Raw genomic sequence first — 72,089 nt, forward strand, 5'->3', positions numbered from 1 at the left:
GTGGAGATCCAGCTGATAAGCAGCACTCAATTCTGCAACAACTACAATAATGATAACATAGAGGCTATAATAACAGTCTGTGGAGTGGGTGTGGTCTCTGGCCAGCTGCAGAGGAGGGGTGAGGCAGTGAGCTCCCAGGGCAGCGCAGGGGCGGGGTCAACAGGTGTGCTTGTCACGGTCCTGGGTCTCCTGACCCAGCGTTTTTAGTTCTTTGTGATGTTTGTAATATTGTACTTGTGAGTTATTCGATGGTTTCTAGTTTCGATCCCTTGCCCTTCATGTCTCTCTGTGTCCCCTCTGTTCTGTGTAAGTTATTTATATATATGTGTGTGTGTGTGTGTGTGTGTGTGTGTGTGTGTGTGTCAATATATATATATATATATATATATATATATATATATATATATATATATATATATATATATATATATATATATATATTCACACACACACACACATATATATATATATATATATATATGTGTGTGTGTGTGTGTGTGTGAATATATATATATATATATATATATATATATATATATATATATATATATATATATATATATATATATATATATATATATAATATTCTGTAACTCTGTAACTTCTGTCGGTGCTGTGCTTTTTTGGAAATCGAATTTCCCAGAGGAACCCACCCGAGGGATTAATAAAGTTCTATCTAATCTAATCTAATCTAATCTAATCTAATCTAATCTAAGTCTGTGTCTGCATGTTTGAGTTCCCCTCTGTGTCTTTCGGTTCTTAGAGTCCTCTGCCTTATGGTTTATGTCTCTGTGTTTCTTAGTTGCTGTCTCCACTGTGTCAAGTTCGCATCTCTGTGTGATCCTTCCTGTTTTACTTTGAAGGTCCGTGTCTTATGTGAATGCGTCCTGCTTTGCTTGTCTCATCAGTCCTGATTTCTCCCAGCTGTGCCCTCCTTCTGTGTCTCATTCCCCTTGTTACTTCCCAGTGTATTTAAACCCTGTGTTTCTCTGAGTCAGTGTCGCGTCGTCCCTCATGCAGTGTGGATCTCCCTGTGTCTCTCTGTGAGTTCTTAGTTTGTTGTTTCCCAGTTTAGTTTAGTTTGTATGTTTGTCCTACCAGCAAATAAAGCTGTGATTTTTGAGTTCATCCCCTGAGTCTGTGAGTCTTGCATTTTGGGTCCAACTCCTGCCTGCCGCACAGCGATTCATGACAGTGCTGGGATGAGAAGGTGACTGTGACTCTTTGTATGTTCACAGTGACATTCGGAGGGGAGGGGAGCGAACGTGACAGCGGTGCGGGAGTGTCTGTGTCCCAGTAAAACAAAACCACAGTGAAACCAAATCTGTAAATAAAGAAGTGTTGTCATTACGTCTGTGTTCTGTCCATGTGTAACGGGTCCAACATCACACAGTCATTTGATTTAATTATTATATAATCATTTTTTGGCCTTATTCAATTTTATTTATATAGCACCAAATCACATCACATCAACAACAAGTAAGCCTGCAGTGCGAGAGCGACGTGGTCCTACTGGTAAGAGCAGAAGTTATACTTACACAATGAAAACGTAAAACCGACATCATAAAAAATATCAACATTAAATCACCATTTAATCAAATTGTGCATGTTTTTGCAAAATTCCAAAGCATTTTAATTTTAAACAAAGTACTGTTGCATTTTGCTTGTAGTTTAATTACTTCATCTGCAGTCAGTCTGTTTTGGACTTGAACAAGTGCATGAAGGTAATGTTTGTATTTCCACCTTAATGTCTGAGGTTCAAAGGGAAATAACAGTCACATCAACAGCAAATTCAAGATGTGCTTACCATTCTGCATCTGAGAGCTCTGGGATGTCCCTTTGTCCCACAAACCTCTCAGATTTTTGCTCTCAGATTCCTGCTGCCACTTTGCTCAGGCTGAGCTGAGCCTGACATTTGTCCTCAATAATCTCAAAGTCTTTCATTATCCCGTGTACGGAGATGAGTCACTGAGCTGTGCGCAGACACACTGTCACGGTCCTGAGTCTGTGGACTCAGTGTTTTTCTGTTTGTATTAGTTATCTTTGTTTTCATGATGTGTTTTGATTCTCTTGGGTTTGATTTCTGTCACTGTATCCCCTAGTTTAGTCCACGTCTGTTCAGTTTCCTGTTTTACTTTGAAAGTCTGTGTACTATGTCAATGTGTTGAGTTTTGCCTCCCCTTGTCTTGTCATGTCTGATGAGTCCCAGCTGTGCTCTCCTCCTGTTTCACATTCCCTAATCACCTCAGTATGTATTTAAGCCCTGTGTTTTTCCCTGCCAGTTGTTGCGTCCTCCACGTTTGTTGTGTGTGTATCCATGGTCGTCTTCCTTCAGCATCTCCTGTCTAGTTAGTTTAAGTTGTTGTTTATGTATCGTCCAAAGGTGACTCTCCAGCAAATAAAGCCGTCGTTTAAGTTAATGTTTTGTCTCCGAGTCCTGCACGTGGGTCCAGCCACTGACAGCCACACAACTCATCGTGACACACACGCTGTAAAAAAGTAAAAAAATATCCAGTTTGTTTTCAACTGAAGCTCCAGGTTTCCCTCATCGTCCCAACCTCAGATACTCAGATGGAAATGGAAACATGACATTAATGTTCATTCAATATATTCAGACTTTTATTGCACTATTGATGACAAATTCCTAAACAGCATTCGATAATTTGTGATGTTAGAAAAGTATTGTTGCATCTATAATACTCCTTCTTTTTCTCTTTTCCTTGTCACATGTGGTCAACGTGAGTCATGAGTACATGAGGTACCCTCACACAGGCACACACTGTAAATAGTGATGTGATGCAAGTCTTTGTAAGAACTGTTGCATCAGATGTGGGGTGGGATCCACTTACTGAGGACACAAAAACTAAACTAAAAATGTATTTTGCAACTCACTAAATAAGACTTTTTTGCTGACAGCAATCACTTTTTCCAGTTTCATGCTCTGTTCAGCCACCATTTATCCAGAGATGCTGAATATGAGTTCCTACACTTATATACAATTATCAAGAATATGTTCAACATGTACAAATCACAGTTTGGCCATAACGAACACCTTGTTCAAACATAAGAGTGTCCACCAGGATGCTCTAGGTTGCAGGTCAGGTGATACGATTTTGTAATCGTATCAGCAGACCTGCGACCATATGTTCTGGACACTCGGGTAAAGAGAGGGGCTGAGCTGTCAACTGATCACCACCTGGTGGTGAGTTGGATCAGGTGGCGGGGGGAGGACGCTGGACAGACCCGGTGCACCTAAACGTGTAGTGAGGGTGTGCTGGGAACGTCTAGCAGAGGCCCCAGTCCGCGAGATCTTCAACACACACCTCCGGCAGAGCTTCAACAGCATTCTGAGGGAGACTGGGGACATTGAGTCCGAATGGACCATGTTCAGCGTCTCCATTGCTGAAGCTGCTGCATTGAGCTGCGGCCGCAAGGTGGTTGGTGCCTGCCGTGGTGATAATCCCCGAACCATATGGTGGACACCAGAGGTGAGGGCAGCCACCAGCCTGAAGAAGGAGTCCTATTGGGCTTGGTTAGCCTGTGGGACTTCGGAGGCAGCTGACAAGTACCGACAGGCCAAGTGGAATGCGGCTCGGGCAGTGGCTAAAGCAAAAACTCAGGTGTGGGAGGAGTTCGGGGAGGCCATGGAAAAAGACTTTCGGACTGCCTCGAAGAGATTCTGGCAAACCGTCAGACGTCTCAGGAGGGGAAAGCGGTGCTCTACCTGCACTGTGTATAGTGCTGGCGGAGCGCTACTGACTTCGACTGAGAAAATTGTCAGGCGGTGGAAGGAATACTTCGAGGACCTCCTTAATCCCACTGGCACGTCTTCCGAGGAGGAAGCAGAGTCTGCGGATGACCCGCTTATTTCCGGAGGCGAGGTCACTGAGGCAGTTAAACAACTCCTTGGTGGCAGAGCCCCTGGTGTTGATGAGGTCCGCCCCAAGTTCCTGAAGGCTCTGGACGTTGTAGGGCTGTCCTGGTTGACACGCCTCTACAATGTTGCGTGGAGATCAGGGGCAGTACCTGTGGACTGGCAGAACGGGGTGGTGGTCCCCATCTTTAAGAAAGGGGACCGGAGGGTGTGTTCCAACTACAGGGGGATCACACTCCTCAGCCTCCCTGGGAAAGTCTATGCCAGGGTGCTGGAAAGGAGAGTTCGTCCGCTAGTCGAACCTCGGATACAGGAGGAACAATGTGGTTTCGTCCTGGTCGCGGAACACTGGACCAGCTCTTTATCCTCTTGAGGATACTTGAGGGTGCATGGGAGTGAGTTGCTTGTGTCGGGCGATAAATTCATCAACATTAGTCAACAGGTTTCCTAAATCTTTACATGCCTCTGCACATTCAGATTCAGTCCATGGCCTGTAAACACAAATAACACGGCTTCGGTCATCTTCAACACCAAAATGGGGATTCGCAACCTCCACCATGGGAAAGGTATCATGGAAAGGGGAGGCAGGCATAGCAAATGCACTCGCCTTATCCCCTGTAGCTTTGGATCTAGTGTTATAAGGGCTTAAATATTCTGCTGCGGCATCCCCAAACTCCAGCCGTACTCTGTCCTCCTCCTCTCTCTCTCTCTTCTCCTGCTCCCGCTTTTCTTCCTCCTCTCTGACCTCTCTCTCTCTCTCTAATGCTGCTCTACGCTGTTGGTCCTTTAACGTCAGCACCACTGAAGTAGTGGTTTCACAGCTAATGCCTGCAAAGCTGCTCTCTTCGCATTCACTGCCTCCTGTCTTTTCTGCGCCTGCTCTAACCACAATTTAGCGGACGCCAGTTGTAACTCTTTCTCCTGTTTCAATTTCCCTTTTGCACAAGCTGCCTTTACTGTCAACTGGTCTACTAACACTTGACATTGTCCTACAACCAATTTACCTTCAAAATCATATTTCTTGCGCCAACGTCCTAAATACTTTGCGCTACCGGGAGCGAATTTCATCATAAACTTCTCATCACCCTCTGACACACTCTTGGTTGCTTGGGAACCCATAATAACAACACACCACGCGTTCTGCTCTGCACACACTCACACAACAACAACAACAACAACGATGACAACAATGACAACGACAACAATGACAACAACACAAAATAGGCCTATCGTCCAGCACAGTCTGGACTCCACGGAACTTCTCAACGCCTCACAAAGTGGCGGAGAACTCACCTCTCGCTCCACAAAGCAGCGAGGAACCTCTCGCTCCACAAAGCAGCGAGGAACCCAGTTATCCACAAAGTAGCGAACTTCTCAACGCCTCACAAAGTGGCGGAGACTGCACAACCACACGGTTATAGAGTCGGGCTCTTTAAACTTACTTGGTGTTGCTCATTGCGTGTAGCATCAGTCCCGAATCCCGTCAATCGTCATCCATCGAGGAGAAAAAACAGACGGCTAATCCACCGGCCCGATGACGAATTCTCACGCCTCGGGACTTTGCTGCAGGACCTCTATAAGTCCTGGCTGACGTCAGTCTGTCGGCGTGTCTCTTTTCCCCTCGGTGAATGTCGACTCCAGGGATCCGGCTCGAAGGACCAATTAATGATAGGTTTGTAGCATAAACCTATTCGCTGGAACGTTAAGGACAATCTGCTACGCAGCAAAAAGCAAGACACAAGGCACCAAAGTTCTCTGGTTTACTCATGCATGAGGGAGACCTGGCTGGAGCCAAGCGTCGTTCCACCACTTGACCTCTGTCAGACTCAGCCAGGTTCCCCACAGCACTCCTTTTATTGTGGTTACATGAATATGCATAGGGTCATTAACATATAGCATCTTACATAGGTATACATGTAAACAAAGAATACTGTGTGTGTGTGTGTGTGTGTGTGTGTGTGTGTGTGTGTGTGTGTGTGTGTGTGTGTGTGGGGTCAGAGTGTGACCCCATAAAAACGACTTCCTTAACCTGCTGGTCTGGAAAATCCAACAGTTCATCTAAACAAAAAGCACTTAGACTAGAACAGACGTAGCTACGTTAATCCTACCATAAAACAATGAAGACATTCTAGTGTGGAATACACACCAAGCCTTTGCAGCCTGTTAAAGATCACACAACCTATCACTACACAATTGATTATACACCTCTAAGAATATATGGTTAAATATTTCCTAATACAAATGACAATAATAAAATCTAAACCCAACAAGAGGTGTTGCGGGAGTATGGGGTGTCTGGCCCATTGCTACGGGCCATTCGATCCCTGTACAACCGTTGCAAGAGCTTGGTTCGCATTTCCGGCAATAAGTCGGACTCGTTCATCATGCATCCCACGGACTCGTGATGGGCTCCGCCAGGGCTGCCCTTTGTCACCGATTCTGTTCATAATTTTTATGGACAGGATTTCTAGGTGCAGCCAAGTGGTGGAGGGCTTTCGCTTTGGTGGGCTCAGAATCTCATCTCTGATTTTTGCAGATGATGTGGTTCTGTTGGCTTCATCGGGTGAGGGCCTCCAGCTCGCACTGGAACGGTTCGCAGCCGAGTGTGAAGCAGCGGGAATGAGGATCAGCACCTCCAAATCTGAGGCCATGGTTCTCAGCCGGAAAAGGGTGGAGTGCCCACTCCGGGTCGGGGACGAGTTCCCGCCCCAAGTGGAGGAGTTCAAGTATCTCGGTGTCATGTTCAGTGATGGAAGAAGGGAGCCGGAGATCGACAGACGGATTGGGGCTGCGGCTGCAGTGATGCAGATGCTGCACCGGTCCGTCGTGGTGAAGAGGGAGCTGAGTGTAAAAGCGAAGCTCTCAATTTACCGGTCGATCTACGTCCCTACCCTCACCTATGGCCACGAGCTGTGGGTAGTGACCGAAAGAACGAGATCGCGGATACAAGCGGCAGAAATGAGCTTCCTCCGAAGGGTGGCTGGCCTCTCCCTTAGAGATAGGGTGAGAAGTTCGGCCATCCGGGAGGGGCTCAGAGTAGAGCAGCTGCTGCTCCACATCGAAAGGAGCCAGCTGAGGTGGTTCGGGCATCTGACAAGGATGCCCCCTGGGCGCCTCCTGGGTGAGGTGTTCCAGGCATGTCCCACCGGGAGGAGGCCCCGGGGCAGACCCAGGACACGCTGGAGAGATTATATCTCTCGGCTGGCCTGGGAACGCCTTGGTATTCCCCCGGACAAGCTGGAGGAGGTGGTTGGGGAGAGGGAGGTCTGGGCCTCTTTGCTTAGGCTGCTGCCCCCGCGACCCGGCCTCGGATAAAGTGGATGAAGATGGATGGATGGATGGATGTTCAACATGTATCAGCTGCTGCTGAGGAGGAGGATTTTTAAAACTGTAAAAACCTTTTAGCTTTACCTTCATCAAGTCTATCAGAATGAAGCTGGCGACATAATTCAGTCTTTTTAACCAACCTAGAAAGGAAAAGTTGCTTCTGACTGTTTCAAAACAAGAATTCATGCTGGTTTAAAATCACAATGATTTGCGGAGTAAATGTTACCGCTGTGCAACACAGCAACACAAAGATGGATCGCCTCGTAGGTTTATTGTAATTATCAGAAATGATAGACTGTGTCCCCACCAAAATAAGCAAAGAGCTCCCAGTTATTTCTATTAAAAAGAGCATAAATGTTTATACAACTCCTACATAATCTTTTCTAAGAAAGAGCACAGAGGCTGGGGCCCGATGCAGCCTGTGAGAAGCAGAGTGTGGGCAGAGGGCTAACCGGAGGTGTCAGGACATCATCTGCAGTGCTCAGTCTGCAACGTTAAAAACAACACAGTTAAAGATGGAAAGAGAGAGAAAAGATAAATGGATCGATAAAAAAGAGGAATACTGGGGTGCAGTGCAGGTCCTAATACTACCATGACTACATCATATGTGATGAGCACAAAACTGAGGTGAGATGAGGGAAGCGTTAGTCTTCATCAATCAAAACGGAGAGCGAATCAGGAGAAGGTCAGCCCCTAGTTTAAAAACCTGCTGAAGTAACCGTAGACATCAGCGACGTTTTTCAGTCGCTAGCTTGGATCTCTGACCTCACTGAAAGGTCAGTGAAAGGATATAAGTCACAACAGCAACAACAATCACAAATAAACAAATAAAAAGAATAATTTCTCCCAGGGATCAATAAAGTATTCTGATTCTGATTAAATATGAAATGCAAAATGTGACTAATCTCATTTTCCTTCTTTAGATGCTTCAAACAGGAAATGGGTGCAAAAATCTGAAATGATCTGAAATTTTCTCCAAGGTCAAAAATATATATTCAAGCTCAAATGTTTACACCCCCAAAATATCTCTTTGTTACTACTGTAGTAATCAGGGGAGACTCAGTGGAAGTCTTACTAAACGTTTGTACTTGAACCTGGAAAAAATCATTACACAAAAAGGCTCCTGATCGTCGGAGGCCCTGTGATATGGTTTAACTGAGGTAAAATTAAAGACACAATCAGCATAAAGCTAATCCACTGCAATATATCTAATGAATGTGCCTGTGTGTGTTTTATAATGTTCCTACAAAAATAAATGCTCTTAAAAATAATCTTCGTAGCTCATGTGATAACTAATGTAAGGATTATCATTGTACTTTGGGGGTTTTACACAGTGTTTGTACATTTTAATTCCACATTTACATGATTAAAATGACATCACTGAGATCTGCTCTCGGCTGCAGGGAAAGTGTCACAAAGATGCAAAACAGGAAAATGTATCTTTTTTTTTTAATACTTCCGACACTTTATTCACTTTTAGTCACTTACAGTTATTTATTCACTTATTCTGTCACTTAAAACTGTGTATATACTGTATATTTTAAGTATTTCTATCTCATTCTTATTGCCTGTTTATGCCCTGTCCTTATTTCTAACGTCATGCTGCTCTGTTGTATCTTAATTGCCCTTTGGGGATAAATAAAGTCTCTCTGATTCTGATTCACTTGGGAAAGATATATTTTAAAATACGTGTAAAGACAGATCAACCATCAGTTACCTAACTGAGGTTCCTTGAAGTTGTTTGTTGTGGCTGCATGAAACTGGCTGCAAAGAAGGTACTGCACAAAAGCCTTCTAGTGGTCGTTTTCATCTTTGTCTGCAAGTTCAACTTTAAAAGTGTGATGGAACCAGGAAATAGAGAAGCTTCACCCTCAAAAGAAAGGTTGTGCTTCTGTGCCTTAGCCAACATGTCTCAAAATGTGCAGCCTTTACTTTGAAGGCAGTTCTGGTTTGTGGCAGTTCGCTGCAGCTCCAAGAGTGGCTGGCCACTTCTAGACAAATTTGTCACTTACGTTCAAGCATCTTTCTGCTAGCTGCTTGGGTTACTGACTGTGTGACTGGGTCACCTAATCCTACACCATTATGTAGTTAGTGGTCACATGCATTAATGTAATGACATTGCATTTTTCAGTTACACAATAATGTCGCACGTGCTAAATGCTGTAATTGCATCACAGTTACAGTTATAGCACTGCTAATGCTAAGCCTCTTCAGTTATCTGCACTCAGTGGATAGAAAGAAAAAAAAATCCAAATGACGCTTTCTTCGTCCTGCAGCTTGTGTTACAATCTGCTGCATCCTGTATGTGTGCTGGGAAGAGGAAATGTTACAGCGATCTGAAGCTTTTGAGGAATGGAGACATAGGCATTCCTTTTATTTTGATTGCAAAAAAGGAAAACGATGCAACTCAGACATGCAAACTGCATCCAGGACAGAAACAACTGCATTATACTGCTAACACAGCTTTGGCTCTCGTTCTGCATCTGAACAGCCAGCACGGCAATACAAAGCTAGCCAACACATAAACACATAAACGTCTGTGAAAAAGACGGAGCAGCACGGCAGTGCAGCGTGTGATCTGGACACAAGCGATGGAGGCACAGCTTTGGAAAGCTCATCCGAGCCTTTTCGATGTGGCCTCACAAAATTATCACGACCACAACAACAAAATAGTTGGATCTACACTGCTGCTCAATCACAGCTGCCTGATCAATGTTTTTCATTAGCAATTTAGCAAAAGTTGATGGTGGTGGCGTGTCTGTGTGAGTGAAAGACAGAGAGAGAGATTTTCTGTTATAACCTTCATTTTATGGACGCACAGTGTGAGCACTCAGGTCGCATCAGAGCATCGGGCCGTATAGTGTGAGACCTGCATCGTGACCTATGAACTTCTAACCCCTGTGAGTCAATCGTGCAGTTTGAGCAGGAGCTGAATAACGTGACTGAAAAAATCGCACAGTGTCTGCCCAGCATAACCAGACCTTGATCTTGAACTGGTAACAAAAGCAGTGATGAGCAGTCAGGTTCGTGTTGAAGCCTCAATTTCTGCTGGTACAGGTTTCTACAGTAGAATCACAGAGTTGACTGTTATAGTTATGTTGTAGTTTTTGCTTTGTGTTTACACATAACAACTAAAAAACAGAGCATATGTGTGTTCTCATTAGGATAAGGATGTGTTAGTGTGTGCAACTGTAGCTTCAGATTTATATGCTACTGTTTCACGTCATTATATTGAATAACATAAAAATAATGTAACAAGTATTGTAACCAATTCCTTTCTCAGGCAAGTAACTTCTGGCAGTTCATTACTATAAGAAACACGCTGCATTCATTTGAAGTACTTTTAAGAAAAGGTTTGGGCATTTTGGAATCTGTTCCTTTAACCTCTGATGACAGGTTTTGTTGTCTCCTCCCTCCAGGGCAGAGCCGGTCCCTGCTCTGGTCCAGAAAGACCTGCACGTCATCAAGCTGCAATCAAGCACAGTTACATAATGAGCAGCCAGATTGTCTGCCATTCACAAATCATAATGTGGCCTCCAAATGTTGGAGCCATCACCTACCTGCCTGCCCTCCTGGACGCCTTTCTCCTCTGGATTTGGAAAACAGGATTGGTTGGATTTTCTCAAAGTTTACTCCGTCTCGGCTCATGACCGAACAATCATGCTTTCCAAGCGTTCATATTACAAACAGTATTAATGGACCTATGTCTGTGAAGGTTCTCAGTCATCCAGGTCATCGTAGTCAGAGGAGCTTGCAAAGAAAAGCGTCTGGGCTTCTTTAAGTTACTTGAAAACGTTTCACCTCTCATCCGAGAAGCTTCCCAGTTTCACACCTTGGCTCAGGCGATTAGAGGATCATCAGGGGTCCTTTTGTCCCTCTGTGGGGGGAAACTCCCACTAGGTTTATATCTGGGACTCTCCACCATTTGACCTTAGAACTGAAGAAGCTTCTCGGATGAGAGGTGAAACGTCAATACAAGAGCTGTTGCTTGTCTGGTAAGAACATCGTGGCAGGAGTCATCCTTCAGAAAAGAGAAATAAATATAGGAGTGTAATAAACTGGTAAAATGTTTTATCAAAAGAAGTTGTTATTGTTCAGTAGTGATAGACTCACCATAGATTGGGATGATGCTACTCCATCTGCGAACCCGCTTGGACAAGCTGCTGAAATGTTATAGCTGTCAGTGAGACGCACTGAAAACTCTTATGATAGGTTTGTAGCTTGAACCCATCCGCTGGAACGTTGAAGACAATATAATTACACAGCAAAGCAAGACACAAGTAGGCAAAGTTCTCCATGTTACTCATGCATGAGTAACCTCAGCCAGGTTCCCCACAGCACTCCTTTTATTGTGGTTACATGAATATGCATAGGGTCATTAACATATAGCATCTTACATAGGTATACATGTAAACAAAGAATACTGTGTGTGTGTGTGTGTGTGTGTGTGTGTGTGTGTGTGTGTGGGGTCAGAGTGTGGCCCCATAAACGACTTCCTTAACCTGCTGGTCTGGAAAATCCAACAGTTCATCTAAACAAAAAGCACTTAGACTAGAACAGACGTAGCTACGTTAATCCTACCATAAAACAATAAAACAAGGTACGACCTCTCCATGCTCCTAGGATGTAGGTGTGCATTCCAGTGTGGAATACACACCAAGCCTCTGTAGCCTGCTAAAGATCACAGTCCTATCACTACACAATTGATTATACACCTCTAAGCATATATGGTTAAATATTTCATATTATATTTTAAGCATAAGTGACAATCAACAATACAAAACCTAACATCTTGTAAAAAGGAAAACTGACTGTTTGCGCCTTGGCTACTAAAACATTAAGTGTAAAACTAGAATGACTGTATATCTCGTGATATTTTCGAAGTTAATACGAACCATCACTGGTTCAGTGTCCTCATCTTGTTTGACATCAATAACTCCATTTCACCAAAAGCCTGTATGCATCCTCAAAGCGCAGCTATAAGAAGACATTTTACATGAAAAATGCAGCAGAGCTTCAACCCTGATGCCCCAGTCATCGTCATCATCATCACTGCCGCCGCTACCGCTAACCCTCCCTTGTGTTTTTTTTACTCTCACGAACATTCATAGCTTTCATCTTTCGGCTGTGCTCCCTGAAGTCCATCTGCATAGCTATCGGGCATAAAATGAAAAAGGGGAAAGCAGAACAAATGATGGTGGAGGTGCCACAGAGGCCACTTCCCTAAAACAAGTGAAAACTGAACAACAGAAACAGCTGCCAGAACCCTTCAAGAGCCACTTTCAGCTGCTGGTATTTTAGAAGAAGCGCCATAAACAGATACGATTTCATACCTATTAGATATACACTTCATCGCCATCTATTTCTCAGTGTTTTTGCTCCTGCTTGTGATGTGTGACATCTTAAACAGTACAAAACTGGCCCAACAGGCACATTTTTCGCTACTCCTTGCTGCGTATATCCTTTCATACGCCACATTTGCTTTTACACATTGCTAAAGATGCAGAGCTTTCTGATGAAGAGACTTTCAGTAGCTCTTTGCTTTCCGTTCAGTCATCCTGGCACTTTTAGATGATTAAATATGCAGGGCTGTTTGTCCTCTTTTCCCTTTTTTCTACCAGTGCAAAGCCTCGTCCCTGCTCTGTGTTGTGAGTCTGTGGCGCCTGCAGTTGAAGTGCTTCAGCTCTGCTGCTGCTGGTTATAAATAAAAGACATCGAGTTCTGTTGTAGTTTGGCCGTGCATCTGCCTGCAGCTGCTTCTTAAGTGATCTCTGTGGAGCCCTGGCCGGCATTCAGGGAAGAAATAAAGGAGTATGTTTGTCATGACAATAGGGAGCACTACCTTATATGAGGATTACACCAGGTTTATAAAGATGCGTCTGTCACGTCTAGCGAATCTATGGCCTGGTAAATTGTGCATTTGTGTGCATGTGTTTCTGGTGCAATCTGTGGTTTTGCAAGGAGGGGTAACCTCTCGAGCGATGCTCCACAGAGCACGATGAAAGGAGAGGTACGCAGGGACAACACAAGCCATTCCAAATAGCACTCAGTCTGAATAATGCAGCAGTATGGAGCAGGGAGCGAGGGGGAGGGAAGAATTACCGGGCAGGGTGTGAGCGATTGTGTAGTGAGTGCCGACAGAGAGAGTTACAGGCCGAGCGAGCACAGGCAGAGGTGGTGGAGATAAGAGGCGAAATAATGTGCACAATCCGAAGGGAGAAACAAACAAAACATAATCGTGCTGATTCATAAAGATACAGAAGAGCGGCGTGGAGGACGAGGATGGCAGGAGAGGAGGAAGAGTAACAAAGGTTATTAGCATTACCATTAAATAAATAACTACACAAAAGCCCCCCAACTCACAGACACACAGACGTGCGCACACACGCGCACATGTACGCACACATTTGCACACACACAGACGCACACACTTTCTGAACACTACAAAGCTTTTCCTAAAGGGCTAAAAATAACTGCACAGGCCTGCGTTTCAGCTGCTGAGATAAAGAATCCCAGCAGCATCTCATTATAGGCACCGTGGCTCACCGAACAGCCCCCTGTATATTTTGCATTGTGCAAGACGATTACATGAATGAAACGTAAACACTGAAATTGTGAATGTGTGTTAAGGCAGAGAAACGTACAAAAGTTTCTTTTTGTGTAGCCAGTTCGGCTTGAGCCCTTGCACGCATGTACACTGTGTACATTTTAAAAGTGATTACTGTTGTTTGCAGTGTTTTAAATCTGCCATAAAACTCAAAATCAAATCAAATCAAATCACTTTTATTGTCACATCACATGTGCAGGCACACTGGCACAGCACATGCGAGTGAAATTCTTGTGTGCGAGCCCCACAAGCAACAGAGATGTGCAAACACAACAACACAAACGAGCAAAATACAAGAATGGCCAACCTGAAACTAATAAATATATGTACAATATATAATAGTGTATGCATTTCTGGATGTGTATACTAAATATTTTCCTACGTGTGTGTGTGTGTGTGTGTGTGTGTGTGTGTGTGTGTGTGTGTGTGTGTGTACACACATTTTTACAAATTAAATAGTAAAAAAAAAAAATAATAAAAAAAAAAAAAAATAATAATAATAAAATATATAAAATATACAGAGTTGAATATGTGCAAAACAGTGGCATTTATATACAGTATGGAGTGCATAATGTTGAAAGCTCCATTTGAAACAGGATCAGTTTCTGGCAACTGCCTACAGGCTAAATTATAATACACGTGAGGCGTTTGATATGAAGGGAGGAAGAAATGATTTGGGGTCATCTGACTTTAAATAAAAATAAATAAAGCAGGTTCTTCAATTTGAATTCTTGACATACTTGATCCCTAAAAAAAACCCAAGTGGCAGGCCTTTGGAGAAACTGAACGACTGCCACATGTCTTCCCTCACGCTGACAGCATGCTCTCCACCGCGCCTGTTTGGTCAGATGACACCTTCGCTCTCCTTTTATTGCTGCCTGCACATCCTCCATTCCTTTCCTTGTGTCTTAGTCCCGCCCACCACAAATGCAAGGAGAAGAAGGAAGGACCAATGAAGAGGGAGCAGTCAGAGCAACAGGCATGTAACAAAGTAGACTTCTATTATTTTATTGCAAAATCAATGAAATATGAGTTTTGGCAGTCACTACAGTGTGTGCAGCTTCTGGTGCTGGAGATGATCTCTATCGGTCGACTGTAGCTGTGTTCATATTCATATGAGATATGACCAATCAAACCCAAATTCTGGAGTTGTAGCAGACCTTAGACAGAAATACACTCTATGCCTTTCAAATCACTGAATGCAGGTGTTCCAATCACGTCCACGACCACAGGTCTATAAAATCAAGCACCTAGGCCTGCAGACTGCTTTTAAAAACCCTTGTGAAAGAATGACCTGTGAGCCGTCAGGAGCTCAGTGACGTGGGAGCAACTGGGAACACTTTGAGCTAAAGAACTGCGTGTAGAGACGTTCATGGCTTCCATGGCTGAGCAGCTGCAGTCAAGCCTCACATCACCAAGTGCAATGCAAAGATGCAGTGCTGTGAAAACTCTAGAGGAGTGGAGACGAGCTCTCCGGAGCGGCCAATCAGCCTTCTCTGTTATTGCAATCGATAGGCGAGTCTGGGTTTGGTGGTTACCAGGTGCTTGATTATGGTGTGGGGTTTTTTGGGTTTTTTCACCCAGTTTTACCAAGACATCTTGGACAATTTCACCCTCCCAACTTTGAGGGAACAGTTTGGGGATGCCCCCCTTCCACCAGCGCACAAAGCAAGGTCCATAAAGACATGGGTTAGGGTCAGGGACATACAGAGTGTAGTCACTGACAATTTTGGTTTACAACAAACCAAAGAACAACTGTGTAAGTCAGAACAGCATTGAGAGCATTTAATGTTGTTATCCTCACCAGCAAGAACAAAAACATGAGACAATTAAAAACGAGTAATGCCAACCAAACCCAGTCTAAAGATTTGTTCATGTAAAAAGAGGAAAACTGGGATCTCTATTATAAATCGTGTGCACTGATGAAAGAACGCAGCGTTTCCCTGACATCACATCCAAATATTAGACGGTGACTTTACCGCTCACACTCTCAGGTTGATGGCTGGTTAAAAGGGGAGAAATCTAATTTGGAGGATTCACAAATGGAAGATGTGCTACATCAGAGGCGTAACTGGAGACGAGTGCAGCTCAACCATGAGATGAAGAGAAGCTGTCAAACGCACAAGTTGAGAGGAGAGAGGAAATATTTATGTATTTCTAGCTTCTGTACGTCCTGTCAGTGTGTGTTCCTGGTAATGGCGGCGAGCTCGGCTCATATCGCCCCGTCTGTTTTTAAAATGCTCCAGACTCTTTCTGTGGCTGCAGCAGGAGGAGCGTAGTTACACAGCAAATCCAGCATGTCCATATTAACACTGTCGGATTTGATTTCAACACTATTAAAGTGTCTATATGGGTCCACACCAGAGAGTGTTAATTTAACTCTTTTTGGAGAGTTGGTACGTTAACTCTGATTTAGTGTTAAACACCAAATCTGTCTGGAGTTGATAATTTAACACTTGGTGTTAAGAGTTTATATATTAACTCTCAAAGAGTATTTTAGTTTAACTACGTAAGAGTTATCTTCTAATTCATTCTAAAAAGCGGGAATTTTACTGTTCTGAACTTCTAGAAATTTCTTTTGGAAATAAACATTTACTAAAAAGATGCAATGGTTTTTGAAAAACATTTATTCTGAACTGTGCACCACAATTTCAAAACATTTTCTGAAAGATGTAACAGTATACATGTTCTCACTTCATTAGAATTTTGTTTATCAAAAGGTCTGACATGGTAAATGCAAATAACAGCATTCTCATCACTTATTTCTTCAATACAATATGCATGTCCTTCATTCATCCCTTTGTGGAACTTCAACGCACTTCTGCTCTCCCCCATATTCCATCTTCACAAGCATATCCTGTGCGGAGATTGAATAAAAATTAGTTGACACTAATTAACGGCACAAATAATCCAGTAAACAATTGCAGCCCAGTAAAAAAAAGGAATCCTCTTTGAGCCATTACTTGTGTAAAGTATTTTCCCAAAAGACAAAGACACAGGCAACAGGTAATACTGAACTAAATGTAAAACCTCAACCTTTTTCATTTTTACCTAAACCGTGTGCACAAAACTCTGGAGGGATCTATGCTAACGTAGAATCCAGTCAGGACGCCTGCTACTGCTATTTGCTCGTTTTTTTTTTATGGGCGATCGTTTTCAGGCTTCAAGCAGCACCATTATACCAACATTTCACATTCTACACATTGTTTTAGGTGTATTTGACCAAAAGTTTGACTGAAAATTCACATGCAAGCTTTTTTTCAAGGCTGTGGTATTTGCCCGCAAACAATACCTTTCAGCTAGCTAAAACAGAATATTATGCTATCAGCGAGCAACATGGCTAATGCCTTTCACACAGCTTTGTCTCAACTCCAAAGAGCCACAGAAGTAAAAGCTCATAATAATAATTGAAACAATCTTTGAAAGAATGACTTACCAAGCATGGCAAACAACTCAAATATGTAGAGCAAAATGTTCTGAAACGGCTTCACTTCAGCTTCGATTGGAGCCGTGCTGGGGGCGGAGTCTGTGAATTTACTCTGTTGGTGTCATAGCCCCTCTAGGAGTTCAGAGTTAAGAGGTCAAGAGTTAATGTTTCCATTGTAACACCTCCAGATTTGACAGAGAAACACTCATTTTTAACACTCGATTTTAACTACTATCATTTTACACCTCAGAGTTACATTAAAAGAATGTGACTCTACTTAGAGTAAAATTAACTCTACTTTTGCAAGAAGACTATTAACACCAAAACATTTAACACTTTTGAATTTGCTGTGTATAGTGCGAAGATAAAATAAAGGCAATTCATATTTTAATGAAAAACTTTTCAGTGACTGCTGATGACTCAGTTTGAAATCCAAATTGATGTAATTACTCCCATTTATAGTACTAAAGCAGTGTTTTAATACTCGCTATTACATTTAAGGAAACATAAACTCATACAAGCATTTAAAGCGCCATATGTTCCTCCTGTTCATACAGCCAACGAGGACCTTTTTACGTTTCAGTGTAAAACAGTTTTATATTTTAAAAAAATCCAAAATTCAGCTCGAGGCTAAAAATAATTTGAGAGTTTTGCTGTTACGTAAGTGAAGCAGGTTATTTTTCAGGTTCTCATTTTGTCACAGTTCAGCAAGGAAGCACAAGAGACGTGCAGCAAGACCATCACATGCACACACATGCACGCACACATGTGTAATGTAATGAAGTCATTCTTGACTTTTTGCAGTATTCATTATTACTGTTAATTTACAGAGATATCAATACAGATTATTTTCAATATATATAAACAAACTTGTTTTTATCTTTGGGAGGAAATCAAAAATGCTTTTCCTCTTGATGACTCTGTGCACGTCCTTCAGGAATATGTATCTGCATCGATCTGGTGTCTGTCAGCCTGCAAAACGAATACTGCACATTTCAAGGTCTGTCTAAAGAAAAGAGCTAAGAGCTTTTCAAGTTTGCAGTTTTTAAAGTGCAGATTATAGTTCATAACTTTTTATTGGCCAGAATCTGCAGGTGCAGCCGAGGGTGGCAGGGTGTGTATGGGCTCAAATCGTGGTCATAAATATTTTGTACTTATATTCTTATATGTTTTTCAATGCCTCCCTATCCTGATTCCAAAATCATTTTTTAAATCTCTAGACTCACTAATCACTTCATTTATTTGGAATGGTAAACCTCCCAAATTGAAGAAATCTATTCTTCAAAGGCCCAAGCCGGTTGGAGGTTTAGGCCTCCCTAATTTCCAGTACTATTATTGGGCCGCCAATATCAGGTGTTTGTTGTATTGGAGACACTACCATCTCGAACCATCACAACCAGTTTGGGTTGCCATGGAGTCATACTCAAGTGGGAAAATTTCTCTACCTGCGACCTTAGGTTCATCACTCCCTTTGGCATTGCCTCTACCCAGTAACAATGGAGTTGTCCAGCAATCTCTTAGAAACTGGTCTCAGTTTAGGAAGAGTCTGGGTCTCCGGGCTTTCTCATTTCAAAGCCCAGTTGCAGCAAACCACCTATTTGTTCCCTCAGTGGCAGATAATGCTTTTCATATCTGGCATAGAAAGGGCCTAAAATCCTTTGCAGACTTAAATGAAGATGGACAATTTGTAAGTTTCTCTCAAATATCCACCAAATTTGGTGTAGCTGCAGCTCAGTTTTTTCGGTTCTTACAGGCCGGACACTACGTGCAGAGTGTGACAGCAGAATTCCCCCAAATGCCTCCACACAATCCAGTAGATGATTTTTTAATGGTCAACCCAACCTCAAGGGGCATAATATCAGCCTTGTACAGCTCAATTTCCTGTAACGGATGCTGAGCGGTAAGACTGTAGGACAGCTCTGAAGTGTGAAGTTTGTTTCAAAAAAGAAAAAAGAGGCAGCTCATAACAAACTGCTTGAGTTTCCTAATGTTAGTTAGCTTTATTTCTAACAGAAAATAATGTCTTTGTGTTATTTCTTCAGAATCAGAATACTTTATTAATCCCTAAGGAAATTACGTAACCAACCTGTATTTAGTGCAGAGAGACCCTTTGTGCATCCTACCCTAAAACCTGCTGCCAGGCCAAACGGATCAAACCTCGTTGCTGACACTGAGCCAGCCCCACATGTATATAAATGTGTGAATGCAAAAGGCCTCATGGGAAATGTATTTTCCTTTTGTAATAATAATAATACATTACCATTGTAACCCACACAAACAGAGTAGTTTCTCTGCACTATGACTGCTGCAGGTGCAGAGAGCTTTCAGTACGTAAATCAGCTTAATCATAAAAGCTGTTTGTGCTCCACGAGGTCTCAGCACACAGACGCTTTAGTGTCTTTGTTTAAAATGGATATAATTAATGTTTTAAATAAATGTGTTTAAGCAGTAAAAAATCTGTTTAAACCATGTTATAGATTTATAGAGGTATGTCCTGTGTGGGTGACCCTGTGCTTCGTATTTTGAATTATTAATAGTCTTTAATTTCACTGTTATTTACTTTCTTGTCTCCTGAATTCTGCCTCTGTGCTCGTCTCATGTTCCTGTTTTACTTTGATAGTCTCGTGTTCAGTGTTTTAAGTGCTTCCCCCGGGTTTCCTTGCTTGTGATTGCTCTCGGCTGTGCTCTCCTCCTGGGTCTTATTACAGCCCTGTGACTTCCTCTGTTTGTTGCTTCCATGTCTCAGGTGTTCCTGGTTTTCATGTATTTAGTTTTCCCAGTTTAGGTTTTTTAAAATTAGTTTCTCATTTATCTGGTTTTTCGTGTTCGGTTCATTTTCTGTTTTCTGGCATCAATAAAAGGCACGTTTCCTTCACTACTTTTCCACTCCACACGGTCACTTTGACAGGTGTAAGGTGCCAAAAAAAAGATCTAATGACATTATCATTAAAAACACTTACACTGTATTATCTAAACACAATATTGATGCATGTGTGCGCAGTGTTAGGGCTAGCATGGAGAATTAAAGTGTGGAGCCCAAAATGACGGCCCCGTTTGTCTTTGAGTTTTGCTGCACCAGAATCTGAAAAGGTTATCAAATTAAAACTAATAATAAAAAAAGTAAATAAACAAATCTGGGAATCTGATTACTTTAGATTAGGGTGACCATATTTTGATTTCCAAAAGAGACGACACTTGGCTCAGTCATGAAGAACTTGCTTAAAGAAACAAAACATTTTGACTAGAGACCGGCCCCCCAGGTATTAAAGCCATAAAGCCTTTGAATGAAAACAGACGCTGTTGTGACAGTGATGTACAGTCTTGTTGGTATATGTATGATTTCTATACATTGAACGTCAGATGAAAATTTTGGTTGTAAGATTCAGATAATTATTTAATAAAAGCTCAACATTTTAAATGAGAATAAGAAAGAAAAGTATTTCTTTGTGCCCCCCTCTCCCTGTTAATGCCCTACCTGCCCCCCTGCCATAACTTTGCTAGACCCGCCCCTGCACAGTTACCAGCTGTCAGCTACTTAGAAAAGGATCCTGGTGTTATTTGTCTCTCAGAAACAGTTCATAACTTCAACTCATCCATGTCACCTAAAGGTAAACCTGTTTCTCCATCACAGCTCTGATGGTTCAGTAAGGACATCTCCTGGTTTCATCTTCATGTTTCCCTCTCACCACATATCCAAACCGACATCATGACCAGCAGCTTTACAGCTGTGGCTCCAGCAAACATCAGCTGATACTAGAAATTAATATTAAATAAATTCTAACAAAAGCTGATCAAGCTTAAACTGCTGCTGTTGTTTAGCGCAACATCCGCTGGTTTCCTCTTTCTGGCGCAAAGTGAGCGATAAACAAAGAAGAGAGAAAAGCCGATCAGCTGATCATTGATCAGTTTCATGATTGAAGGAGCAACAGGAGAGGGAGGGTGAGAGGATGAGAGAAGAAGAAACAGCTGACAGCATAACGACAGAAAAACTCCAGCTTTGTGTCTTTTTTTAATTCTAGCTGAAGTCCGGGACAAACTGTTCCTTTTCAGCTTTTTTTTTCTTTTTACCGGAAGGTTGGCAACTCTAATAACCTTATGAATAAAATAAAGTTCACTATCAGTAACATCATAGCACCACCCAGCTGTATAGAAACTCCGTCATGCTAGCTAGCACGCAGTACGAGTTATTGTAACTGACTGTAAAAAGTCAGCACAATGAAAATAAACTCCACCTAAACTTGGTTTATATCTGATCCAGACAGACTGCAGGCAGAGGTGGGTAGTAACGAGTTACATTTACTCCGTTACATTTACTTGAGTAAGTTTTTGAAAAAAATGTACTTTTAAAGTACCTTTTTTGCACGATACTTTTTACTTTTACTTAAATACATTTGTGAAGAAGAAACGGTACTTTTACTCCGCTACATTTGCAAAATTCGACTCGTTACTTTTTGAAAAAGTAATTCGTTTAACACATTAGATAACATGCCGCCAGTGGAGTTTCCGGTAACTTTTTTACCAATCAGATGTGGCCATGCAGTCACATGACCAGTTTGAAACTGTGGCGGGCAGAGCGGCCCAAGCGTTTCAAAGTAGCGACACACGTAAAGAAGAAACATGAAAACATGGCAGAGCCAGTCGTCTACGCTAGAGCTGAAGAGGATGAACAGCCTTGGCCTCACATACAAAGGATGTTTCGCTTAAAAGCAGCACAAAAGAACAGCTCTGTCTTCAGCGTCGGTGTCTTCAGTGAGAACAAAACAACAACTTTTCAGCGTGAAACAACTCAGCTCGTGTAACCTGAGTAAGTTTTCTCTAAATATCTTTTAGCTGTGGTTAGCTGGATGTCAGTCTTATGTTACAGTAGCTGTGTCGAGCTGCGAGTCATGTTTCGGCGCTACGTTGTAGTGAGATAAGTTTGTGGGTGTTTTGTGCAGCTTCGGCTGTCCTTTTAACTGCTAGCTGGTTAGCTAGCGTGAGCTATAAGCTAACAGCTAGCCTGGTTTGGCCGATCCCCAAAATAGTTGCGCGACTGAAAAATCGGCTCAAAATGGGCCAAAAATCGCACAGTGCATGGGCAGCTTTTGGAGGCTAGCTCCAAGCAAACATCTGCAGCTTGGCAGTGTATACAGCACTATAATGACCAGACCTAATTCTTTTGAAAACCTTACATCTTTCCACAGGTCTCCACTTCATCAGACATCACATAGACACAGAGCTGGATGAGGCCAGCACAAACAGCGGCCTAACCGACGAAGATGATGGATCCATGGGGTCAGGAAAGCCAGAAGCAGGGGAGCTGGAGAGGTACCTTTCATGTCCATTCACTGGAGGTGTGGCTCTATTGCATGGCTTTCCTCACATCAAGAAGCTGTCCATCAAAATCAATACAGCTCTTCCTGCATCTGGAGCTTGTGAAGGAATCTTAGTCATGCAGGACTCGTGTTCACTGCTAAACAGTTACAGCTTCACAGAAAGAACCTTGAGAGCAAACTGCTGCTGAAGCTGAACCATCACCTCACTGAGTGAAGAAATGGCACATTTTTGCTAAACATGCAGAAACAGATGCACACCCATACAACTTATGGTAAACTGAGCTGCCTTGTGTGAACATATGTTGAAGATGCCTCGTTCTGTTTTCTCTGAGGCTGCTGTGCCATTTGGAGCAACAATGAATATAAAGTTCACAGCATATCTTGTCACTGGAAATTGTTTGCACTGTTTATATATTTATATTATTTACTGCAGGTATTGGTGAAAAAAGCTTTATGTTGTGAAAAACTGAAACCTGGAAATTAGAATTGTTGTGCCTTATTTTGTTGTTTTTACATATATTCCTGTTGAAAATACTAAAACTTGTATATTTATTTATTTTTGTTTGTCTGATAACATTTATTTATAAAATAAATCGGACATTTCAAACAGTTACTCGCTACTTGAGTAGTCTTTATGCCAAGTACTATTTTACTCTTACTTGAGTAACTTTTTTGACGACTACTTTTCACTTTTACTTGAGTAATAATAGTTTAAGGTAATGCTACTCTTGAGTACAATTTCTGGATACTCGACCCACCTCTGACTGGTAGTAACAGGTAAATGAACTTTTTTTTTAAAAATTATTTGAATATATATGAGTGCTTGTGTATAAATACACAAACAATACACACATGCTTTCAATTGTGTAATTTAAGTGATCTAGTAGCTCTGTTTTGGAAGTTCAGTTAATGCTAGAAAAGTGATTTGGAGTTTGTACGTGTTTTGTCTCTAGGGGCCACCGTAAATATTTATATATAAACATATAGAAATAAAACCACTTTTTTTTTTTTACATTAGTAGTTCCTTTTGTGCATAATTTTATATTATTGTTAATAAATTAATTAAAGCAACAAAACAACCTGAAGAGCCGGTTCAGAGCCGAAAGAGCCGGCTCTCTAAAAAGAGCCGGAAATCCCATCACTAGTCTGTGAGCGCACAACGTGCTCACAAAGCAGCAGATTGGGGATGACGTCACACACGGGTCCTCTGTCAGAATATAGGAAAACCCGGACATTTTTATCAATCTCGAAAATCCCCCACGGACAGAACGTGAAAAGAGGACATGTCCGGGAAAAAGAGGACGGTTGGTCACCCTGCTTTAGATAAACTATTACTAAGCTAGCTAACAAGCTAACTTAGCATGCTCCTGTTAGCTGTTTACATAAAACAGAATAAATACAGTTTAACACATTCTGATGAATCCTTCAAATAAATAATTTGTTTGTTATGAATTTTTATTTGGAGTTTCCATTTAAATATTTCACACACAGGTGGAATACATGTTCAGTTTCTTTGACTCCCTGTAACGATACACTTTATTCTTTAAAAATAAAAATCCATTTAAAACAATTCACATTTTCAGCGGCCCACTTTCAAAAGCATCTAAGCACTGAGATCATGTCTTTGTCTTCACTGACAGCCGGTGTCGACAGGATTTTCTGCTTTAATATACGTGATGTGTGTTTCTATGCACATTTCTTAGAGTCCATTTAGCGTGCAGAGGTGCTTTTGGATGCCAGGCTTTGTTACAGCAGAGATCTTTTCACTCGTTGAACATCAATACTTATTTATCTGTCTGCAATCCCGACAGGCATAATGTCATTTGAACACACAGTTTGATCATTTCCAGTGCAAATGATTAAAAGTGGAAAACGGAATAAATTAAGAACACAACAGCAGCTGAATGCATGTATTCATCACTCCTTGGAAAAAAGTAATTACACTCATATTTATTATGAGGAACACAAATAAATGCTATGTCTAAAATGTACTGTGTACTCTCAAATATCATACAACTGTCATTTTTAGTGCAATTTCATTTGTTTACACCACAACTTGCTTTCCGTCCCTTTTCCAAAAGCTGCATGGAGAATGAAATTATCAAATGTTAGCCTGCAAGTGTATAAGTGTGTGTGTGTATGTAAAAAAACATATATACATACATATATATGTATATATATATATACATATGGGGGAAAAACCATGATGGTCAGCTTCACATCGTGGGCAAAAGCTGCAGATTTTCTGCACAAGTCATTTTGTTTGAGCGCTGAGGTACTGAGGCGCGGCTACACGATGCAGCACGATGTTGGTCGTGGCCTTGCTGCAGGCAGCGCTGCAGCTGACCTCCTCACTAATGCTACTAAAATTTGAAGCTTTTGTCAGACTCTGTATGAATAGCGGGGCTTTTAGGCTCACAAGCTAACATTATCCTTCTGCAGTGCATCTTTCTATGGTGCTTTCCAGTCCACCACTTACAGCTGCTGCTCTCTACATTCCTATGGTCATTGCAGTTTCTCACAGTTCTGTACAGTATTGCACAATTCAAGTTCATCTACTGCCTCCAAACAGTGGTGAGGACTAATATTCGATGTCCAACGTCATAATCTGTCATAAACTGTCGTTATCCAGAGTAAATAAGACGCATTCCTTCAAGCAGGTAAAAGATTCAATTATCAAGTAATCACCCCACCGTACATTCAGTGAAACAAAGTCAAAGTAAACACCGGCTCCTGGACAGCTGACGAATTCTTCGTCTCCTTGTGGTTTTGGCGTAGCCCCCTGTCCTGACTTTGGTTTTTATGCATGTGTAGCACTGAGCACAGATACAAGTGCAGCAACACTGTGTGACCACTCGTCTCCAAGATGAAAGATTACGGTTTAAAAATGCTGTCATTCATTTACTGAGCAACCCAGTGCTGGCTATTTACAAACAGGAAATCAATGACCCACTGTTGTAACTAGAGATAAATGACTAGATATACCGATTGTGCAAATATGCCGTAGTGTCCAGTGTAGATTTTGTCAAATGAGAATCTGTCTATTAAAACTTAACACTTAAATCAGACAGAAGAGAAATAACCTAATCCCAGGCTTCACGTTGGGACTGTGCAAAGATGGGTGTTACCTTCTACTGCGATAGATTTCAGAGAGCCTTCTTTATGGATTTTAACACAGCCTGATAGAAACGCGAACACGCTTATCTCTCTGAAGGATATGATTTTTTTCAAATGCCTAAAGTATACCTCAAAATCTACACTCCTACACAGACTGAGAAAATCACATAAAATCTGCCAAAGTTTGTTCTTTGATACAAATACATCATATTCTTAATAAGGATAAACTAATAAAAAATATTCATCTGTCGTGAAATCTTTATAGGAAGAAAAAGTCACCTCTCCAAGCAGGAACTCCCTCTCACACAAAGACTAAAGTGCAGGAGCCAAGAATGCACCGTCTGCATCCATCCGGCTTAATATCAGAGTCTAGATGTAAGGCTGTCGTAATGCTCTTCTGTGATTGGTTAACTGTGAAAATCATAGTCACTAACATCTTTTTTCGCCATGTGGGTATCGTTCACGCCCACAGATCAGACAGCTGATAGATCCGATGAAGTCAAAAAACCAGGAAGTAAAAGCTTTGATCAAAACGACTGCAGAGACCTTTTTCTGTTGTAGGCATGTGGATGTATAAAGAATAAAATCAAAGTCACTTGTAGGAAATAGCCTGGCAGGGCCTGGGGCTCAAACTGGTGCCCACTGGAGTACAAAGCGTAACGGCAGCGTCTGTGACCTGCAGACACAAACAGGAGAAAGGAGCGTCAGAAACTGAGCACACAGTTTTCAGTCATCGGTGTGGCATCACGTTCATTTTCTTATTAAAAATAATGCAGATGAGGTTACAAACCTTTACATTACAAAAAACGTCTAGTTTTATAGAAAAGCAGCCTGAACGCTGAAAGCTCTGCCTCCCGTTCTCCTTTAAACGAACCAGAAGCGGTCTGCGAGCGAGGAGCTCTGTGCTGATGTGGTGCTGCGAAGTCTTTGACATAAGGGCCAATCTGATTATTCAAGGATTTTAAATTCAGTTCCAGATTTAACAGGAAGTCAATATGGGAGAAATATGCTCTCTGTTTCTGGCTGGGTATCATCTGAGCAGCAATGAAAATGTATGCTGATGATACTGCCTGAGGGAAGCATGTATAATGTAAACAGGGCCGGCCGCGGCGCAGAGCCCACTGGAACCCCATAATTAACCTTAATTTGTGAAGAAGACTCCCCATTTATATTAAAAATTGGAGCATATTAAAGAGATTTGGTTCATCCGCTGCACGCAGTACATTTAAAGCCTACAGCATGCTAATCTCTGTAATAAAATATAAAGGTTTGAGGTGTCAACCTGAGGTCTAGCAGGCTCTAAGAGTATCAGCTGTAACCTTCACTAAAGCTGTTTCTGTGCTGCGATCAGCTACTCTTTCAGGAGTTTGGACATGTGGGTCAAGTGATGTCTTTATAATAATGGTTTCATTCATGCAAGCATTAAAGCCACTCAGTTTATTTAAAAGTGACAACAACTATTTATACTTTCAAGAGGTCACCATAGCAGGTACCTCCACAGATCTGATGCAGCAGATTCTTAAACTTCCTCCCTGACACATCCCAAAGCAACGTGAGTCTCCTCCTGAGCCCAAACCAAGGATTCAGCCGCCCCCTCAGTCCCAGGTTGCTTAACTAACGATCTACGAGGTCGATACACAGAAGCTAAAATGTTCTCGTCATCCAAAGACTTCTGAACCTCTGAAGTCTGATTCTGACCACACGGTGGCAAACCTGAACAGGAATCAGAGAGCAGGTCTGCTGTGTGCGAGCAGCGAGGAGCTGTGTCACGATTTTTATATCTGTTAATACATTACAATGTTTATTTTCAGTGTAATACCAGGGGGATCTATGAACGAACAATGAGAAGCTGTGTCTCATTGTGTACGGGCAAAAAGTCTATTTAAATCACAAAAAGTTACCAAAACACTTTCCAGCAGCTAAACGAATACGATTCAGTCAGATGCAGCATGCGTGTGGTTTGTGGCTGATGTGAGAAATACGCTGATTAAATCATTTCTTCGTGACGTGACAACACTGTAAAAAACAGTCCTGCATTCGTGCACAAAGAAATGGATTTGTTTGACAGTTCGATTAGTCTGATGATCCTCTGACAATATGAAGCTGCATTGACATTAGTCTTAAACAAGAGACTTTTACCTTTCACCTCAGAAAGGACTGTTCACGGCACAAATTCACTGTTCTTCACAGCCAGCGGCTGGAAAAGCCTCGACTTCCTGGTTCTGGAACATGTACTGTGAAAATAAACATGCACACGTTAAAATAAATCCCAACAGAAACGTTTCATATTATATCAAACAATTTGTTTACACAACAAATATGTGAGGACTGCACTGTACAAAACTCAGTATGAGCTAATAAATCATTCACTCATTCATGTTGTTATGAAATATCCATGCTAATAAACACCAAGGCTGTAAATGCTGGGAACAGAAAAGATTATGAACAAACGTGGCACTAAAGGGAGCTTTGAACATTTAATAAAAGGTTGTAATTTTAGTGGCTTTAAAACATCCAAAATACACCAAATCACACTTTATGTGTTCTTCATACAAAACTCTGAATTTTATGTATTTATAATTACTGAATAATCTCAGCTCAATTTTATTTACAACAACCAACTCGATGCACTTTATACTGTAAGGTAAAGACTCTACAATCACACAGAGAAAATGTCAACAATCAAGTGTTCTCATCTAAATTGAAGAGGAACAGAAGCAGGATGAAGAATGAATTAAGACTCAGACCACAAGTTAAAGTAACAGTTGTATTAAACAGAACTAGCAGGGCTCCACAGCTGGTCTTTGTGTCTTCAGTCAACATGAGTGGGCTGTGGGGGGGGGGGGTATCTGAAGCCACCCGTGTTGCACATGTGAAATATAGGATGGCAGATATAACAATGTGGTGACACAGGATCAGAAAACACTGTAATTATAAGACAGTTTAACAGAGTGCAGTGCTGGGGTTTTGTGTTTTTGTAGGATAGCAGGAACATTCAGGGTCAACAATTAGGAAAAGGCAGTTAGCAGTGGTTGATCTGAAAAAACACTTCAGATCAACATGTCTGTGAAGGTTCTCAGTCATCCAGGTCATCGTAGTCAAGGAGCTTGCAAACAAAAGCGTCTGGACTTCTTTAAGTTGCTTGAAGACGTTTCACCTCTCATTCGAGAAGCTTCTTCTGGCCAATGTTCACATTTTGGACAGAGATGGTTTGAAAGAGGAGTGAAAGAAGCATCTATGTCCACTGTGAGCGACCATCTTTGAACAGAGGCGGGGTTTACGACACCAACTCTCTGCCATCTATAATCCAGTTTTGAGATCCCTTCCCAGACGCCTTAACGCCCACTCACATCCTGGGCCATCTGACCTCAGGACATCACATGATAAGGTGGGGCCAGGTTTCACAATGAACACACCCGAAACTCTGGCTGATTGGGACCCACACCCAGTTTCACACCTTGGCTCAGGCGATTAGAGGATCATCAGGGGGTCCTTTGTCCCTCTGTGGGGGGAAACTCCTACTGGGTTTATATCTGGGACTCTCCACCATTTGACCTTAGAACTGAAGAAGCTTCTCGGATGAGAGGTGAAACGTCTTCAAGCAACTCAAAGAAGTCCAGACGCTTTTCTTTGCAAGCTCCTTTGACTTCAGATCAACATTTCATGGCACTAGGTTACCATGTGACCATTCTTCAAGGCAATTTTTAAAAATGCAGATCTCTCAAAGTGGGTTTTTAAAAAGCCAGATGTTGGTGACGATGTATCGAGAAAGAGGGTTGCACCTCTGAGGCACGAAAGTGGGGGAAAATCTGACTGAAGAAACTCCAACAATAGTGACCGAGGAGAAAGCCAGAAAAGGCACAGCCTTCCAAAGTGTTCCCAAAACCTTCACTGCTTGAGCTGGCAGCAGACATTTAGCCAGAGTTGGGTTGGTCTGCAGTGCATGGACAAATTATGTTTATTTACTTCAAAAGAAGTTTCAACTCCAGCAGACACACGAGCAGGTTTCCCCTGCTGCTGTAGATCATTCCAAAGTATCATGGTGACTGATTGATGAGAACCCCAAGGCTTGAGAGGAGAGAAACTTTGTGCTACAGGGTCTGAACATACTCATTTTTACCCCCACACAAGAGTGCTGGCACCACAGGAAAGGCTGAGATGCTTTACAAAATAAGAGACTGGGGAGCTCCGGTGTCAGAGTCAGTTCATCATCACAGACTGGAGGCTGAGCAGGAACCAGTGTTTTTAAAATGTTCACAGGAACCAATCAGCAGGTGACACATCAATAGACCAGCCCATGGGATCAACCAATCAGGAGGAGATCTGCAGAAGACTCTCAAAGATCCTCAAAGGTGGAGAGGTCTCATACAAAACATCATAAACTCCAGTGAATATGAGGCTGTAAGAAGAATATTTTGTCCTCCTGCAGCTGCTGGTAGTGAGAGCTTCCCACAAGGTGAACGGTATAAAAACATCTGGAGTTTGTATCAGAGTCACATTCTGCTTCCTTAAGTGTCTCTGTCACAGAGCAGTATGGAGCTGCTGTAGTAAAGCTCCACCTGCTGGGGCTTTTTCACACTGCACTGATGTGACTGATCCTGTTACAGCATTCACTTTGTAGCTGATCAGTGTTTTCACACTGATGCACATCATCGTAGTGAAACTGAAGCACTTGTGTTGCTGTGCGGAAAAATGTCTAAGAATCAGATGAACATTGAATTTAATGTTACTGAAACTGGAAATAAAATAGAAGATGAAAGTCTCTCCATCATCGCCACGTGCTTGCTCGTAGGGGATTGTTGGGTATTTTCAATATTATTGAGCTGGTTTACCTCCCAGTGACTAAAGCTTTGAGAGTCACATGACTAAACTTACTGGTTTGAGGTTGGGCTCCATCTCTGTGAAGTTCCACTCAGTCAGAGGCAGACTTAGACTGAAAGGCTAGAAGAAACAGGGGGGAAGCAGCATAATGATATGAATACAATAATACACTCCGCTGGCTGCTGTCTATAATCATTAGGGATGGGTACCGGTATCATGGCACCGGTTCTGACATAAACGGTAGTAACCAGACCGAAAAGCAGAGCACATTTCGGTGCTTTATTTCTTCTTTTTTTTTTACTGAGATGTCACACACTTTGGATTCTAGCCAATCATTTTACGTTTCCGAGGATAGTAGGCGGGCCCAGGTACGTACGTTCTTTTAGAGCAGAGCTACAGATTAAAAATGTCCAAGGCGAAGCGGTCAAAGTCTGGCTGTACTTCACAGCAAAACATGCAAACTCAGCAGCAACAAGTGCTTTAAGCTGATACTGTGATACTGTCAAAGGAGGTAACACCTTGAATCTGATGAAACACCTGGCGACGCATAGCGTTTTTTTAAAGCCGAGAAATGCGCCGTATTTGATAGCTTGCTGCGAGACCTCACACCGAGCACATCTACTGCCGGTGTGGTGCCTGTTATCGGACCGGAGTTAGCAACATCCCCCAAAAACACGAAGAGGAGAGCCCTGGCCCCTAGCCCTGCCAGTGTAGCAGAAATGATGAGGATGATGATGCAGCAGCAGCCGTTCTTCTCTGCGTGAGTAGCTTAATGTTGTTCGTGTGTAATTTACGTTGAGTAGGCTAACCACGTTATTACATTAATGCATGTAAGGTGAACTAGCAAACACCGTCGTAGTTACATGCGGCTGTCCTCTTGTTTGATGGCAGATACTCCCTTCACCCTGGCCAAAAAGGATAAAATGACCAAAGAAAAAGTGGAAAACAGCTAAACTTTGGACAAAGTTTGTTTTTTCCATTGTTTAAGCACTGCTTCCAGCCAAGAGTGATGCCATAAATCCCCCATAGCTGCAGAAAAGGCTAACATTGTTATCTTTTTACAAAAAACAGCTGAACATGAGAGGTTTTTGGACAAAGTTGGTGTTCTTGATTCTTTAAGCACCGGTTCGAGCACCGGTTCGAGCACCGTTTAAGCACCGGCACCGTTTCAAAAGTACCGGTTTGGTACTGGTATCAGATAAAACCTAAACGATACCCATCCCTAATAATCATCAAACTGACATCGGTCAGCCTGATGTCGCAAATATCTACTGACATCCATGACAGCACTGGTCCCAGCTTCCACAGCGTTTTGCTGATGGCTCCTAAGAAGCAGATGCTGCAGCTCCTCCAGACTCATGTCCACATTCTCCACTGTGTCTGCAACCTCAGCTCTGCACACACACATGGAGGATGTGTTATACAATTCATACACCTCACAGTACTTTTCTGTTGCATTACATTTTTCATGACTTCGTCCACCTGTGAGCACCTACCTCTCCAGAGCAGGTCTCTTGCTCCTCCTCTCCAGCATGGAGCCTACAGAGCCCCTCCCCTCCAGAACAGATTGGACCATTGCAACAGGAAGGACAGGTGGTTCAGAGGAGCACACCTCACACGGGGAGGTCAACGCTACAGCCTCTCCTCCCGTTACACTGCTTCCTTTTCCTCCCCCTCGTACCCCTGGACTCACAGGCTCCTCTTTGATCAGCATCATGCACTTCTCCCTACAAGCAGAGTCACACGTTGTGTGTTAAAAGTAGCTTTTAATAGTGAGCCAAGAAAGTCACACATGGATCTCCTACCTAGTCTCATCAGGCTGCATCTGCAGAGCCATGCTCGCCTGAGACATATCAGTAACATCGGATATAATCGGTCCTCCTGCAAGTCCGCTAGCAGAGCAGGAAGCAGTATCACTGGATGGCTGAGGGCAAAGAGGAGAGGACTGTGATGCATGTTTGCTCTAATAAATTTAGCACCAATGAAGTTGAAGATTTTCAGGATGCTTGTATTTAGTTAAAAAAACAAAACAACACACAACCTAGAATCTGTTCAAACATATCTGGTTGTGAGCCCACATAAATGCTTTTGGTTCCTGAAAACAGTTGAAGTCAGAATTTCGTTGGACTCGTTTAGACCTTTTTTCAACTTCAACACTTCTGTGATTGTTGCCTTTGCAGCAGAGCCTGTATGTAACAGTCCTTTACAGACTCATGTGTTTGACCTCGGACTGCAGTGAAGCACATCGGTGGCCCCCTAAATCTGTCACTGCACATTGCTTCCCCCTAGTGGTGACGTACAGTAACAGCTGGATTGATGGCGCTGGAGTGTTAGGATATGTATTCAAACAGATGAGGACAAAATGATTAACCCCTCCTATTAAAGGTTAAAAAGTGCATCAGTTATAAACACGCTTGTCTAAAATGGAAAAAAATAATTGTTGATGTTCATAAAATAGGAGATGGATCCAAAGTTATCATTGCAAGTATCATGAACTGGAGTGAGAAGTTTCATCAAAGAAAGCTGGACAGTAAAGAGCCAGTCTGTCAGAGGTAGGAAGCAAAAGATTTCAAAGAAGGAAACTAGTGAGAGATGTGTTTACAGCAGAAGAACGACCGAGACACTGGTGAATGACTTGGCCGAGTTGGGAACTGAAGTCTCAAAGAAGATAATCACGAGAAGCCTGCACAGGAACAAAACTCCACTTCTTCAGAAGAGACGTCTTCAAGCCAGAAGACTTTGGTCAGATAAGACAAAACTAGAGCTCTTTGGCTAGAAACACTACTTATATCTGAAGAGGCCTCTCCTGTTTGAAGAGCCACCTCCACAGGACAAGACTCAGTGGTCCATCTGCATCTAAAGGTCAAAGGTCACTCTTTTGAGGACGCCAGTGTTCACATCTTAGACAGAGAGGACAGATGGTTTGAAAGAGGAGTGAAAGAAGCATCTATGTCCACTGTGAGCGACCATCTTTGAACAGAGGCGGGGTTTACGACACCAACTCTCTGCCATCTATAATCCAGTTTTGAGATCCCTCCCAGACGCCTTAACGCCCACTCACATCCTGGGCCATCTGACCTCAGGAAATCACATGATAAGGTGGGGCCAGGTTTCACAATGAACACACCTGAAACTCTGGCTGATTGGGACCCACACCTGTTTTCACACCTTGGCTCGTGGGATTAGGTAGAGGATCAATAGGGAGTCCATGACCCTCTTGGGGGAACACTCCCACAGGGCTTAAATCTGGGACTCTCCACCATGAGAGGTGAAACATCTTCAAGCATCTCCAGATGCTTTTCTTCCCAAGCTCCTTAGACAACCCCAAGGACACCATTCCCACAGTGAGACACAACTGTGGGGAGTTGGGAAAGATAACAGAAGATTTTGAAAGAAAACCTCAAGCACTCCACAGTGAAGAACTACCTGCAGAAGGCCAAAGTGAATGTTATTGAATGGCTTGCACAATGCACTGATTTAAATCCCACTGAAGTTCTTCAGACTGAGGTAAATGCAAGAAGAGACCATCAAACATGGAGAAGCCTGAGAGCTTAGCCAAAGAAGAATGGGCTGTGATATTTCAGGCGATGTAGGTGCGAGTTGCCAAAACCTACAACAAAAGAATAGAATCTATTATCCAGCAAAAATGATATGATTCATTATTAGTATCAGAGGTGCTAATGATTCTGTCCTCATCTGTATAATAAATTATGATTTAACACAGTAGCTGTCATGGTTCTACATTTAGATTCATCAGTATTGGGAAGCGTGTATGTACTCGATCAGTTGGTTTTAAAGGTCATTTTAGAATCGCACATAGCCGAGCACTTAGGAAGGCCAGCTGTTTACCTCACAGCTGATTTGACTGCATGTTGCTACCAGTGCTGTTTGTGCTGAATGTGGAAGGTCAGCAGCAGCACAGCAGATTATTAATTATAGTTCCCAGTAAAATGTGTCCACACGGTACTTTCAACAAACTGAAAACCAGACTTGAGGTGTGTCGTTCTCACCGACTGGATGTAGAAGGGCTCGTGGATGGCTTCCATCTGGTGACTATGGCTGAACTTGGAGGCAGGAGGGCTGGGAGAGCCATCGTCCAACATCAGAGGCCTGGAGGAAGCGTTATTGTTTCACTAAGTTATAAAACAGTAGTAATATCAGCTACGCACAATGATCATCAATGTACTAATTAACAAATGGTTAATTGGTGTGACTGGAGCAGACGTCTGTTTGTCTGTGGTGTTTACACTGAAACCTGCTGAATGCTACAGTTCTTTTCGACCCGTCTTTGTTACACGGCTTCATGTAATTAACAATGCTGTGTCACAAGATTCAGTCTTTCAAGAGCTCATGTGCTCCTTCGGTTTTGTATTTATTAACCAACAAGTCCATGCAGCAAACACATGGTTGTGTGTGTGTGCTTTATATCCACGGATAATAATCTCAACACTGAAGGGCAAAGTCAGCTGGCAGCAGCCAGTGGTGTGCTAGACCCCACCTCCACTGTTTTAAATCATTAAACTGGACCTCTGTGATGTGTATGTGGAATGTTTTTAATGGATTAACCAACAAACTATATGCTTGTCTGTGGTGATACAGACCATCCAAGGAATCTGTGCTTCAGTTTACATGCTAACACTGTAACTATGATGGCAAACATGCTAGACTTGTGCACATGTTAAGACCCATGCAGAAATGAGCTCGAAGCTTTTTTAAAAGGTTAATTTTGGAGCAAGGAAACTTGCAGTGAGAGTAGATGAACTAGGACACAAAACCCAGATTGTGGAAGTGTATGAAAAAAAAGACACACATTTCTGCAAAGCATACATCTGAACTCTTCCCGACCCAGAAATACACATTTCTTTGGCACTTTTGTGTTGCGGCGTGCCGTTGCTTTCTCACGTCGGCCTCGTTCACTCTCAGTAACAAAGCTGAACCAGCATTTTACACACACAGCCTGTCGTGCAGGGTCGCGCACCCTGCTCTGCCTTCACTGTGTGTGTGTGTTTGTGTCTGACTGACTGATTCAGCACTTGTCTCCATTCACATCGCTTGTTGAGTTCGATTATTCAGTTTGTCAGCTGAGCCAGCCCTTCCCTCTGCCCCACTGTGGCCCTGTTTGTCTCACTTTTGTTGATTGCTCTACTGTGCGCCCGTGTGTGTTTGTGCACGGCTCTGTGTGTGTAGGTGTGTGTCTACTCACAGCTTTCTCTTTAGGCCCACAGTGCTGGGTGTGTTGGACTGCATCTGGCTGAACAGAAACTGAATCAGCTGGCAAAGACAGAACGAGCATGTGTGAATCAGCAGCTCACACAGGAAAACATCACCAACTCTCATTTTTACCTTCAGATATAAACAGAACAGGAAACTGAGAGACACGAGCCCTAACCTCCCCGCTCACATGTTCAGACGATGAACCTTTGTGTTTCTCAGGTCTGATGGTCTGAACATTTTCACTTTATAAACTGATTCATCTTTTTGTGAATCAGACATGCAGCAAAAGTGCTGATGCTTCAAGTAACAATCCAGTAAGCTAGCTGACGGTGTTAAAACAGCACTCTATCAAAGCAAAGGAAACAATGCTTTATGACGCCAGAACATTTACCTTCAACTCTAAAACAAAAAGTTCAAAAGAAATACTGTAAAACACTGTGATACAAGTGCCGTCGGTCCTGCATTCAAACGTCTCACAAATTTATACATAAATCACCTTAGCTGTGAAAAGAACTTCATTTACTTTCCACCACAGCGACGAACCCACAGAGAACAAACATCCACTGTGTAGTTTGAATAACGTCTGGAAGGAAAATTATACTCCTGCTGCCGACCTCTGGCAGGTTTCATCAGTTACAAAGATGCTGGAAGCTCAGCGATAACAGAAAGAAACGGTAACATCACCGAAATATAGCTTTGAAGTATTTGTTCAGTGTTTATTCCTTTAGAGTGGAAGATACATGTGAAATACAGAAGCGTGAATGGTAAATGGCCTGTATTTATATAGCGCTTTACTCGTCCCTAAGGACCCCAAAGCGCTTTACACATCCAGTCATCCACACATCCACACACTGGTGATGGCAGCTACATTGTAGCCACAGCCACCCTGGGGCGCACTGACAGAGGTGAGGCTGCCGGACACTGGCGCCACCAGGCCCACCACGACCGAGACTGTCCAAGCCGGGGCTCGAACCAGCAACCTTCCGATTACAAGGCAAACTCCCAACTCTTGAGCCACGACCGCCCCGTGAGTCAAACGTGAAGGCAAAAACTTTCATTACTTACTTTTGTATCTGTGTTTTACATAAACATATAAATGCATCATGAGTACCCATAGACTGACCTTGTTCATGACTTTCTGTTGCTGCGTGTGGTTCTGTCTCAGTGACACCACCTCCCGCCACAGCACCTCATTCTGCCTGCAAACGGAGGGGAAACACTGCAGAGATCAGAAAGGCGGAACGAGCAGAACGAATGCGAAACATTACAAGTACGACCTGAACGTTTTGTTATAGCCACCTGTTTATAGACTAATTACGTTTTTAATAAGCAGAGTTAAAAACTGGGTTTCGATGTGATGCAAAGAAAAGAGCACAGTCGATTCTTCCATGTAGGTTTTTTTCACTACTTTAGGTTCATTCAGGTTAATCTCACGAGCATGCGTGCTTCAGGCACAAGCAGTGTTTCATTTAACCTGTCAGGCATCAGTGCACAGCAGAAATCTTTCAGCCAAACATGCTCAACAAGTTTAATCATGTGCAATCTCTATAATGTATTTATGACTCTATTAGCTGTCTTTTCCTCCATTTGCCTAAAAACAATCCACCCTGAGGAAATGAAGATTCTGTCTTTGTTTTGTTGATGTGCAAAAGAAGAAAAGTTTAAATAGTTGTGTTGGTTAAATCCCAAATTTCCCTCAATGTGGAAATGTGTGCAGGGTAGCTAAAGGAAGCAATGGCGTCACGTCGACATAAACACACAGCGATGATGTTCATCATCCACCTGCTGACACACTGACTTTCTGTGATGGATGTCCACACCATTGCTCACATACATATGCACGCACCTGTGTTCACGTGTGCTCACCTTTCTGAGAAGATTACCAGTGGTTACCGATGTGTGTGTGTGTGTGTGTTAGTCAGGTGAGCAGGTGAACATTCTCTTCTCTCATTAACAAACAATACGGAGCACAAAGCAGCCACACAACAGGCACAGCAGCTCTGTTCAGTAACAATAGTGTGTAGAAAAAAAGTGAGGTCATCTACTTAGCAAGAGAAACAAAACACAGGTTAGCTGCTGCTCTGACACAATCCCTGTCTTCAACATGGGCCAGCAATGTGTGAGTGTGTGGGTCAGATGACCACGAGCGGACATCGCTGTAGCATGGCTGTATTTATTTTACCAAAAACAAGTTCAGAGGACAAATAAAAAAAATGTTTTTAACTAGAAAAATGTGAAATATTTTTTCAAGGAGACAGAAGAGTCAGGAAGGGCATCGTTTCTCTGCCAGTGTAAAACTGAACAAGGACATTTTATGCAGCCCAACAAGCGTCAGTCATGTTTCTGGGCTCCACACACACATCATACTTTTCAGCTCCCTCAGAGGTTAAAATGTTAAAATAAATAAAAACAGGATCACAACGATCCAAAAGGGCTAACTGTTTTTATTTAGGTGTCTACGCTTTAATAATTGTTAGTTAATATGAAAGACTGTGCTTATATTCTTCCAGAGAACAGCACAACACTCTTCCACAATCACAGTAATTCACATTCAAATTTCAGTCAAATATAAACTATTAAACGTTTCTGTGCTTACACGTGTTTATGACTGTAATAATCTACAAATGTAGTTTTTGCACCTACAGTAAAATAAACAAAGTGATTTTGCAGAACGTCTGATGCTCCAGTTCACACTGGACTGAAACGTGTGTCTGAAACTTCAGGCTTTGAGTCAAAGGGAACTTTTTTCAGCACGTTTGTGCGAATCGTCTGAAGTTGAGTGTTTTTATTTTCTGCTGCACTAAAATCCCTTTTACCTAAAAATCTGTTGAACTTTTGAAACAGTGTCGCCTCTGTGACAATGACAAATCAAAATCAAGAAGGGGCGGGACTTGTGATATCAGTTCGCACAGACCCACACAGACACACACAGACACACAGACACACACAGACACACACAGACACACACAGACACACAGACACACAGACACACACAGACCCACACAGACACACACAGACCCACACAGACACACACAGACACACACAGACACACACGTCCTGTACTCACTGCTTCATGTCCTGCATCTGACACTCCATGTTGTCCTGTTGTGTCCTGAGAAGCTGGACTTCGTACAGCAGCTTACTGAGGTCCTCCTGACGAACTTTAGTCTCTTCACTCTTCACTATGGACACCTGAAAACATGATGCATTCTGGGTAACTCATTTCCAAACTAACATTATGTTGTGTGTTCAGGTAAAAACACCTCAAATGATGAATAACTCCAGCAATTATCAAGCATCAATATCAGGTCCATTTTTCTCACTTTCCCACAAATGCAAAGGAAAAATCACATTTCTCATTTTTGAATGATTTGAATTATATGTTAAGATAAATCATAAGAACTTTGGCATAGAATTAATTTATGACAACAGAAATACTACAGTTCTACGGGCGTTTTACACGAATGGTAGTTCATGTCCACAAACTACACCAATGCTGTGTTTTCATGTCACGTTTTAAAATCTCCTTTATGTGAAAATTTGAACAGTGTTCAGTGAAAAAAGCTGCGCCTGAACTCTTGAAGTATGATGTTGTCACTGGATGTCCAGAGCTGAGGGAGATGGTTTGTTACAGACTGATATAAAAAGAAAACAATGATTTCTGTTTCTCAGATGTCTTTTTGTAAGAGAGAAATAAAATTTTTTGTGCAAAACCCCTCTCTAAACGTGCAGCTTCACCTAACTGGACCAATAGCAAGGTCTTGGACTTTGGTCAAAGCGCCACACTGTTATTGGCTTTGATAGAAGCGTCGTCTAAGGAACTTGAAAAGAAAAGCATCTGGACTGGATCTTAATAATTTTTATGAAGGAAAACAAACAATTTAGCATAATGAAGAACTCCTTCAGAGACATTGCTCCTATCTGCATCCATACCTTTCTTTTGATGTGTTCCAGCATGTGCTCATGTCCCTGGAGGAAGTACAGATGTTGGAACTCTGTATCGTCTCTCTCAGGTTTCACCAAACCACTCTGCTCGATGTTTACCACCTTACGAAAACCATCTATAAGCAAAAAGTAGGACTGATAAATAAATGGAGAATGAAGAGGAGAGGAGAGGAGAGGAGAGGAGAGGAGAGGAGAGGAGAGGAGAGGAGAGGAGAGGAGAGGAGAGGAGAGGAGAGGAGAGGAGAAACTCACACATGTTGAGTTGCCGGACGAAGCTTGCCATGTTGTTGTGTTTAAAATATTTGGGCAAAACCTCCTTAGCAAAGCGACCCTGGTCAAACACATGGAAACTAGTCCCAGTCTGAAACAGAGAAAACACAGAAATGCAGAATCAGTTTTCAGGATCTCTGTGCATAGCTAATCCAGCACTGAGAGAAATACATCATTCATGTGCGTACTAATCTGTACTGAATCGTTTTTGTGTTGCAAACATTAGCGTACGGCAGCTCAGTGTGACAGGAAACACCGCTGTGATGTACTTTTCCTCAGATCAACCAAAAACATGAAGAAACTGAAGATCAGGTTAACTTTTAGCCTTTTTAAATGTGTTTACACATTGAGTGCGGTTACCATCGTGCTGCATTTGATTCCATCTCCGGATTTCACAGACATCCAGGTAAGCTCTTACAAGTAGCTGAGTTAACTTTAAATAATAATACGTTATGAGTTATTAAATAATACTAACAATAGGGAGTCATCTGGAAAACTGGCCGATGCCGGGGTTCGTCTACAGATGACTGATCCCAATAATAACACATTTTAATCAGAACTAGCAGTGAGTAACGCCAGTAACGCAGCGCAGCACAAACTTGGTGTAAACATGAAAGTAAATGTTTGTCTATTTGGGAATTTGGTGTTTTGGTCAAGCAGAGAGTCTGTCAGTGATAAAATGCAACATCACTGTTTGAAACCAGGTGAAATCAACGTTATATGGATGCTGCATGTATTGGGGAACATTAAATGAATAACAACAGAACTTTTACCCAGTTTTTGCCCATTTTTGTCCTTTTTTTTCTTACCAGCAGGTATAAATTTGTACATTTTACCGAAATTCCGAAATTTTTGCGTTTCCGTGTGGACGAGGAATACGGAGTTGGTCACGCAGCGTCAAAGGTATGTGCCTTTTTCACGTCACACTGTGGCCACGTTATTGTTTACAGGAGATGAATCGCAGAATGGCAGATAGAGACAAAATACTGTTAATCTGACTGTCTGCAGGTTTTACACACAGTTACTGTCCCTCCATTTACAAAGGCAGAGGCGTCACCGTGTCATTATTTTATATGTAGTTGTTTTTTCCTGTGTAATAATGTTCAACATTGCTGTCAATACATTTTTCAAAAATGCCTCTCTGTGCAAAATGGGTGTAAAAACATAAACAGCTGTGGGATCCTGTTTGTCCGTGATTTGAACCGAGGGAACAAACTGTGGCAGGATCAGCCTGATGTTATTTGTATCCTGCTGTAACTTTACTGTATACAGAGCAAACATCTCCAACATGTCAGGAGCAGTTAGTCATTACAACAAGTGTTTGTGAACTAAAAATCAAGGATGTGGGATCCTGTTTGTCCGTGATTTGAACAGCCCAGCGCTGCTCCCGACACAGGGAAAACCAACCCTGCAGGGAGACCTACCTCAGCACCTGTGCAGGTGAAGCCAAAGGGCAGATTTGCTTCACCATATTTTCTAGTCTTTGGCTTAGAATGAAGTTGGTTTGGAAACATATTCAGCGATGCTTCATCTCCTGCTTTGCGTTTGTGTGGGAGCCCCGTGCTAGCAGTGTCCAAGCGCCCCCCCCTTTCATACCGCGCCCCCCCCCCCCCTTGCAATGGCTCAGCGCCCCACACTTTGGGAAGGTCTGCTGTAACTAAACGTTACACGCTTTGAAGGGGGTAACGCTTTTGTTAGCGGCTTTTGTTTGCATTTGTTAAAATAACTCAAACATGGATGAGCAGTGAGCTTTACATGCACAGCGGTGTTCTCGAGGACACATGGCAGAGCCTCTGTGCTGGATTTGTGATCATACTCGATGCCTTCACACTACACAAATAGATTTTTGTTACTATTTCAGATTAACAGAAATATTTACTTTACGATACTGTTCAAAGCTTTAGTCCACTGATGGAGTTACTTGTTACATAGGATCAATATCAGAAATGCAACTACTTAACAAGCTAAACAACCCAATAACAAAGCCTTGATACTGAAACCACTAAGTCACCACCAAATAAAGATCTTGCAACCGTACAATAAAGACATGTAGGATTTTTTGTACTGTTAAAGCTGCAACATCAGCTTCAACAGTTTCCCCAGAGCTTTAACAAGCTGGTCAGTCTCTCATAGACAACCTATGCCATATTCACTTCTTATATATACTGTACTAAAAATTAATATTAAGTAGTAACCATTAATATTAATGTAGATGTGACTCACGGCACTCCAGCAGATAAGGTGGTTGGTGTCTGGGTCCTCAACCAGGGTCCACAGCTTAGTTAGAAAGGCTGGAACATTACTAGTGTAGCTGCCATCCACACCAACCGCACCTGGAGACTCCTGCATAATGGCACCTGTCCGCTTCCAAGGCCTCTCACGAGGGAACAGAGTGTGCGAATGTATGAGGGTGCGTGTGTGTTTGTCTATATATGTGCACGCTCCCAGACTAGTCCATGTTTGAGAAACTCCTCTTCTGATGATCCCTTACTGATAATCCCAAGTTTGTCTCAGTGTCTTCGAGTCCATCTCAGTCAGCCGTGCGTCTCGCCGCGTGCTTCGTTTGTTTAATGAGTGTTTTTAAAATCTTCCTTCAGCCTGTTTTTCTCTTCCACTCTCCTCTCACTGTCCTCAGTACCACATCATCCATCCAGCTGAAAGCCATCACAGAAGGTCCATGTCAGCACACACACATGCACAATCCCGCCCCCCACCCCGGCCTCCCGCCCAGTCAAACAATACAGCATCCACACAAAAGCTTCAATAACACAGTGCTGTCCTACCATCAAAAGGCTACTGGTAAAAGTGAACAGCGTGCAGTGTGCCTTTATGTCAGCCAGAAAAGACAGAATTGATTCATTTGTGAGCATATCTTAAATATCTTTGTGTCATTATTAAGTACACATGTAACTCTTGTACAGTAAAACCACAGCAACAGACCAACTTTTTAATCATCTGAGTGAATCACAAACGAATGATGACTCGTGTCAGATATCTATCACTGCGGGTTTCATCTCAAGAGATTAAGTCCTTCTGTCGTTAAGTTCCAAAATCAGGCCACATTTTTAAAAGTACACAAAAAATTATTAGCAGTTCACCAGCAGATTCCCGTTTGACTAATGAGGAAGCACGCTCCGGCTCCCCGGAGGAGCCAATCATTCACCTCTAAACTATAATGTTGACCAAGCAGTAATGTCCAGGGCAGAAATATGAAGCCTACACAAAAGTGTCAGAAACTGCTGACACAAGTGTAGTCAACAGCTTTCTGCTAAACTTAGAAGTTGTTATGTGTGTGTGGGTTGCACACATACAGTTTATGGATGCAGCTTTCTACCCAGACTGCTAGCCTCAGTGGATAGCTTAGCACTCCATCCTCCTGTCCACATATAAATGGTAGTTTTATCTTCGTTTTGTATCTGAGTTTGTAGAATAAAGAACAGACTCATTAACTGATCAGTCACAGGTCAAAGGTCTTGACTATATTTGGTAACTGTTATCTCCAAAACCTCCAAAAAACAAAAAGTGCAAACTAATAGAAGACATCTTAGTGACCATGTCTGTCTTTCATGTTGAGGATGTAAAGGATAAATTTGTTAATGCTCAAAGACTATTAGCTATTGTTTATTTCAACTTCACACCAACAACCTCGCAAAAAACCCACACGTAGCATTTTGTGAAACTGAAGGATAATGAAGGGTAGCCTGTAATCTTCTGGTGGTTAGTAAGAACCAGAGAGACCATTTGACATCTTTTGTGCAGCAGCACAGAAAGCACGAAGGCTTCTGGTCTAACAAACCCTCCACTGACACTGAGGAAGTTTCTGCCCCTCCTCAAAAAGCACCGATGACAGGTTGGGGATGACGATGGTTCCCTAAAGAATACAAAGATGACCCTCATCACCTCACATATGCTTTCATACATTTTCCAATGCTGTAAATATACGTTATTGTAAAAACGATAACTGCTGCCCTCACTTTTCTCTCAGCTGTTTAGCACAGCAGTAACATTTTCTCAAATGTTTTATTCAAGAAAATTATTTCTGTTTCTTTCATATTTAGCTTGGCTATCGAGTACGCCATTAACTCAGTGTCTTTAGTAGTGCGGTGAAAAATGCTGAGGGGAGCAATATTAGCCATCCTCCGGACCTCGTGAATAACAGCCTGCATGACAAATATGACACTATGTTGTTACCACATCAAAGAAACAGCAGCATCCTTCTATAATACATTATTTCAGACTATGTAAATATTCAGGCTACATTTATTGTACCTGTTTGTCTTATTGGTGACTTTAAAGCAATGACGGGTTAATAGTCTGTCTAAATAAATAAATAAACAAAATTGAATCTACCTGCACACAGAGCATCTTCAAAACTGGCTTGATCCTTCCCATCCACAGCTATGTCTATTTCCTGCTGACAATGCTCGGAAAAACACAGTTATCTTTAAGCTGTGTATACAACCACAATTCCAAAGACGTTAGTAGCTGCACCTGGTGTCAGTTTGTCCTGGCTGACCAACGTCTGTTATGGCCTCAAAATACTAATTACAGGCCAATTAAAGGAGGTTAGTTAATGAGCAGATCTCCTTGCTTTGCATTCAAATGCTATGTTGGTGGTGTCCGTCCATCCATCCATCCATCCATCCATCCATCGATCTTCTTCCACTTATCCGGGTTGGGTCGTGGGGGCAGCAGCATAAACAGAGAAGCCCAGACCTCCCTTTCCTCAGCCACCCCTCTCCAGCTTATCCGGGGGAACACCAAGGCGTTCCCAGGCCAGCCGAGAGATATAATCTCTCCAGCGTGTCCTGGGTCTGCCCCGGGGCCTCCTCCCGGTGGGACGTGCCCGGAACACCTCACCCAGGAGGCGCCCAGGAGACATCCTCATCAGATGCCCGAACCACCTCAGCTGGCTCCTTTCGATGTGGAGGAGCAGCTCTATCCTGAGTCCCCATCTCTAAGGCAGAGGCCAGAAACCCTTCAGAGGAAGCTCATTTCTGCCGCTTGTATCCGCAATCTCGTTCTTTCAGTCACCATCCACAGCTCAAACTGTAGGTGAGGGTGGGGACGCAGATTAACTGGTAAATTGAGAACTTTGCTTTTACACTGAGCTCTCTCTTCACCACAGTGGACCAGCACAGTGTCCACGTCACCAATCAGTCTGTCAGCGTCCCGCTCCCTTCTCCCGCACTCAACAAAACCCTGAGATACTTAAACTCCTCCACTCCGGGTAGGAACCCATTCCTAACCCAGAGTGGGCACTCCACTCCTTTCCAGCTGAGGACCATGGCCTCGGATTTGGAGGTGCTGATTCTCCTTATCGTCTACATATTTTGTAAATCTGGTTTTCATATCAGCCGGTACACAGCGAATCCTTGCAGGATGGTAACACATGTTTACCAAGCGTGATACCCCAAACTCACACACATTCCATCATCCCTGCAGGATTAGAGCTCTGCTGCCCGTATTATCACTAGGACTCCCCCTACCCACCACATCACCCCTATCCTGAAGCAGCTTCACTGGCTAGCGGTTAAACTTTGCATTAATTTTAAAATACTCCTTTATAGTCTATTATAAGGCTATTCATACCATACCTCTCTGATTTGGTACAGATCTCCATCCCATCCCGGTGCCTCAGATCCTCCTTTTCTCTTTTTCTTTCTGTTCCTTCCTTTCGTCTTCCTTTCACCATGGGAGGCAGGGCTTTTAGTCGCTCTGCCCTGCCCCTCGACTTTGGAATTCCCTATGCCCCGACCTCAGAAACATCAGTTCATTCCCTCTTTTTAAGTCCACCTTCAAAGCCCACCTGTTCAAGATAGCCTTCTCTATATAACTTCTCCATGCTCGTAAACATTTTTTTTATTATTGTGTTTATTTCCTGTTTTTATGGCTGTATTGTTTGTTCTGTACAGTGTCCTTGGGTGTTTTGAAAGACGCTTTTAAATAAAATGTATTATTATTATTATTTATTATTATTAAGATGCCGTTAGTTTTGCAGGTCACAAAGCATCAAACATGCAGCTAATCCTTGGCTAAACGAGACACTGTATAAAAAGCATACCCTGCACCTCGCGCTAATTCATCAGGTAGAGGATTGCAACAAGCATGGTGTTTGCAGGTGGGTCAGTTCCACCATAGTGACGGTGCGCAGTGAAAGCTGGTCTTCAGAAAACAACGAGCCGTCGTTTCCTCTCTTGATGAACAGACGAGAGGAAACGAGTGCGTCAGTGTTTTTTTAATCAGTTGTTTACACTGAAATGTTTGAGCAGGAGACAGCACACACACACACACACACACACACACACACACACACACACACACACACACACACACACACACACACACACACCTTGTCCAGTTCATCCAGGTTCCAGGTAGCAATCTATAAACGACGTGGTTTACCGGGAACTTTGCTCTTTTTGTTCTCTGTCAACTTCTCCAAATCTCTTTCATGGGCGATCTAACAGGAAAAAAGCTTTGATGAGCTGTTTCGATGACTGCACCGTGTGTCATGCTGACATGGATGTTTTTAAACACATGGATAAAACTGACTCACACTTAATACTGCAGGTGCTGTATTGTTGATCCTGTGTTGCATCATACTACGTCCAGTAAAATAACAGAATTTTGGGGCTTTTTCTTGCTTTTGGGGGAAATGTTTGAAAATATATGGAGAGCTAGCACTCAGTGCTTGTGTCATTTGTGCCTGATTCAAATGTGCCTCAATGTGGTCACATGTGGTCACCTCAACATTTCAATTTCAAGTGACATAATTTTAATTTTTAATACGAACATTTTCCTGGTTTGAATGAGAATATTTGATTTTTAATATAGTGGTTATACATGATTATTGATCATGTTCATCTAAGGAAGAGGTTTCACCTGTCAGCTCCTTCACTTCTACAGGAGTATATCATCAAACATATGACAGCTTTGCTATTGTCTCTGCATTAAAACATAAAATAAGGATTATTTACAAAAGTTTTGCAAATCAAAACTTTCCAAAACATAGCCTGAAATACTTGAAGGCTTTCGGGAAAGGCAGCGGGAAGGTGCGCACCACAGGAAGTCTGTACAGATGAAAAAAGTGATGAAATGTAATTTTACTGAAGGTCCTGTTATGGTGTGACCTTGTTTGCAGATTGTATTTATTCTGCATAATATTAGTGACAGCATGATATTCAGAGGCGTCACTATGAAAGCAGCTCACCGTGCCCCAGCGATTAATTTGGATGTCTCATGAAAAAGACGAACAGAAAACTTGATGAATTCATCCTCGTTGCTCAGCAAACAGAACTTGGCAGATGATGTTTGAGGCTCCAGTGTGGAACAGCAGCTGAAGGTCTGTGGTCCTACCTGGAGAAACAATGTGAACAGACGTTTTTAGTCACACACGTCATTAAAAACAGAGCAACAAAAACAATTAGTTACTCACTGCTGGAGAAAAGCATACCAACGCTTTCCTGCAGAAGCTTCACAGCGTGCTGCATTTCTCCGAGAATCCTCTGCTCCATGGACTGTTTCCCCAGACCAAAGTTTCTCAGGGTCATCAGGCAGAAGCGTCTGTGCTCTAACCGGGACTGTAATCTGCTAAAACCACTCCTGGAGGGTGAGCTACATGCAAAAACGGAAACTTTTATCCCTTTAATTATGTTTCAGTAATTACAAGCACATCACCTGTTGTTCTCACTGCTACCACCAGATGGTGCCAGTGTAAGGAGTTTTGACATTCAGCATTTACTTTGTTTCACAGTATTTACATCACATTCATGTCACCACAGAAAGTATTCCCACTTAATTTATTTTAATCTTGCACTCCAACCACATGCAGACTAATACGTCTGCATTACATTTCCAGTGGCCACTGTTATCCGATGCAACTCTGAGACCCGAGGCTGTCATTGTGCTCTTACTCCTTTACCATTAAAATAACAAACGCAGGACCACAGCAGTTACATTTTCATAGTTTAGTGGTTTACACATTCACCTCACAAGCAAAAGTTATGCAGTTCAGTTCCAAACTTCGTTTGGCTCACGGCGAAGGCGGTCGCACTTTTCTCCTCTCCTCTTCCCCTTATCTTCGCTGCTTAGCCTCTTGTGTCCTTGTCCTGTCTCGTGTACTTTTCCCTGGACACTCTCTCACAGTCTGTTCTCTAAAACCTAAAAGAGGAATTATGGATTTGATCAACTGGTCTCTGAATGCAATTGACACCCCTTTCTCAACGAGAAGTCTGGGCTCGGGTGAGCCTGACTGCTGAAGATATCTACCTATTCGGAACTATGGTAACAGGGTTCTGGCTGATCGGAGCTGGCTTGACCCTGACTTATCGAAGAATTAAGGAAGCGGAACCGGCTGTTCAAACCCCCACAAGGCTGCCCGCTGGGATTGGAACGATGGGACGAGGCGTGAGTTTCTCAAAATGGGCTCATTGAGTGCAGCACGGATAAGATCTTGGAGAGGCTACGGCTGCTGTGAATACTCAGAATAAGATCTCTGAGTGAAAAACTGGATTACATCTGGAGGGGCTCGCTCGAATAACACCTTTGAGCGCAAATTCGATCACATCTTGGGGAAGTGCACTGCGGTCGTGAGTTCTCAGAATCGGCTCTTTGAGCAAAAAGAACGACAACATCACGGAACGTAAGTTTGATAACATCATAGGAAGCTCACGGCTCTCCAATGGGAGATTGAGAGACCAGTGTCGGACTGTAGAACAGCTTTGAAATTCATATGAGTTGTTCGCACTAAAGTAAAAACCATCATCACTTCATGCGGAGACCCCTTCGGCGCCAGCTGCGGCCTCAAGGCTGGAGCTGAACAACAACACCCTGATAACGACTGTGTTTAGACTGCTCCCCCCATTCCATGCAAGGCCACCTGGGTTGGCTGGCAGACTGTTTACTTAGCATGATAGGGCGAAGGACACTGTCTCAGCTGAACTCTGGACACACACACACACACACATACACTTACACTGATGAGCACACACTCATCCCCCTCCCTTTCCAAACGCCTTCGATGCTTGTTTCCTGCGGGGGAACACGGCGGGTCTGTGCGCCGCGCTGGAATGGTAGCGCTGTGCAGGGCGGCTGCTGTGTTCGCTTCGGATTACTCCTCACCCCCCACCCAATCCTGTGACTTGTCATGTCTTTCACAAAGTTGTGCTGTGGACATTTATGCGCTTTTTGTGCAGAGGAGTTTTTTTGTTTCCTGTTCTCATGCTGTCCTACCATGGAAGCACAGCATGAGTAGAGGTCTCTTTTTTTCCTCTTGTACTTTCCCATTGTAGTGTATATTTCAGTGTTTTTCTGTAACGCTACCGATCTCCGACCTGTATCCCCATGTGATGTCTGTATTGTGTGTGTAAGGTCGGGAGGGTGGGGTCCCATTTCACTGCAGGGCAACCTGCATGTGGCGAATAAAGCTTTGATTGATTGATTGATTGATTGATTGATTGATTGATTGATTGATTGATTGATTGATTGATTGATTGGAAGAGACACAAATCCCTTGGGAGCTGTATCAGGAAGAGGATCTGGTGTAAAAATTGAGACGAGATGAAACATGTCTGCGGGGGCTGCATAAAGAGACAGAAAGTCACAGAAAGCTATCGTACCTTTCACTTGTGCAGCATGATTGTACATTAGGTGTTGTGGTCTGCCAGAGAAGTCAGCAGCTTTGTGGATCAGGGCCTCCTTTAAGGCCCAATGATAACAACCGCAGGCCTGGGACCAATAAAAAGGCTGTAGATGTTACCATAGTGTTCAGCCAGCTGGGGGAGATAAAGTGGCATGTTTTATAAAAATAGGGTATGAAATTCAGATTCAGTGCAATTATGAGACACTGTAACATTGATTTACAGTTGATTTTAAAAAGTTATCGTCGTCGTAAAGATTTAGTCCAAACGAGTGACCTTGTTTGGACTAAAATCACCTCACAGCAGCTCTGCAGAGCATTTTTATTCTTTTAAGTTAGATTTTTTGATAAATAACTGACCATCAGGTCACAGAGCCAAGCCCCCTCTGTTCTGTGAGGAGCTCAGCTCATCAGCTCGGGCAGACAAACAGCCGAGTGAAATAACTACCACGAAAAAAAAACCTTTGGCATATTCAACTCTATTTTCATTCATCTTTTAAGATATTTATTCAACAAGTGAGTATCATTATATCTAGACTAAAAACAGTCATTTCCCTTATTAACCTGTATGCAGCTTACCGAATTTCCCGGAGGAACCCACCGGAGGGATTAATAAAGTTTTATCTAATCCCATCTAATATTTTATTTTTAGAGAGAACGGAAAACAAAAACTAACACCAGGAAACAATTAAAGATGCAGGAATCTCAGACAAACCTATCAGTGTGTACATCAATGAATGCATATATTAAAAAAATTGTAGAATTGTTTTATATATTTAAAATATTAGAAAAGATATTAAACTTTACCCCCTCTAGGCCAGCAATAGGCTTCTCCAGATCCTGCATTGGCTTCCCTCAGGTGACCCTGAATCCTCCCTTAGTTATGCTGCAATAGACGTAGGCTGCCGGGGATTCCCATGATGCATTGAGTTTTTCCTTTCCAGTCACCTTTCTCACTCACTATGTATTAACAGACCTCTCTGCATTGAATCATATCTGTTATTAACCTCTGTCTCTCTTCCACAGCATGTCTTTATCCTGTCTTCCTTCTCTCACCCCAACCAATCACAGCAGATGGCCCCGCCCCTCCCTGAGCCTGGTTCTGCCGGAGGTTTCTTCCTGTTAAAAGGGAGTTTTTCCTTCCCACTGTCGCCAAAGTGCTTGCTCATAGGGGCTCATATGATTGTTGGGTTTTTCCCTGTATCTATGAAGCACCTTGAGGCGACTTTTGTTGTGATTTGCCACTATATAAATAAAATTGAATTGAATTGAGATCCAACAGGTTTCCAAAGACGGGGATTGGTCGCAGGCCTGTAGGGAAATTATTGGGTCTGTATGCTGAAAAAAGCAGCAGGAGAAGCAACAACACCAACAACAATATCAGAGCAACAGATGCAAACATGGTGATGCTGTGATTCAATGTATTCTGTTTCATCGGGCCTTTGTACACCCTAACCTTAACCCTTTACTGTACAAACACAGACAACCTTTGCACAGTCGTGGGGCCTGCAGAGGCACTGAATCGGGTTAGTCATTTGTTCGACACCGACTTGATCTACGCATGTCTGTGCCATCATAGGCAAGCAAATGTCTGCTATCACTGTTGCCACAGAACATAATGGTACCTATGATGCCTACTTCACTTTTAATTTAATATATAGAAATGCAAATATTTAAAATTGTACTTTTTGTTTTAATGTTTAACTGACAAAAGTTTAAAAAAAGAAAAACAATGGATGCCTGTATTAGGACTGTTTTTACAACTTCAGATATTTATTCTTGGATTTGCATGATTCACAATATTGGAAAAATACTGCATTTCAAACCATCTTTTTAAAAATGTTGTACTGGTACTTGGAGCAGCTCCACCCACTTTCCTTTGATTGGCTGCTCCTCGGAAATCAAAGGTTTGAATATTATGTGGGTGGGCGTGATGTACTCCTGAGACGGTCGCATCAATGGGATCCATTTTTTCCCCAAGCTATTTGTAATCAGTTAGACCTGGTAAAACTGTAAATGTCTCATTATACAGGCAGAGGATGTCTGGGCTTCTTTGTGCCGCTCTCCACAGACTCCGCCCCCACAACCTGAACCTGGATGAGCTGTAGAAAACGGATGGATGGATACCATCACATAAAAATATATAAGCTTTCTGTAATTAATATTTAGAATATTTCTGTATTTTTAAGAGACAGTAAATTAAAATACATGTTGTAGATTTAACATAATTTTCATTTTTAAGGACAAACATGTTGAATAAATAGTATTTAAACATGAAAAGATAATGAAATACATATGTACTACAATAAAAATCTTTAATCCATGTTTAAGGTAAGAAGATGAAATATGAGCCCATAAAACTATCAAAATACAAAACAAGAAACTACAAATCAAATCAAATCACTTTTATTGTCACATCACATGTGCAGGCACACTGGCACAGCACATGCGAGTGAAATTCTTGTGTGCGAGCCCCACAAGCAACAGAGATGTGCAAACACAACAACACAAACGAGCAAAATACAAGAATGGCCAACCTGAAACTAATAAATATATGTACAATATATAATAGTGTATGCATTTCTGGATGTGTATACTAAATATTTTCCTGTGTGTGTGTGTGTGTGTGTGTGTGTGTGTGTGTGTGTGTGTGTGTGTGTGTATACACATTTTTACAAATTAAATAGTAAAAAAAAAAAAAAAAAAAAAAAAAAATAATAATAATAATAATAATAAAATATATAAAATATACAGAGTTGAATATGTGCAAAACAGTGGCGTTACTGTACAGTATGGAGTGCATAATGTTGAAGTTCCAGTAGTGAAGCTGAGGTGTCTATGACGTGTTCAGCAGTCTGATGGCCTGGTGGAAGAAGCTGTCTCTCAGTCTGCTGGTTCGGGACCGGATGCTGCAGAACCTCCTTCCTGATGGAAGCAGTCTGAACAGTTTATGCTGGGGTGACTGGAGTCCTTGATGATCCTCCCCGCTTTCCTCAGGCACCGCTTCCTGTAGATGTCTTGGAGGGAGGGAAGCTCACCTCCAATTATCCGTTCAGAGCACCGCACTACTCGCTGGAGAGCTTTGCAGTTGTAGGCGGTGCTGTTGCCATACCAGGTGGTGATGCATCCAGTGAGGATGCTCTCAATGGCACAGTGATAGAAGGTCCTGAGGATGCGGGGGCTCATGCCAAATCTTTTCAGTCTCCTGAGAAAGAAGAGGCGCTGCTGCGCCTTCTTCACTGTTTTGTTTGTGTGTACTGACCACGTAAGATCCTCAGCCAGATGTACTCCAAGGACCCGGAAGCTGCTCACTCTCTCCACAGCAGCGCCGTTGATGGTGATGGGGGTGTGTACTTCTCTGCACCTCCGGAAGTCCACTATCAACTCCTTTGTCTTTGCGACGTTGAGGGTGAGATGGTTGTCTTGACACCAGTGGGTCAGGGCGCTGACCTCCTCCCTGTAAGCCGTCTCATCACAGTTGGTGATAAGACCCACCACTGTAGTGTCGTCCGCAAACTTCACAATGTTTGTTTAACAACCGAAAGTTATTATTATTATTATATCAAGTGAAAAAACTAATGATGTTATTTTTATTTGTATTTATAATAACTTCTGTGAAATGATGAAATTAAAAATTGTCTGTTAACCCATTTTAAGTTAAAGTGTTTCTTACCATCAAAATCTATAAAGACCTGTAATTCGGGCTGATGTAAAGACTATACATGTGTTTTGTGAGTTTTTAAATCTGGGACAGTTGTAAATGAGTTTCTGTTAATGTCTGAAAACCAGGAAGATCTGCTGAACAACCAATAACTAAAATTAATTGTCACAAAAGATGACCTCAAAAAAGAGTCTGCATAACCATGAGAGTGTAAAACAACACACACAAATCTGGGTTGTAATGGATTTATTGTTTCACTTCTATGAGAGAAAACACTCTTTATTAACACAATGATGGGTGTGGTGCGGTCAGCTGAGCGCACCATCCGCTCCGAGCTCCCTGACCTGCACTCAATCTACAGCAGGCGGTGCTGGACCAAGGCCAGGAAGATGGTGAAGGACCTCAGCCATCCCAACAACAGACTGTTCTCTCTGCTGAGGTCAGGAAAGCGATTCCGCTCCCTGAAGACCAACACAGAGAGACTGAGGAGGAGCTTCTTCCCGCAGGCGATACGGTCTCTCAATCACACCACCACACAGTCCTGACCCACACATACAGTTCTTACACACACACTGGACTTTCTGGACATTGTTTTCACTTCATCACTTAAATCACTTTAAGCATGTTTGCACTGCACAAGACATAATGTGGATCGCACAACACTGGTCACTATATTCTTCATTTCCAGTTAATACTTGTACAGCTGCTGTTATTGTGTATATATTTATTTATATTTCTTCATACATTCTTATTTAGTTCTATATTGTGTATTTTGTTGTACAGTTATTTTATTTTCAACTTTAATTTATATATTTATCTTTTATCTTATTCTTCCCAGTTAAATTTACCCTTCATTCTAATTTGTGTTGTACAGTTATTTCATTTTTAACCTTAATTTATATTTTATTCCTTCCTAGTTAAATTTACCCTTTTTAATTTTTCATATTTATTTCCTATCTTATTCATAGCCTTTTCCTTTTTTGTTCTCTTTAGGTCACGAGCAGTTGTCCAAGCATTTCACTACATATCGTACCGTGTATGACTGTGTACGTGACAAATAAAATTTGAATTTGAATTTGATTTGATTCACATCCACACATCTTTTTTTTTTTCCAAATTAGATGTTGGATGACTGTTGGTCAGGTTTTTTTTATATAGCTCCAAATCACACAAAGCGTTGCCTCAGGGTAGACCCTGCAGTATTTGGGAAAATCTAATACATAGTTTAGAGACTAATTAAGGATCAAACCCTATGTTGGGATAGGTGCACTCGCCCAATTTATGTATATTTTACTTTTGTGACTGTTGACTTTAAGGCAGCAGAAATTTATTTTTATTCAATTCTAAGTATGCCTCTATTTTTATCTGAGTCACTGAGCTACAGCGTCGGCACACCATCTCACTGTGGTGTCCTGAGTTGGATCTTCATGCTAAAAGGTTTGGGAGTTAAGGTGATCCCGTAGACCGGACTGAAGTCTGGTTCTCCTGCGTCCTCGGGCCAGATGAACTGATATCTCATCAGCAGAGTCACCATGATGAGGAAGAGCTCCATACGAGCCAGACCCTCTCCGAGACAAATCCGAGGACCTGAGACATTAAAAAAGGTCTCAGTACCATGTAGTTCACATATTTGACAACATATTACAACCCTGTCTCTGCTGCTGCTCCAAGTAAGATTTGTCTATGCTCTTGTACCTGCAGAGAAAGGCATGAAAGCCTCTGGTTTAACAAACTCTCCTTGGTCATTTAGGAAGTTTTCTGGGTTGAATTCATGAGGGAATTTCCACTGTCCGTCCTCGTTGAGTACTGAGGTCAGATTCTGGGTAATTACTGTACCCTGAAAAAACACCAAAACAATAAAAGACATTAAGAAAACTCTTCATTGCCTCTATTCCTAAAACCTATATAGCCGGTTGCCTCTTACCCTGGGAATGGAATATCCCATGAGCTCTGTGTTCCTGGTGGTGCAGTGGAAGACGCTGAGAGGAACAGTGTTGGCAACCCTCTGTACTTCATGAATCACTGCCTGGATTAAGACATGTTTTATGTAGCATAGAGCAAAAGACAAACAGTGCAGGCTCACTAGTACTAGCAGTTATCTAGTTTCTCTCTATAAAGAGATTGTAATGAATGAATGATTACAACAGCTATCCAAATCAATGGCTTCAATCAATGACAAAGCAAACTTTGTCCGAAGCCTCTCCCAGATGTTATAAGGTGAGAAGCATAAGGTCCATTGCAAAGCATTTGTCTCCGTCTTCATGTTTAATGTGAGTCTTCTTGTCTCTGTCTTTAGTATGTCTTCTATCCTTGAAAGTTGTGCATTGTCAACACTAGGGGTGCAACAATACATGTGTTTGTATTGAACTGTTGGATACAGTGCTTTCGGTTCGGTACGCATATGTATCGAACAATACAAAATTTTTCATTTATTTTATCAACTTTTCTTCTGATGATGCTGTCTGTGTTGAGAGTTCAGTGGATCTGCGTTTGACTACTCCGCCTAGGCTGCATTGTCGAGCACAGATCCACTAAGCACCGCCCATATGCATTCACTCAAGCTAGCGAGACAGAAGTTAAGCTCGTTGCAACATGGCAACTGCCTCAACGCTACCCGAAATTGAACCTCCCGCACCATCGTTCAGATCTGGCGTTTGGAACTATTTTGGTTTTCATGTGAAGCATGACCCTGATGGTAAACACGTCATGGACAAAAGTACAACAGTATGTTGGATTGTGTCACGCAATGCTCAATTCCATCGGTGGGAACACAACGAATATGACTGCACATTTATGTCGACATCACCCTAGTGCAAAGACAAGTGGAAGCAGACAAAAACAACAACAAGCACACATGCTACAAACTCTACCCGAGTCATTTAGACAGCCGTTAGCACATGGTTATAAGAGGGCAAAAGAAATAGACAGGGCAATTGCAACTTTTATTGCTGTCAATGACAGCGTGCAGCAAACAATCAGACAGCATTCAAGATGTGGCTTCAGTCTCGCAACGATGGCGACTATCAACACTACAGGGCCCTTCAATCGGCCACGAAGAAGGCAATAGTAGCGGCAAAGGCGTCACATTATAACAAACTCTACAAAGAACTGGACATGCCTGGGGGAGCGAACAAAATCTACCGCCTCGCCAGAAACCGCCATCGAGCAACGCAGGACATCGGCCAGGTCAAACACATCAAGGATGCCAACCATCAGATCCTCCATGACCTGCCCATCATTCTCAAACGTTGGAGCAAGTATTTCTCAATTACCGCCCAATTCGACTCCTGTGCCACACCATGAAGATTTTCGAGCTGATCATCAACGCCAGGCTGCAAGAAATCATCACAATAACGCCCAACCAGTGTGGCTTCGTCAAAGGATGCGGCACAATAGATGCCATCTATGAGGCCCGCCTGCTGTTGGAGAAGCACCGAGAGAAGAAGACCATCTATATGGTCTTCCTCGACCAGGAAAAGGCTTTCGACCGAGTCCCTCATGACCTGATCTGGCACTCTCTGCGATCACACAGGGTCCCCGAGGCCTACGTCAATTGGATCAAGCTCTTGTACAGAAATGTGACCAGCAGAGTCAGAAGCCCAGTGGGAACATCACCACCTTTCAACATCACTGTGGGCGTGCACCACGGCTCCGTGCTGTCCCCGCTTGTCTTCATCCTCTGCATGGACACTGCGACCGCTGACCTCCAAGCTCCCCACCCTTGGACACTCCTCAATGCTGATGATGTCTTCCTCGCAGCTGAATCTCGAATGGAGCTGCAACACCAAACATAGCAATGGAAGACACGCCTGATTGAGTACGGGCTGAGGTTGAAAAAAACTGAGTACTTAGAAGCCGGCCCCCAAACCGACAGCACCTGGCAAGAGTATCTCACTTCAAGTACCTCGGATCAATGATCAGCAACGATGGCGACATCCTGCCAGACGTACGAGCCAGGATTAATGCGGCCTGGATGAAGTGAAGCCAAGTCAATGGTGTCCTGTGCGACCGACGAATGCCTGACCGCCTCAAGTCGAAGATCTACAAGAGCGTTGTGCACCCTGTGGCCATTTACGGATCAGTGTTGGCCAGCCGCCGCAAAGCACAAACAGGCCCTTCACACAATGGAAATGCGGATGCTGCGATAGTGCCTGGGCCTGACACGATGGGACCACGTCACGAACATCGACATCAGAAAGCGGCTGGGCATCGCACCAATTACGGAGAAGATGCAAGGAGCGCGACTGCGATGGTACGGGCATGTGGTCAGAAGTGACAAAAAATTGGTGGCAAGAACAGCACTGCGACTCAGCCCCCAAGGCCGGCGACCAAGGGGCAGACCAAAAAGGCGATGGATGGACCGAATTAAAGACGACGTAAAGATTGGCGCCAACCTGAACGACGCCCTTGAGCGTGCTGAGTGGAGGCGGCTTTGCAGAAAAGCGGACCCCGTAGAGCGGAAATAACACTGGGAGGAAGAAGATTATTTTGTTGTTTCAGCAGCATTTAATTGAAAAACTGTACTTTTGAGGTAAAAGAAATATTTATAATTCTAATAAATTGCAAATGAAAAAAGGCATGAACATTTTTTTGTATCGAAAAAATATCAAACCATGACACCAAAGTGTCGAACCGAACCATCAATTTTGTGTATTGTCGCACGCCTAGTCGACACATAAATGCTTCTGTTTTTGTTTTGTTTTGTATCTGTAAGCAGACCATAGCAAAAAAATTTGTAACTTGTGTAAATATCTTTTACAAACACAAATCCTTTTTACACACTCACAAATTCTCCTCTATAGATGCGGAAACATAAAACTTTCAGATATTTGGGTTTACAAGGTTAAAAAATATTTATGACCAAAATTTGAGCCCACATAATCTAATAAACAATGAACCGTAACTGGGAAACCTAGAAGCTTATAACTAAATGAACTTAAACGCAAACCATCAACATAAATGAAAACTCAAAACGCTGGCTCGATCATGACAATACTACAGCGACATAACCAGTCGAAATGTTCAGTCTGCAATACCCTGCATTTGGGTCTTCTTGTCTTCATTGTAAAATATGAGTAAACATATGACCAGACATATGTTGTATGATTTGTACCTGCACGTAGGGCATATTGTGTCTATCTTCAAAACTGGCGCGGTCCTTCCCGTCTAACACTCGGTCTATCTCGTGCTGACATCGTTCTGTGGGAGATGTTGCATCATACAATGTGTTGTAAAGAAAGTCAAAAACAAATGTTACATAACAAACAACAGTTAATGATATTTAAAGAGAAAATGAAAATTAGCAATGTGGTAAATGCCACGAGTGAATGATGAACTAAACATAGGATTAGTCAAGTTTTTAATAATGGGTGCTTTTCATTTGCTGTAATTCTGCATTGTTTTTCGACACCCTAACTCATCATCGTACTTGTAGCGTCTAGCAAACAGAACCTGGCAGATGATGTTGGAGGCTGCATTATGAAACATAACCTTAGGGCTCATTGTTTTACCTGTAGGAGACATAATGAAACAAGACAGCACTGTACGAGAGTACAAATCAATATTCTGAAACCAACAGCACTGTGCAAAACTGTTGCGTGAACCCATCGATGAACATACCAACGTTCTTTTCCAGGGTACTGATGATGTGTTTGATCTCGTCATGAATTCTCTCCTCCATTGAATTCTTTCCCAGACCAAAGTTCCTCAAAGTCATCAAAGCAAAGCGACGCTGTTCCCTCCACTTAGAGCCATAATCTGCCATAATGACTCCTACAACAGGTTGAGCAACATAAAGAAGAAAGAACTCAAAAATGTTCCCTGTTCCAAAGCTCTCCAACCTCTTGGCCTAAAACGTAAGTGAACAATTGATCCTCACAGTGTAGTTTAAAGTCAGTAAAACATCAGCAACATCAACTTTCCCAGGTAGGAAACATAAACCACTGTGAGTCTGTTTCGCTTGTTTTGATGCACGCGAAAGTCACGACAGGGGCACTGGAGAAGCAGCAACAAAACACCCACCAAAACATACATTTGACTCTGAGTCGCACTTAGAATTTCTGATAAAGAAGATTTTACTATTATTCCATTATACCTCATATAACATATGATGTAAATTCTACCTTTCCCATCACTGAGCTCATTAATGAACAAGCCTTGAGGTCGTCCAGCAAAATCAGCAGCCTTGGTCACCATAGCCTCCTTCATGGCCTTTACACCATTGATGACTACAGCTGATTTACAACCGATGAAAATACTGTAGACATCTCCATAAGACTTCCTCAGCTGGGAGGAAACAAAATGACATGTTTGAAATCCATGCGTCACACCCTCAGATGAATATTACATTTTGAAGGGGCTTTAAACATGGTTCAAGGTTCAAGGTTCTTTATTTGTCACATGCATAGTTATACAAGTATAACACACAGTGAAATGTAGCCTGACACGCTCCTCGACATGTGCAAAAATGGGGGGGGGGGGGGGGGGGGGGGGGGGTAGAGGAAGAACATTATATATATATATACATACACATAGTATATACACCGGGTGAATGTGCAGTTGTAGCAGCAAGCAGGTGAATTCTGTACATTAATATGAATAGACATCTGACTATTTTACAGGATAGACAATATAAACATATTTAAAATTAAAGGAATTGAAATGTACATTGTGCCTTGGTTTAGTGTCTGGAAGAGTCCTGTCTCAGTCAATTATAGATGATGTGAGAGGGCGGGTGTGTGTGTTTAGGGCACGGATGGCTTGGGGATAGAAGCTCCTCTTGAGTCTCTCTGTCCTTGCCCGGAAGATGCTGAACCTTCTACCAGATTGCAGAAGTTGGAACAGTTTGTTGCCAGGATGGGACGGGTCCTTCAGTATCTGCGCTGCTCTAGTCCGGCATCTCCTGGTGTAGGTGTCCTGAAGCGGGGGGAGAGCAATCCTGCAGCAGCGTTCTGCTGTACGGATCACTCTCTGGAGAGCTTTTTGGTCCTTCACATATTTACCGACCAGAGGAATTAACATTTTATATGGTCTAAAGCAGCTATGAAAAAAATTAAATTAAATGTAATTTATGTCCTTAATATTTCTCTACTATGACCTGAAAATAGGACCCTGTGTACGCATCCTGCTAGACACAGCTTGTGGCATATTAGTAAAGCTATATTGACAAATTATACTCAATAAAATAATTGGTTTTTTGAAGCATATACTGCTCTTTTATTATTTTATATAAAGAAAAATAAAGATAACCCCCTTCACACATACAGAAAAACTCTGTTGGCAAATACTGACTTATCAAGAAGGTAAGGTCCAATCTGTATTGGCTGGGTAAATGCCAACTGTGCAGAGAGTCAGTTTTATACCAACAACATATTAGGCAATCACAGTAAAAAGGTAAGATCAGTACTGTTAACCCTTTAAGACCTACCATAGAACCAAGTCCGCCAGAGCTTATATTATATTTTTACATGCTGTGGAGCCATTTTTGGGAGCATTTCAAGTTGCTATACATCAATACAACCATTATAGCCCAGATTTTAATAATATGTCTGCATTAGGTGCATAGTAATTACATAAATTGCAAAAAAGTGCAATAAACTACAAAAAAAATTGAAAATCGTTTTTGCTTTTTAACATATATTTCTAGTTAGAGAAATTTAAGAGGCTTATCCCAAACAAGTTGCACAAGATAGTTTCCCACCACAGGAAATTTATTTTGATTGTCTTCATAGTTTTATTTTTGAAATACACCAATTTTTATACACTGCAGGAAAAACGAAAATAAATATTATACAACAAATTTGCAAAAAAGCAGCATGTGCATCAAAATAAACTATTTCCAGCAGTGCAATATGAGTCCTCAGCATCCCAGAAACGACACAGAAAGTCATAAAGTCAAACATAACTTTTAAAAACACCAGTATAGGCTCATGAGGCCCTGATGGTAAAAAAAAAAAAGCAAACTACATTTCCGCGAAAATGACGTCACTTCCGGTTTCGAAGAGGTAATGGCGGACATGCAAAAGTTCACGCTGACATCTATTCCAATGTAGGAAGTGTTATGAACAGCTGATTGGATGGCAAAGCGTGTTTCTGGAATATTATGTTTTTGTTGCTGCAAGTGCTTTTTATGCAGTTTTTGCAAAAAGTTATGTCAAAAGTTCGGCCGCTCCATCTTATTAGGGAAATTAGGACAAGCTGATGGCATAAGATGTACAGGGAGTGTAGAATTATTAGGCAAATGTATTTTGTCCACATCATCCTCTTCATGCATGTTGTCTTACTCCAAGCTGTATAGGCTCGAAAGCCTACTACCAATTAAGCATATTAGGTGATGTGCATCTCTGTAATGAGAAGGGGTGTGGTCTAATGACATCAACACCCTATATCAGGTGTGCATAATTATTAGGCAACGTCCTTTCCTTTGGCAAAATGGGTCAAAAGAAGGGCTTGACAGGCTCAGAAAAGTCAAAAACAGTGAGATATCTTGCAGAGGGATGCAGCAGTCTCAAAATTGCAAAGCTTCTGAAGCGTGATCATCGAACAATCAAGCGTTTCATTCAAAATAGTCAACAGGGTCGCAAGAAGCGTGTGGAAAAACCAAGGCGCATAATAACTGCCCATGAACTGAGAAAAGTCAAGCGTGCAGCTGCCAAGATGCCACTTGCCACCAGTTTGGCCATATTTCAGAGCTGCAACATCACTGGAGTGCCCAAAAGCACAAGGTGTGCAATACTCAGAGACATGGCCAAGGTAAGAAAGGCTGAAAGACGACCACCACTGAACAAGACACACAAGCTGAAACGTCAAGACTGGGCCAAGAAATATCTCAAGACTGGTTTTTCTAAGGTTTTATGGACTGATGAAATGAGAGTGAGTCTTGATGGGCCAGATGGATGGGCCCGTGGCTGGATTGGTAAAGGGCAGAGAGCTCCAGTCCCACTCAGACGCCAGCAAGGTGGAGGTGGAGTACTGGTTTGGGCTGGTATCATCAAAGATGAGCTTGTGGGGCCTTTTCGGGTTGAGGATGGAGTCAAGCTCAACTCCCAGTCCTACTGCCAGTTTCTGGAAGACACCTTCTTCAAGCAGTGGTACAGGAAGAAGTCTGCATCCTTCAAGCAAAACATGATTTTCATGCAGGACAATGCTCCATCACACGCGTCCAAGTACTCCACAGCGTGGCTGCAAGAAAGGGTATAAAAGAAGAAAAACTAATGACATGGCCTCCTTGTTCACCTGATCTGAACCCCATTGAGAACCTGTGGTCCATCATCAAATGTGAGATTTACAAGGAGGGAAAACAGTACACCTCTCTGAACAGTGTCTGGGAGGCTGTGGTTGCTGCTGCACGCAATGTTGATGGTGAACAGATCAAAACACTGACAGAATCCATGGATGGCAGGCTTTTGAGTGTCCTTGCAAAGAAAGGTGGCTATATTGGTCTCTGATTTGTTTTTGTTTTGTTTTTGAATGTCAGAAATGTATATTTGTGAATGTGGAGATGTTATATTGGTTTCACTGGTAAAAATAAATAATTGAAATGGGTATATATTTGTTTTTTGTTAAGTTGCCTAATAATTATGCACAGTAATAGTCACCTGCACACACAGATATCCCCCTAAAATAGCTCAAACTAAAAACAAACTAAAAACTACTTCCAAAAACATTCAGCTTTGATATTAATGAGTTTTTTGGGTTCATTGAGAACATGGTTGTTGTTCAATAATAAAATTATTCCTCAGAAATACAACTTGCCTAATAATTCTGCACTCCCTGTATTATTGTTATGCATGGCCCGGCGATATGAGCCGCTAATAATATACAAACTACAGATCCCATAATGCAGCGCTGCAGCCTCCTTGCCGAACGCTAGGCTAGCTGGGAACATTCCCGCTTCAATCAAGTCAAACTTCTGTTATTGCGAAGCTAGCCGCTCACAATGGTGGAGAGAAAAGTTGATTCTGAAAGCAGAGCCTTTCAGCACCAGTGGGATGGCCGAGAGATCTAAATAAAGTGCTGAAACGCCCGCATCACCCTATGCGTACCATAGAGGAGGTAGCCGCGCAAATGCCTAACTCCACAGTCTTTTCTGTCCTGGATGCAAAATGCTCCTTTTAGCAGAAAACTCTTGACCACAAATCATCCATGCTCACGACTTTCAGCTCTCCATTTGGCAGATTCTGCTTTCTCAGAATGCCGTATGAAAGAAACTCAGCCAGCGAGGTGTTCCAGCGTGCAATGGAGCAGATCTTTGCTGGATACCCCTGTGCTATCATTGTCTACAACATAATCATTGGTGGAAGAGATATGAACGAGCATGAACAGAATCTCAGAAAGGTACTCGACCGTGCAAGGGAAGTCAAGCTGAGACTCAACCCCCTGAAGTGCAAATTTCGACTCAAAGAAGTCTGTTATGTTGGACATGTCTTCACAAGCAAGGGCTTAAAGCCTGATCCAGCAAAGACCAAAGCAATCAAGGAGATGCCCACACCTGAAAACGTCACAGCTCTCCAGCTCTCGGTCACAGCTCCTCTTCTTAGGGATGATTACAGTTTTTCTCGATTGCTTAAACACTATAACCAGGCTTTTAAACTAAAATTTCAAAACCGTAACGCTATTTTTCAAAAAGCTCACCCATTTCCCTGAACTATAAACACTATTCCCTGCTTTGACACATGAGTCAAATTTGGTGAACTGTTACTGCAAAACTCTACACACAAATCCCTACATTTTTCAGTGCTTACACCATGTAGTCATTTAGAAAGCACTAGCATTCAATAATGTTAACTTAAGTCAGCATAGCTTGAGCTCAATTAGCACACAATTAACCAGGTGGAAACACTAGGAGTCAAAATTTATCACACACCAATCAGAACCTTCGAATGTGTGACAGTTACAGTAATGAGTGCTTCTATTTTTGTAGGACACAGAGACGACCACCTGGTGGAGGCAGGTTAAGGCTTTTGTCGGAGGGGCAAGAGAGGGAACTTGTAAACATGGTAATTGCAAATAATGTAATCCGCCTGCAAGAGATTCAAAGGAGAGTGATTGAGGATGATCATCTTTTTCGAGGCATAAATGCCATCAGCCTCTCCACAATTGACCGCATCCTCCGAAAGAATCAATTCCGGATGAAACAGGCATACCGAGTCCCTTTCGAACGAAACTCTGACAGAGTGAAAAACCAACGTGTGGAATATGTTCAGGTATGAGTTTGGATATTGTATAAAGTATTGTGTACCATCACAGCATGGCAGTTTATGCTGCCATTTCAGCACTCTTGAACTGTGGTTCAGGGTACCGATTGACTCTACTGTGTTATGTGTTTTGCAGAGAATCTTTGAGATTGAAGGACGGCCTGTTCCCCATGAAATAATCTTTGTGGATGAGGCAGGTTTTAACCTGACCAAAAGAAGGAAAAGGGGGAGGAACATAATTGGCCATCGGGCTATTGTAAATGTCCCTGGTCAGCGTGGGGGGAATGTCACTATGTGCACAGCCATCAGCCAACGAGGGGTACTCCACCGCCATGCCGTACTAGGACCCTATAACACTATGCTTCTCCTTGCTTTTCTTGATGGTTTAAGACAACATATGTTCCAGCTGGACTACAGGGAACCAGCACAGCCAGAGCAGCCTCACTACGTTGTTGTGTGGGATAACGTCAGCTTCCATCGCGCTGCTCTGGTTCGTGACTGGTTTACCAATAACCCAAGGTTTTCTAATATCTTTCTGCCTGCATACTCTCCCTTTCTAAACCCGATAGAGGAGTTATTTTCGGCATGGCGGTGGAAAGTGTATGACCGAGAACCTTATGTCCGTGTTCACCTCCTTCAGGCCATGGAAGAGGCCTGCCTAGACATATCAGTAGATGCATGCCAGGGGTGGATCAGGCATGCAAGAGGATTTTACCCCCGCTGCCTGGCTGGGGCCAATATAGCCTGTGATGTGGATGAGATTCTCTGGCCTGACCCAGACCAAAGACAAGATGCTGAGGTGGAATAATGTTTTTTGGTGTGTGTTGTACTGTATAGTACATGAATAAAAATGTGCCACTGTACATACATTGGTTGCGTCTTTTGTGTTTATCATGTGAAAAGGTTTTTGAAGGGGAGAACCATAAGCAACCTAATTGTTTTGGAACTATTGTTTTGAATTAATTGTACCAGTGTGCAAAACTCTGTTGTAGTGTGTGTGTTTTTGAGGGCTTGTGTTTGATGTCTGAGGGCAAAGTTTGGTTTTTCAGCAAGAGTGAATAGTTTTGAGTGTAGAGCTTCATTTTGACCTGGAAATAGGATGTTTGGGAAATTGAGTGAGATGTTATGGATTTGTGTTTACTGTTGTGAGAATATGAGGCATAGTTTCAAGAAATGTGTTTTAGCAATCGAGAAAAACTGTAATTACCTAGGAAAGTTCCTTCCTAATTTCAGCGAGCTCTCAGCCCCACTTCAGGAGCTAACGTGCAAAGACATTCAGCGGTGCTGGCTGAAGCAGCATCAAGATGCATTTGATGCTTTAAAATAGAACCTAACCAGTCCACCCACTCTCAGCTACTATGATGTCCAGAAACCCGTCACGCTTACGTGCAATGCCTCGCAGTATGGACTCGGGGCTGCATGCCTCCAGGAAGGCGCCCCGATCGCCTACTCCTCTCGTACTCTGACGCAGACTGAGATGCGCTGTGCGCAGATCGAGAAGGAACTTCTTGCAGTTGTATTCGCATGTTCCAAGTTCAATGATTACATCTACGGAAAGCAAATCCAAATCAGATCATCAGCCGTTGGTCACTATCCTAAACAAGCCCATACACTCAGCTCCAGCCAGACTGCAGAAGTACAACTTTCAGATGGTGTACAAAAAAGGCTCGCAGATGTATCTTGCCGACACTTTGTCCCGTGCTCCCACAACCTCGACAGATCAGCACAGATCCAACGAGATCATGTCGATCCAACAAATCTCTTCTTCTAGGCTGACTGAACTGAGGGAACACACTGCCTCTGATCCAGAGCTACAGAAACTGAGCACTGTCATAATGAGAGGCTGGCCTTGCAGACAAACTCAGCTGCCCACAGAAATTCGTCAATACTACCCATATCGAGATTAACTCACCCTTGAAGATGGCATTGTCATAAAAGGCCCGAAGACAGTGATCCCAAAGTCTTTGCAAAACGATTATCTCGCCATCCTCCACAGAGGGCAACCAGGCACAGAAGCTACTAAACGCAGGGCCCGTGGTATCGTGTTTTGGCACACAATGACTGAAGATATAGAGCAAGAAACAACTGTGTGTCTGGTGTGCAACAGCACCAGGCCACATCAACAAAAAGAGCCACTCAAGCTCATGTGTATACATATATGCATACAGTGGGGCAAAAAAGTATTTAGTCAGCCACCGATTGTGCAAGTTCCCCCACCTAAAATGATGACAGAGGTCAGTAATTTGCACCAGAGGTACACTTCAACTGTGAGAGACAGAATGTGAAAAAAAATCCATGAATCCACATGGTAGGATTTGTAAAGAATTTATTGGTAAATCAGGGTGGAAAATAAGTATTTGGTCAATAACAAAAATACAACTCAATACTTTGTAACATAACCTTTGTTGGCAATAACAGAGGTCAAACGTTTACTATAGGTCTTTACCAGGTTTGCACACACAGTAGCTGGTATTTTGGCCCATTCCTCCATGCAGATCTTCTCGAGAGCAGTGATGTTTTGGGGCTGTCGCCGAGCAACACGGACTTTCAACTCCCGCCACAGATTTTCTATGGGGTTGAGGTCTGGAGACTGGCTAGGCCACTCCAGGACTTTCAAATGCTTCTTACGGAGCCACTCCTTTGTTGCCCGGGCGGTGTGTTTTGGATCATTGTCATGTTGGAAGACCCAGCCTCGTTTCATCTTCAAAGTTCTCACTGATGGAAGGAGGTTTTGGCTCAAAATCTCACGATACATGGCCCCATTCATTCTGTCCTTAACACGGATCAGTCGTCCTGTCCCCTTGGCAGAAAAACAGCCCCATAGCATGATGTTTCCACCCCCATGCTTCACAGTAGGTATGGTGTTCTTGGGATGCAACTCGGTATTCTTCGTCCTCCAGTTTGGAGTCTGACTGTTTGAGGCTGTGGACAGGTGTCTTTTATACAGATGATGAGTTCAAACAGGTGCCATTCATACAGGTAACGAGTGGGGGACAGAAAAGCTTCTTACAGACGACGTTACAGGTCTGTGAGAGCCAGAGATTTTCCTTGTTTGAGGTGACCAAATACTTATTTTCCACCCTGATTTACGAATAAATTCTTTACAAATCCTACCATGTGGATTCATGGATTTTTTTTTCACATTCTGTCTCTCACAGTTGAAGTGTACCTCTGGTGCAAATTACTGACCTCTGTCATCATTTTAAGTGGGGGAACTTGCACAATCGGTGGCTGACTAAATACTTTTTTGCCCCACTGTATATAAACAAATATGACAATTTCTTGGAGAGTGTCTTCTTCTTGGATGATTACGGTTGTTCTTATGTTTTTAAGAAGCCCCCCAAAAGTTCTCAGTCCATAACCTTGTGGTGGACCACTAGAGGGCTCCACTCACACCCTTTGTATAGGAAGTGTGTTCCTGTGTTTTGCGGCGCGATATGCGCAGTTGATGTTGGAGACGAATAAAGAAGGAGTGAGAACTGAGAGCTCTGTGTCATTGATGCTTACCTCCACATTGGTGACCGCTGACTCGAGCATGCAACGGGCCGTAGATAACGCAGACTCCGCTATGGATGCATCAGCGGCCGCTGGACCTCCGCCTCCTGTTGCAGCTACGTTCGCTGTGGCGCTGAAACTGCCGGACTTTTGGCTCCATGACCCCCCGTCATGGTTTGTACACGTGGAGGCTCAGTTCGCCCTTCGCGGCATCTCGGCTGACTACACGAAGTATCACCATGTGGTGGCCTCGCTCGACCCGCTGGCCACCCGTCGCGCGATGGCGCTCCTCCGGGACCCACCCGCCCAAGGGAAATACGCCGCCCTCAAAGAGCTGCTTCTTCGGCGCTATGCCCTCTCCGACGCCGAACGAGCCAAAAAGCTCCTCAACCTGTCAGGCTTGGGTGGCGGTACCGCGCTCGAGCTCATGGAGAACATGCTATCGTTGCTCGGGCCGGATGACGGTGGTTTCCTCTTCGTGCACCTCTTCCTCCGCCAACTACCGGCCGCCGTAAGAGCTGTCCTCGCGAACTCTCCGCTTCTGCCTGCGAAGGATTATCGCTCCCTGGCTGAAGAAGTGGATCGCATTCTCCTGGCTAGCCGCACTTTCAACGTTCACGCCCTGGCTACGGACACGCCAGCGCCACCTTCCACGCCTCCACCTGCCTCCCCCGGAGCATCCGCCCCCTTGCTGACGGCAGGGATTGCTACACGCCGGCACCACGGAAAGAGCATCTGTTTCTACCGTCAGCATTTTGGCGACAGAGCGCGTCGCTGCCTGCCGCCTTGCACTTTCACGGCCCAGGGAAACGGACCCGCCAGCGCGCCGTAGCAGCCGCGACCACTGGCAATACAGAAAGGCTGCTCTTCATAGAGGACTCGCGCTCCGGGAGACGTTTTCTCGTGGACTCCGGCTCCCAGAAGAGCCTCCTCCCCCCTACCGCTGCCGACGGACTGGCAGCGAACTGTGGGCCGCAGCTCATTGCAGCTAATGGCTCTCCCATCAAAACGTTTGGGGAAAGGTTGGTGACTGTTTGTTTTCATGGCCGGGATTTCCAGTGGAACTTTGTTGTTGCCGCTAGCTCTGTACCTATTTTGGGTGCTGATTTCCTGTGTGTGTAACGGAGGGAAGGTGATTCTATTTCCACAGTGTTTTTTCTAAAGGAAGGAAACCTTCCTCCAAACGGACAGAGCAGTGGAGCCGCCAAGGGAAAGCACACGATTGAAAAAACTGTATAATTAAAATATAATTTATTATATTTAAATAGTTAAAAATGTAAAATGAATTAAAACAACCCTGGCCAAGGGGTAACACAATAAAAATCAATAAAACACAACATTAAAAGTCCAGTGGCATCCACCACGGTATAAAAGTCACAAAGAACTAAGAAATCCAGCGAAATGGTGTAAAAGGGAAACCCAGCGGAGTCCTCGCCTTCCTCCCTGCATTCCGCGTCCCGGTACGCTGAAGAAAGGGAGGGAGCGGCAGTCACTATTCTTTTCAGGCAGTTTTCATTCGTAAAAAGGGGATAAGTCGAAGACTTACCCCGGGTGGGCAGAGCTCTCAACTCCGCCCGCCGGAGCTGTCTCGCCACCAGCTGTCTCGCCGCCTCTGCTCTCCCGCAGTGCACAAGCTGGGCTCTTGTTGCTACTGCCGTCCGACTGTTCGCTCCGCGTCCCTAGTCGCTGGTGCTGTCCGTCCTCCCCTGGAACACCAAGCTCCAACAGTCAAGGCTCCAAGACTGCCAGACTCCTCGAGTGCAAGACTACAGGACTGACACACACACTCCGGCCCTTCTCTCGAGCCCCATGTGTCACGCCTCTGTGACTTCACTCTGAAGCCTCACGTCAGGCCTCTCAGACCTCATCTCTTAAGCCTCCGTGTCACTCCAGGCTCTTGTGGGTTCCCGTGACACTTATGGGTGCCTTCATGCTTCGGTCCTCTCTTGCCTTTCGGTCGAACTCCTTCCTGTGGTCTGCCAGGCCCTCTTATTGGCCTCTCAGGAATCTCTCGCAGGTGTGATCAGTTTACTATCAGGTAGGGGCAGAGTCTTTCCAGGACAAGTCACCAAATAAATACCATTAAAACATGCAGTAAAACTCATAAAAATAACCCAATGTACAATATTAAAACATTAAAAAGATAAAACACAACAAAAACATGCACAACAAAAAACCTAGGTAACTTGTCTCTCTCCACCCCGTGACATGTGCTCATGGACTACTTGTCGATGTTGCTAACAGACGTTTAATAGATGCTCTCTCGTTTTCTTCGCTACCCTGTTTTACTCGGGCCGCCGAGCCCCTGATTCGGGCTAATGTAGTGACCTCCGGGGATGCTTTTCAGCGTTTGCTTTTAGAGTTTCCATCGCTGTCTGTCCCTAATTTCTCTAGCACGGTAACGAAGCATGGGGTTGAGCATTATATTCCCACGGTCGAGCCCCCGGTGTTCGCGCACGCGCGCCGCCTCGACCCCGCGAAACTGTCCGTCGCTCGGGAAGAGTTTGCAGCCATGGAGCGCCTTGGCATTGTACAGCGTTCGAACAGTGCATGGGCCTCTCCGCTTCACATGGTGCCCAAATCGGACGGTCGGTGGCGGCCATGCGGAGATTTCCGCCGTTTTAAATAATGCCACGGAGAATGACCGTTACCCCATCCCCCACATTCAGGATTTTTCTGCCAATCTCGCCGGAACGTCGATTTTTTTCTAAAATTGACTTGGTGCGGGGGTATCACCAGGTTCCCGTGCGCGCCGAAGACGTTCCTAAAACCGCTGTCATTACCCCCTTCAGCTTGTTCGAGTTTTTGCGCATGCCGTTTGGCCTGAAAGGTGCCGCCCAGACCTTTCAGCGGCTGATGGACTCCGTTTTGCGTGGGCTGCCGTTCATTTTTGTTTATCTGGACGATATATTGGTGGCCAGCTGCTCAGCGAGCCAGCACGAGTCCCATCTGCGCCAGGTTTTCCAGCGTTTGGCAGCGCACGGCCTGATCATCAACCCTTCCAAGTGCCAGTTTGGGTTGCCTGTTCTGGATTTCCTCGGGCACCGCATTTCCGCTGAAGGTGTGGTTCCGTTGCCCGACAGAGTCCAGGCCGTTTCGGCTTTCCCGTGTCCCACGTCGGTTAAAGCGTTGCAGGAGTTCTTGGGGATGATAAATTTTTACAACCGCTTTCTCCCCAGAGCTGCCCACCTGCTACAGCCACTCTATGCTGCCTTAAAGGGTAAAACAGCCAAAGATCCGGTTGACTGGCTGCCGGAACGCGTCCGTGCGTTTTCCGCAGCCAAGTCTGCGCTGGCTGACGCCGCCCTGCTGGCCCACCCGCTTCCGTCGGCGGAGATCGCGTTGACCACCGACGCCTCTGACGTGGCAGTGGGTGGGGTGTTGGAACAGCGGGTTTCAGGTCTCTGGCAACCGCTCGCCTTTTTCAGTCGTACGCTCCGGGATGCTGAACGCAAGTACAGTGTTTTTGACAGGGAGTTGCTGGCCCTGCACCTCGCGACACGACATTTTCGTTTTTTCCTCGAGGGTCGCAACTTTACTGCGTACGTTGACCACAAACCTTTGACGTTTGCGATGTCCAAGGTCTCTGACCCATGGAGCGCACGCCAGCAGCGCCAGTTGGCGGCCATTTCTGAGTTTACCACAGACATTCAGCATGTGGCTGGTAAGTCCAATCACGTCGCTGACTGTCTCTCACGTGTGTTGGTTTCTCCGGTGTATGTCGGTATCGACTACACTGCCATGGCCGCCGAGCAACGTGCTGACCCGGACGTCCTTGCCCTTCAGTCAACAAAAACGGGCCTCGTGCTGGAGGACACCCCGGGCGGGGGCGTTTCCACCGGCAGCCCCTGCCCGGTGGTTCCCCTTTCGTGGCGTGGTCGTGTTTTTGACTCGGTGCATGCCCTCTCTCATCCCGGCGTCCGGGCCTCGGTCAAGCTGGTCAGCGCCAGGTTTGTTTGGCCGGGCCTTCGCAAGACGGTGAAAGGATGGGCGGCGGATTGTATCCCATGCCAACGCTCGAAAATCCACCGGCACACACAGGCACCCCTCGAACCTTTCCGTGTCCCGGGTAGGCGTTTCGATCACGTTCATGTGGACCTGGTTGGTCCCTTGCCGCAGTCACAGGGTTTCACGCACCTTTTGACTGTGGTGGACCGCACAACCAGGTGGCCGGAGGCGGT

At 43.3% G+C, this 72,089-nt stretch overlaps 2 protein-coding genes, 1 long non-coding RNA gene and 1 pseudogene across 3 annotated transcripts; all 4 read right to left on the reverse strand.

The window, feature by feature from the left end:
- Nucleotides 1–16,417: 16,417 nt before the first annotated feature.
- LOC146664449 (uncharacterized) lies at nt 16,418–17,561 on the reverse strand. Its single transcript, XR_014912361.1, has 2 exons — nt 17,245–17,561; nt 16,418–16,665 (listed from the first exon to the last, which is right to left on the reverse strand). It is a non-coding gene; the product is annotated as an uncharacterized LOC146664449 (long non-coding RNA).
- A 7,180-nt stretch (nt 17,562–24,741) lies between these two features.
- Nucleotides 24,742–42,552, reverse strand: hsf4 (heat shock transcription factor 4). The gene is made up of 13 exons (XM_085411016.1): nt 42,141–42,552; nt 39,900–40,008; nt 39,636–39,763; nt 38,770–38,894; nt 36,826–36,901; nt 35,692–35,759; nt 34,499–34,598; nt 32,294–32,412; nt 31,985–32,215; nt 31,765–31,882; nt 30,543–30,608; nt 27,807–27,901; nt 24,742–26,343 (listed from the first exon to the last, which is right to left on the reverse strand). The coding sequence occupies exons 1-12, from the start codon at nt 42,264–42,266 to the stop codon at nt 27,842–27,844; spliced, it is 1,326 nt and encodes a 441-aa protein (XP_085267142.1). The 5' UTR covers nt 42,267–42,552; the 3' UTR covers nt 24,742–26,343; nt 27,807–27,841.
- Nucleotides 42,553–43,704: 1,152 nt separating this feature from the next.
- LOC146664451 (cytochrome P450 2F2-like) lies at nt 43,705–50,959 on the reverse strand (annotated as a pseudogene).
- A 2,497-nt stretch (nt 50,960–53,456) lies between these two features.
- On the reverse strand, nt 53,457–63,492 carry LOC146664452 (cytochrome P450 2D26-like). The gene is made up of 8 exons (XM_085411493.1): nt 63,370–63,492; nt 59,341–59,503; nt 58,838–58,990; nt 58,635–58,728; nt 58,332–58,440; nt 55,143–55,244; nt 54,914–55,055; nt 53,457–54,805 (listed from the first exon to the last, which is right to left on the reverse strand). The coding sequence occupies exons 1-8, from the start codon at nt 63,490–63,492 to the stop codon at nt 54,618–54,620; spliced, it is 1,074 nt and encodes a 357-aa protein (XP_085267619.1). The 3' UTR covers nt 53,457–54,617.
- Nucleotides 63,493–72,089: the final 8,597 nt, after the last annotated feature.

Source organism: Rhamphochromis longiceps, linkage group LG7 (assembly GCF_057381845.1).
Source record: "Rhamphochromis longiceps isolate RC_006_pf linkage group LG7, R_longiceps_female_GT1.1, whole genome shotgun sequence".
NCBI lineage: Eukaryota > Metazoa > Chordata > Actinopteri > Cichliformes > Cichlidae > Rhamphochromis > Rhamphochromis longiceps.

Bases quoted from the DNA above. Each gene is read 5' to 3' on its own strand.
- hsf4 (XM_085411016.1), bottom strand. From the start codon at position 42,266: ATGCAGGAGTCTCCAGGTGCGGTTGGTGTGGATGGCAGCTACACTAGT. The intron at 32,216-32,293 runs GTAGGAGATCCA...CTCTGCTTGTAG, and splicing joins ATGCAGCCTGATGAGACTAG to GGAGAAGTGCATGATGCTGA. The intron at 30,609-31,764 runs GTCAGTAGATAT...TGTTTCTTCTAG, and splicing joins GGACCAGTGCTGTCATGGAT to CCTTTCAGTCTAAGTCTGCC.
- LOC146664452 (XM_085411493.1), bottom strand. From the start codon at position 63,492: ATGATAGCACAGGGGTATCCAGCAAAGATCTGCTCCATTGCACGCTGG. The intron at 59,504-63,369 runs GTGAGCATGGAT...GTTTCCTCCCAG, and splicing joins CAAATGGAGAGCTGAAAGTC to CTGAGGAAGTCTTATGGAGA. The intron at 55,056-55,142 runs GTAAGAGGCAAC...GTGTTTTTTCAG, and splicing joins TGGGATATTCCATTCCCAGG to GGTACAGTAATTACCCAGAA.